This window comes from Capsicum annuum, chromosome 4 (genome assembly GCF_002878395.1).
Source record: "Capsicum annuum cultivar UCD-10X-F1 chromosome 4, UCD10Xv1.1, whole genome shotgun sequence".
NCBI classification, from domain to species: Eukaryota; Viridiplantae; Streptophyta; class Magnoliopsida; order Solanales; family Solanaceae; genus Capsicum; species Capsicum annuum.
Window position 1 is genome coordinate 49,232,597 of NC_061114.1, and position 64,191 is coordinate 49,296,787.

The 64,191-nt window shown below is 34.6% G+C and overlaps 2 protein-coding genes across 2 annotated transcripts; both read right to left on the reverse strand.

The window, feature by feature from the left end:
• Positions 1–13,197: 13,197 nt before the first annotated feature.
• On the reverse strand, positions 13,198–32,155 carry LOC124897941. Its single transcript, XM_047411562.1, has 4 exons — positions 31,867–32,155; positions 21,942–22,153; positions 13,735–16,596; positions 13,198–13,686 (listed from the first exon to the last, which is right to left on the reverse strand). Exons 1-4 carry the CDS (start codon positions 32,153–32,155, stop codon positions 13,198–13,200), a joined length of 3,852 nt encoding a protein of 1,283 aa, XP_047267518.1.
• Positions 32,156–41,547: 9,392 nt separating this feature from the next.
• On the reverse strand, positions 41,548–53,299 carry LOC107843528 (subtilisin-like protease SBT1.7). The gene is made up of 3 exons (XM_016687843.2): positions 52,334–53,299; positions 43,365–43,750; positions 41,548–43,209 (listed from the first exon to the last, which is right to left on the reverse strand). Exons 1-3 carry the CDS (start codon positions 52,870–52,872, stop codon positions 41,849–41,851), a joined length of 2,286 nt encoding a protein of 761 aa, XP_016543329.1. The 5' UTR covers positions 52,873–53,299; the 3' UTR covers positions 41,548–41,848.
• Between the last annotated feature and the right edge of the window lie 10,892 nt (positions 53,300–64,191).

Sequence of the window (64,191 nt, forward strand, 5' to 3'; positions counted from 1 at the left end):
TCGTAAACTCAACTGGTCCAATACCCAAAGCAAGATCTACCTCACCAATTGTGTCTCGTTTTGCACCATCAAAAGCCCGAACACATACATTATTGGACCGAATCCTATCTGGGCTGATTTTTAATTTTTGCAAAGTGGAGAGAGGACAGATATCTACTCCTGAACCTCCATCGATTATTACCCCTTTTATGTAATATCCTTCGTATTTGATAGTCAGATGCAAAGCCTTGTTGTGACCAGAACCTTTTGTGGGTAACTCATCACCAGTGAAAGTGATTCTATTTGCTTCAAATATTCTACGAACCATCCTTTCTATTTGACATACCGTAGTTTCCTTCGGGACGTATGCTTTGTTCAACAACTTAATCAATGCCTGACAATGTTCTTTAGAATGTAGCAGCAGGGATAATAATGAGATTTTAGCTGGGGTTTTCCTCAATTGATCGACAATGGAATAGTCTTGGGTTTTCATTTTCTTCAAAAATTCCCCAGCTTCTTCATTTGTGACAGGTTTCTTCATTGGCCCTTAACTATCTTTAAACTATTTTGGTCTTATTAATTCTTTTGGAATATAGCATCTTCCTGATCGAGTCAAACCCCCTGTTTCGTTTGTTTCTTCCATGACCTCTTTTCCTTTGTACATCACCGTGGTTTTATTGTAGTTCCATGGGATGGTTTTCAAGCTTGTCACTGGGAGCTATGCTGCGTGTTTTATGACAATTGGCTCTATTATTTTTCTCATGTTGTTGCGTTGTTGGTCGAACCATGCGGGGCTACTTGAAACATATAGTTTTGGCCGATCTTGTGCTATTCCCTTTAGCTTTGCAGGAACATACAATACCATCTTTTATGAATCTCGGGGTCTTATAATGAAACTCGCTCCTTTCACGATCAGTGGTTCTTTTTGCATATACTTCAGTGCTTCACCCGGGTTCTCCTTCAAGGTGCCTATTTCCATCATTGCTTGGCTTGTTGGCCTATAGTCTCTATCGTTAAAAATCATCCCCACGACGTGTGTGTTACTGTGATTAGGAAGTGGATTGTCGGTGACATTCGGTGCTTCTTCTTTTTGTATTACGATTGCCTTGCTTTCGATTAACTTTTCAATGACTCTCTTCAGATTCCAACAATTTTTGATACTGTGACCTTGGACGTTTGAATGGTACTCACACCTTACATTAGGATCAAGCCAACTTGCATTCGGATTTACTTTGAAAGGCAAAACAAGTTCAATCTATCCTAATTTGACTAATCTCTGCAACAGGCTCGTATATGATTCTCCAATTGGGGTGAAGTTTTCCCTTAGCCTCTGTTCTCTTGTATAGTCTGCCTGAACATATGGATTACGAGGGGCTTGTAAATTTGGCTACCGCGGATGAAAACCTTGTGGCGTAGGTGCCCGCCCTTGTGGACGCTGAGGAGGTCGGGCATACGCTTGAGCATTAAGAACAGCAGGTTGAGGTGTATAATAATGTTGAGGAGGGCTGGGTTGTCCCTTTTGGACATGAACGTAAGGGGAGTTTCGTCCCCTTTGGGCATTGCCCGATCCTGATGCAATCATGGATCCTTCCTCCTTCTTTTTCCGATTTCCAAAACTACCTGATCCACTCTGAATGGCTTGTGTAGTGGCCCTGAGGGCGGTTTGGCTCATGATTTTTCCTGATTTGATGCCATTCTCCACCATTTCCCTAATTTTTATTGCTTCGGTGAAAGGTTTACCAACCGCGGCTAGTAAATGATGAAAATAATCGAACTCTTGAGTTTAGAGAAAAATGTCAATCAATTCCTGGTCCTTTAGTGGCGGTTTGACTCCAGATGCCTGTTCTCTCCATTTTATGGCAAACTCTCAAAAACTTTCAGATAGTTTTTTCTTCATATTAGCGAGAGAAGTGCGATCAGGGATAATATTGAGATTGTATTGAAATTTTTGTACAAAATCATGAGCCATATCATCCCAAATGTGCCAATGGGAGATGTCTTGATCGATAAACCATTCGGAGGCTATTCCCGTCAGACTTTCTCCGAAATAGGCCATAAGCATCTCCTCTTTTCCTCCTACTCCTCTGAGTTGATTGCAATACCTTTTTAAGTGGACCACTGGGTCACCATGACCACTATATTTGTCGAATTTTGGGGTCTTGAACCCTATTGGCAAATGAACATTAGGGAACATACACAGGTCTTTGAAAGAAATGCTTTTGTGTCCTCCCAATCCTTGTATGTTTCTCATACTCTACTCCAGACTCCTCACTTTTCTAGCTATGTCTTCTTGTTCTTCATTCATAATAGCCTTCTCAATCACGATATGAGACTCAGGCTGATGAGTGGGCTGATATGAATTTACGGGTTTGAATGCCAATTCAGGAGGATAGACTTGATCATGATTTAGCTCGTTGATAGGCTTCTGTATCATTGATGGAGGATTTATATTAGTTGTCACGGTCGGAATAAAAAGCGGGTTGTTCGTGAATGATGGATTTGGAGAACGCATGGTGGATGTGCCAACAGCGCTAGACACATTAGCGTATGGACCAAATCCAAGCGGATAAAGTGGATCGTCGACTTGGGCTTGAGTAGAACTGGGATGATTTGCGTCTGAAAGGCCAGGAATCGAGGAAGCCGGGGCTTGTCCATTCGCCCAGGCCTGATACATTTCCGCAATTTGTTGCTTCAATAACCTATTCTCCTCTAAAGATGCAAACTTTTGTGGAACTAACTGATCTCGACCTTCTTCATTATCAGATTCTGTTCCATCTTTTCGAGCCATCTTCCCTTTTCCTTTATACCTTGTGTTGTATGGGTGAGAGGCCAGCTTAACCACAACCAACCACCTTATTCTCTCTCTCTTATGAAACAGAAACAAATATGTTAGGATTTAGAGTTTTTAAAAATATTGATATATTCATAACTAACTCAAATGTCATGCAACTAAGTAATTTCCTTCCTGAAATGGACTTAGGAAAACCCTCTTGTTTCATCCCGGCTTTGGTGAATTAATTTTTTTCCTCATTATTTAACGCCAACATCTTAAAATTATTACTTGAAACTTGAAAAAATATTTGATCGCACCCGCCGAGGGTTGCCTACGTATCATGTTTTACATGAATCAGATCATCACGTAGTTCATGGATATAGTAAACATATGTATATATTCAGAAATAAAGAGAATAAAAACTTGAAACAAATGCGAAATTTTCCATACATTTCCAACTGTTCTTAAAACAAAGCTTTAATGAAAGGAAACTAAAATTATCTAAAACTAGAATAGACTCGAAATACTGGAGAACTACTAAAAACCTATAAAGAAACTAACTCTAAGAAAACAAGGACTTTAATAATTATCATCAAGATGCCTTCCAAAGATGTCTTGCATCTTAATCCTTCCTCAGACTTGAGTAGATCCTGGATAATGCTTTTGGAAGATGTGGAGCGAGAGCACGTGCCTGACGGCCCAAATTTTCATCACCTTGGTGAAGATACTTAGCATAAACATTAATCAAGGTTTCACTGAGCTGAAGTACTTCTCCTCTGGCCTTGATCATACTCTCATGGCAGTTTTGCACCCAATGCTGCGTAGAGCGGACGGTATGCTTTAGGTCTTCTTCTTGTTCATGAAGGTCATCGATCTGATAGTGAAGCGCCTGTCGTTCGGTCATCCACTGGTTTTTCTCAACTTCAACTTCCTTCTAAAAAGTCATGAAGCGTCTCGTTATTTCTCTTTCCCGTTCCATGGAAGCTTTTAGCTGAGCCTGAAGCTTCGACTGTGTACTTGTCAGCAAGGCCTTCTCTTTCTCAAAATCACTCGATTGCTGCTCTATAGCATCGGTGGTAATATCCAGGTCTTCTTATAGGGCATGTATGGCAACACGGTTCTCTCTCTCAATCTCCTTACGAGCCGACCTAATTCTGGCCTCAAATCTCGCCTCATGGTGAACCAATTCTTCTCTAGCCCTTTCCAAATCATTATTTAAGACGTGCAGAGTAGACTGATAGTTCTCTTCTACCGCTCGTCGAGCCTGCTTAATTCTGACTTCGATCTCCGCTTGTCGATCCACTGGCTCTCTGGCTGACCTTTCTGGCATAGCTTTAGGAGGAGGCTAGTCATGAAACCATGGCAGATACCAATAGTCTACCTCGCCCTTGTTGCGGTCTTCCACCATGTGATCGAAACCTGAAAGTATACATCCTCCCCAAATCTTAAGTATCTCGATCTTTCTTAGAGGGATGTCAGGGAGGAATTCGTACATGAACTCTTTCATATCCTCGACTGGCAGTATATGCTGACGTCGACCGAATTATTGCATGACTCTTAGTGGCACGTAGGGCTAAACACCTCGGAGACCCATTAAGATGATGAAGGGTCGGAAAGTAGACATATATATCACCTCTTTTGAGGGGAACCAATGATAATTCCACACTATCTTGTCCGCCGTCAACCTCTCCAAGTACTCCTTCCAAGCTCCTATTCCTTCGAGAAAGTTTTGATCCTCCATCCTCTTCTCATGGCCCTTGATATAATCATTCCATTCGACTCGAAAATCCACAACAAATGAATGATAACGAACATGCTCGAGCATCCATAACTGCAATAGAATGTTACATCCTTCAAAATAGTCCGCCCCATTTTTGCACATCATCAGGGCCCGATAAATATCTGCCAAAATCATGGGCACGAGGGTGACCTTAGGATTCTTCTCAAAAACGGTAATAAACGCAGCCAGATTGGTGCTGATTTTTCCTCCTCTCTTTGGAAATACCATGATTCCCAAAAAAGTCACTATGAATGCTTCAGAACTGTGCTTTTTCCAGGTTCGGTAGCACCCCCCGTTGTTAAGTTCTGATTTAAACAACTCGAATCCCCTTTCCTGACCATATCTTTCGTACAAAAATTCTAGACGAACCCATCCATTTTCTAGGCAGCCTCCTATGTTCTTCTCTTTTATATGCAATAGTTCGAAAAATCTTTCGAAAGTGACATGCTTCGGTATCATGGGTTTTCCTCGGTGAAGGTTCTTTTCCTTTCCAATAAATGCTCCTATTTCCTCCAGTGTGGGAGTGAGCTCAAAGTCGGAGAATCGGAATACGTTGTTTGAAGGATCCCAAAACTGTACCAAAGATTCTATCACGTATCTTCGTGGTTCAACACTCAACAGACTCCTTAAAAATACCAAGTGTTTATATACTTCTCCCTGTCCATAGTCAGTCATATTGTTATACCATATCCGCAATAGCTTTGGAACTTTATCCAATACCATGAAATGGGGTACTTCATCATCCCTCGGCCTCTTGTCACTCCTTCCGACTGAGTTCATATTGCCCTATAGGATAATGATGGCAAATAAGAATTCTATTTTAAACATCCTAAAGCAAGATAAAAATAATTTTCGAAAGAATTTGACGGAAGGACATGGAATAAGATTTCAAAACGCATGAGAAAATAATAACTGACAAAACAGGAAGTATCCAAGTCTTCTAAAACATGCTAGAGTAGAGACAATAATTTGATGATGTTTGAACCAGACATATCAGAAATAATTAAATTATTAAAACAAAATAGTGGACCAAATTATTTAACAAAATTTTAATTGTGTTTGACAAAAATGGGCTCTATGATATTCCTAAGAAAGATTTTAAAACCAAAGAAAATGGACATAACGAGACCACGACGTTGAAACGACTTAATCTTTACAAAAAAGTTCTATGTAAAATATTATATATTTTCTAAAATAAATCCTTAAAAATTTTTATTTAACCCCTTTTTTTTCAGATCAATTAATTCACTTAAAAGTCGGTCAACATTTGATATGGCATTTCCTATAATGCAACAAGTAGCACATAAAATGTACATGATGATCTCAAAAAGTGACACTTGCCCTAGACGGATCCGAACCCCGTGTCGAGCCCCACTAAGTCAAAAATGCACGTGATACCAATAAAATGCAGTCTATTAGGGATAGCCATGTCTAAGTTCCAGTTATGCTAGGTTCAACCGGGTGGAGTTAGGTATCTAGACTGGCTGTAAAATGAGCAGACAACTCGAGTCGGCAAGAGACGTTTTTACCGGTAGCAGGGTTTTCCGGCCTCACTGTTGGTCCCTTTCCGTCCTAAATCATAGGTGACTATAAAATCCTTCCCAGGAGCGTTGTCGCATCTTTGGTATCTCAAGCTCGGGAGCGTATACCGCATCTCCGAATATACAGTATCTCAAAAGACTCAGATGGGTGCGCGAGAGAAGACAGTTTATATTGCAATTCAAATAATATCAAAGCGATAAACATGTAGGCAAAGAACACATTTAGGCCAACAATATATAATATCAAAATTAAATAAAGCCAATTAAGTCAATATAAAAGCTCGAATTCTGCCTCCCCAGCAGAGTCGCCATCTGTCACACCCCCTGTTTTTCACCGCATCTGACCCCGCTAGGGAGTTGGTTTTAGAAAAAATGAGGTTTTCCCATTAAAGTGACGTTTTAAAAAGGGATTATTTTATTTACAGAGTCGCCACTTGGAATTGAGTTTGGGTGTTCCAAGTCACCTTATTGAATCCCTATTCAAAAGAAAATGACTCTTTATTTTTTATTTTTGGTCTGCGAACTAGAAATCCGGATAAGGAATTCTGTTGACCGAGGGGAAGGTGTTAGGCACCCCTCGAGTCCCGTGGTTCTAGCACGGTCGCTTTTATTGACTTATCCTGACTTAAATTATTTTGACAAATGATGTTGTTAGTAGGCCCTAAAATCGCTCATTTTAATGTACTAAAATTATTTAAAACTCTTGTATTAAATCGGTGAAAAAATAATTTTATAAATATTTATCAAAATGCATTATTGCATCCTTGAATTTTTAAATGTCTCAGAAAGATGCGTACGCCGCATTCTTAATTAAGACGAATATTTTAAACATGCCTAAAATTTGTTTAATGTTAAAAATATTTATTTATTTTTGGTAAACTCGTGATAATTTTATATATGCGAAACGCTATTTATTCTTAACAGTAAGCTAAAGTAATATTTATTTAAAGCGATCGATTAAATTAATTAATTAATTTTATAAATAATTATTAAACTTTATTAATGACAATAAGTATAAATAACGAAATAATAAAATAAATAGAAATAATGATGGAAATACACAAAGCTGTCCCTATTATACTAAATTTAAATTTATTCTCTTTAAATTGATATAAACACAAATCACATATCACAAGACAAATTAAACACAAAAATCTCAGTAAGCTGATTTGAATACGAATTCACGAAGAAAATAAATATCTCGAATTAACGATGAAACTTAAATAAAATACAAATGCGGACACAACTTAATAACAGTTCCTGCCTACAATATTTTTTTTTTAATTCAGTGGGCCCTTAACTATAACATACCAATATTTATTTTCCCCAACTTATTTTTCTATTCTTTTTGTTATCAACATTCTTCTTGATTTATTTTATTAAAATTTAAAATAAGCATCACAACACAGTATACTTCAAACATTCAAGTAACTTAAAACATTCTTACTTATTATTATTTTAACGCCACTATCATAATATTAATCTGTCTGCTTTTCCTATTACCGTATATACTTAAATAATTTATTAGTATTATTGACAAGACTTTTACCGGAAGTCAGTTTTTAAAATCTTTACAAATATAAATTACCCAAAAAAAAAAATTAACAAAGGTTGTTAAAAACTTTTAGGGGTGTTTATACTGAAATTTACCAAAAGAAAAAAAATTTCTTTTTCCTGGTTTTTTCGATTCTGTAAGGGAGAGGGAGAGAGAAAATTTCCTTATATAAGTTATCAGTAATTGAGAGAATTTGTTTTTGCTTTTTCTTTCTATTCTAAATTTTAATTTAACAGAATTAACACAACAAAGTTAACACACAAAATTTTACATGTATATACACATTCAATATATTTAGTATAACATATAGTAACAAAAAATTCACATAATCAAATATAATCATTAACATAAATTTTAATCATTAACATAAATTTGAACACGTTTCGAATTCACTATAAAAATTCATAAAGTTAATAATACAAAGTAGAACAAGAACCTGTTGATAATTTAAAACAGAAGACTCAAATGTCGTTACTGGAAACTCGGACGGAAATTCCAACTTCAACTTTTCTTCTTTTCTCTCTTTTGTATGAGGTTTTTTGGTTTTCACTTTCTGTTGATTTTTCTTTTTCTGTGTCTAATATAGTGTACGTATATATGTATATGGGTATGTATCGTGTGTTTGTGTGAAGGAAATGGGGGAGAGGTTGAGTGGAAGTGGGAATTGTGGGGTGGTTTGGGTAGTTTAGGTCTTTTTTTCTTTTTATTATTATTATTATTAATATTTAAATAAAATAAAAATGATTAAGATCTATTTAAAACTAATAAGTTAATAACTAGTCTTAGAAATATGATTAAAATAATACTACAATCATTAGATTATTTATTAAAAGTTAAAAGAAGAAAACCAATATAATTTAGAAAATTTCCTTTTTCCTAAAATATATAAATAAACAACAAAATAAAAACTTATTTAAAAATGTGACTCTATTTTTGTAGTTTTCAAAATTTTTAAAACAAACTTTGTTAAAGTAAGATAAAATTGAAATATCTAACTTAGACCTAAAAATAAAATACATATATATATTAAACACTAAAAATGACGTAAAACATTAGGTTTTGGTCAAAAATTAAGTGTTTACAATCTCAACTCAACTTAAAAGTCTAATAAAGCGGTTTATTAAAGACTGGCCAACAAATTACCGAATTTTTATATATTATTATTATTATTATTATTATTAATATTAATCAAAGTAAAAATTATGAAAATAAAAAGGTATGAGTTGTGAGTCATAAAGATGACTTTCTCCCTTTCCTTTTTTTTGTAACTCATGATATATAACTGGATGTGATAACTATGATAGAACGTGAAATTTTTCAAACATCTTAATAAATTAATGAAAACAATGAAAAAAGCACTCAAAGTGTTAATGACAAAGAAACAAGATTATCAAATTGTCAATACTTCTAAAATGCATGAAAAATAATGAAATGCACATGAAAAAATAATTTAAAAACTAAGTAAAAGGTGAGGAATTTCTTTTGTGGAATAATCATTGTTTAAATTGAATAGCCTTTACAAACAATGTGGGGGACTACAATGTTTTATTTATTCATTTATCAATTTTTTAAAAATAAATTATATTTTTTTTCATATGATGAAAAAATTTTCATCCTAAGTTATACTTCAAGCCCAGAATATTAGGCCCCCAAAACATTTCATATGAAAAACATATAAAATCAGGCCCAAGACAATACCCGAACCTAAGTTACATTTCATGAATAAAAAGAAACGACATTAACAACAATATTTTTAGTCTTTCAATAGCTTTCCAACTACAATTCTAGTAAAAAAAAAATGACAAAGAAAGTTTTGTATTCATCTGACACTGAATGACTGGATAATTCCCCAGAAGATTCCTTAGATAATTTCAGTTTTATCAATTCACTTAATGGAAGTTGAAGATTCTATTCTTCTGAAGTTTCAACAGCTTCATCATACATTTCATATTTTTTATATATGCTTCCACTCACTCCAATTGTCATTTTCGCACATTCAGGCCAACGAGAGTATATCCCTTATTATTCTTTATCCTTAAAAACAACATAAAAATAATTCCCATATAATGAAAATTCACTAATAATACAAAAGGAACAAAAAAGAGAGAAAGAGAAAGTATAGAACGATCTGCCATGGAGAATGAACAATTAACTCCCAGAAAGAACAACAATGGAAGAAGAAAAGTAAATAAAGAAGGAAAAGTCTTGGGGAGCCATTGGGATTGGACAAGCAACGAAGGAAATAAAAGGAGAACGGAAGAGAGTCGAGTTGACATTGGAGCAATCTTGGATAGAGGTGTGTTTGTATATGTGAGCGAAATTATTAGAAGAAGACTCCGCACCTTCAACTGATTCAAGCAATTCAGTCAGTAGGAAAGTCATATCACTGAACATTGAATTATATACAATCTCGTGACTCACCGGATACAACTTTATTCACTTCATCTAGTCTAGATGCTGGCTAGCGTTCTTTAGTGAATGACCCATTGGATGTTGAAAAAGTATTAACAGATGTAGTATCATGCAGACCGAGTACGTTGGCCGTTACTTTACTCTTATTATGACTGGTGTGGCGTGTGTTGTTTGGTACAAGGTGGACCATAACTCTATACTGGACCCATCTCTTTTTAGCCCCTTAATAGACTACGAGGGTTTTTTCAAGCTCGAGCATCGAGTACCAGGTATTCAGGTTATCAAGTTTCTAGAAAGAGTGAATGGGACACAGTCAGAATCAGTGAATCAAGCTATGAGCAATGAACCTTTGTGTGAATTAGCTATTCCGGCTAGTGGACTTACGTAGGGTTTAGAAAAACTGGGTAGTGATTTGTGTTTCAAAGAGTGGTTTTAAATATTGAAGGGTATTTCGGATAGTGAAAGTTAAGAATTTGTCGGCCATGCGCAATATATTATAAAATTGCCACCAAAAAGGTGAATTTGTGTCAAGTTGTGCCAAATATATTTACCGTAATAAATAACACTCCCTCCGTTTCCGTATAAGTGAATTGTTGGGGTATTTATTGGTGTTTCAAAACAAGTGAATCATTGAATTTTTTCCAAATTTACCCTTATAATTTGACAACTAATTAACTTTTGAAAAGGTATTACAAGGTCAATTTTTTCTTTTTTTGTGTAAAAATAGTTGCGTTAAATTTATATTTTTAATATTTTTTTCTTAATTTGTGTGTCAAAATTTAATAATTCATTTATTATGAAATGGAGGAAGTAGTCCTAAGATTAGATGTGGGACTAGCCCCATCTTTGGTTAAACATTGAACTTTTGAATTAGCTATTCCGAGAAATTGATAAAACAATTGTGGTATTCTCTCCCATATTGAGGGTGAGATAATAATTTTGAGATTACTTGATCACGGGATAAAACAATTTACTGACAAAAATGTTCTTTTTGTGGCTCTTCTCCCAAAGTCATTTAAAACGTCACGGGTTAAAATAAAAACTAAAAGTTTTATCCTAACTTATCTAGTATATGTACCCCAAGCATGTGTTTTATATCATATCATGTATATGTCTCATCTTTTAGTCCAATGAACCAAGCATATCTCCCAATAAAGGCCAATTGTCACGAGCCTATTTTTAGCCGCGTGCGGACAGCTTAACACTCTCAATATCGATGCTAAATTCAGTCCTAAATTAGCTCTAAATCAGTCCCCAAGAACTTTTGAACATTCACACAAACACGTAAGGAAAATAGCAAAGGAAGACACTCGATTTGGGAGGCCCGAAGAGCCAATTTTCTGATATATTTCTTGAGTAAAAACAAGTAGAAGATATCGGCCCAAGAGGGCCTTACAAGATATATATAAAGTCCCTTAATCAAGGGGCACAATAAATGCTAGTCAAAATTTCTACATTTGGCCATGCAATCCATGCACTAGTGAAAGGCCTTTGTCTAGCAACCTATTTTTCTGTGCAGTTTCTGTTCAGCAGCTGGTCAAGGCTTCAAAGTCCCATAAATATTGACCCGAGCTTGTAATTTGACCTCCCAAAGATGCCCCTACGCTGGCCTTGTCAATAGACGTTGTGGAAGCCCCATTGGGCTTCGAAATACACCCGAAATGCTCGGAATCATGCCCAAAACGTGATGAATTTAATGGGTAGTAACGCGGGGCGTCACACTCTCCCCCACCTGATTTGGCGACGACCACGGCGCCACATAACTGCAAATATTTGTGGACTTGCTCCTTGAACTGCCATAAGTCCTCATATTTTTCCCACGATGCCTCCTGGGGCGATTGCCCCTTCCAATGGACTAAGAATTGGGCACTTGAATTGCCCCAACCTTTTCCTCGAACCAATTGATGATCAATTATGTCCTCAATTTGCTTATCCGTGGCAGCAGACGTCATGAAGATTTGGTCCCGACTAGACTTACCCCGCTCCACGTCTTCCTTGTCTTCGAAATACGGTTTTAATTTGCTTGCATGAAAGACGGGATAAATCTTTAAATGCGATGGCATGTCTAACTTAAATGAAATTTTGCCAACCTTGGCAACAATCTCAAATGGACCCTCATACCGTCGAATCAAACCTTGATTGACACTTCTCAGCGACTTGAATTGCCTCAGATTGAGCTTGACCATTACTTTATCTTCAATCCGGTAATGGACTAGACGACGCTTACGATCAGCAAATTTCTTCATCTTACGGGCTGCTTTATCAAGATATGACCTCGCCATATCGACTTGTTCCTCCCAAGCCTTTACTATATGATAAGCACCCGGATTCCTCATTCCGGCGTTAACCGGTAAGGATTGTTGAGTGTTTGGTTGCTGCCCCATTGCAAGTTCGAATGAACAACGACCTGTTGCCTCACTCCGTTGCAAATTATATGAGAATTGGGCCGTGTCGAGCAACCATGACCAGTCCCTTGATTGGCACTAACAAAGTGCCTCAAGTAGCACTCGAGTAACCCATTTACTCGCTCCGTTTGTCCGTCGGTTTGGGGATGGAAGCTGGTTGAAAAGTACAGCTCCGACCCCAACAAACTGAATAGCTCCTTCCAAAATGCTCCAGTGAATCGAGGGTCTCAATCACTAATGATATGCCTAGGCACGCCCCAAAGTTTAACTACATCTTTGAGAAACAATCGGGCTGCCTCCTTGGCTTTGCAATTCGACATGGCAGCTGAGAATGTTGCATATTTGGAGAAGCGATCAATGACAACCATGATTGTTCCGCAACCCTCCGAGTTAGGCAAACATGTGATAAAATCCATGGTAACACTATCCCATGGTTTCTCAGCAGTAGGCAGCGGCTCAATTAATCCACCGGGCACCTTGTGTTCCACCTTGTCTTGTTGGCAAACAAGGCAAGTGCGAACGTATACCTCTAGATCGTCCCTCATGCGAGGCCAGTAATAACCTGCTTCTAACAAAGCCATGGTGCATTTCTGTCCTAGATGACCATCCCACGTCGTGTCATGGCCCTCCTTGATTAACAAGCGCCTAAGATTTTTCCATCTAGGCACATACACTCCCCTTCCGGTGGTGTATAACAGTCCGTCCTCTTCCCAAAACTTTTGGGTCTTGACTTTGTGCGCTAAATCAAGAAGTTATTTGGCAACGGGATCATGTTCCATCCCTTCCTTAATGGTATCTAACACACCACAGCTGGTCGTGCTCAATAGTATCGCCAAAACAGCCGTGTGAGTCAATGCATCGGCAACAACGTTTGCTTTTCCCGGTTTATACTCCAATGAGTAATCAAACTCTGCCAAGAAATCTTGCCATCGAGCCTGCTTTGGCGAGAGTTTCTTTTGTGATTGGAAGTAGCTGGTTGCTACATTATCTGTCTTAACGATGAAATGAGCTCCCAACAAATAATGACGCCATGTCCTTAGGCAATGGACGATGGCCGTCATCTCCCTTTTGTGGACTGTGTAGCGCCGCTCTGCATCATTCAATTTTTTGCTTTCAAACGCTATCGGATGGCCCTCTTGCATTAGGATACCACCAATAGCAAAATCGGATGCATCCGTTTGCACCTCAAACAGTTTCGTGAAATCTGGTAAAGCCAAAATCGGTTCCTTGATAATGGCTGCCTTAAGGTTGTTGAATGCCGCTTGACACAAACTATTCTACTCCCAAACACGATTCTTCTTCAATAAATCCGTGAGAGGAGCAGCAATATCCGAGTATCCAAGAATAAATCTTCGGTAATAATTAGCAAGGCCAAGGAAGGACCTTAATTTGGGCACCTTCGTTGGAACCTCCCAATCCCGGATCGCCTCAACTTTGTCGCTATCCATCTGAATCTGCCCTTGGCTGATCGTATGGCCCAAGAATTGTACCTTTGGCTGTGCAATAGTGCACTTCTCCCTTTTGACGCATAGCTCATTTTCCCGTAGCACATTAAACACTAGTTGAAGGTGTCTAACGTGTTTCTCCATTGAGCTACTATAAACAACAATGTCGTCCAAGTATATAACCAAGAATTGATCCAAGTATGGCTGGAAGATCCTGTTCATTAGTGTGAAAAACGTGACTGGTGCGTTGGTCAGTCCAAAAGGCATGACCATCCACTCATAGGATCCATAACGAGTCACACAAGTCATCTTGGCTTCATCTCCTTCGGCTATACGAACTTGATAATAGCCCTTCCTCAAATCCATCTTCGTGAACACTTTGGCTTGCCCCAGGCGATCAAACAAATCAGCTATCAAAGGAATGAGATATTTGTTTTTCACCGTGACTTTGTTGAGAGCATGGTAATCAATACACAACCGCAACGTCCCTCCCTTCTTCTTTTGAAATAAGACCGGAGCTCTAAAGGGTGCCTTAGATGGTCGGATATGGTCTGATTTCAGCAGCTCCTTGAGTTGTTTTCTAAGTTCCTCAAGCTCTGAAGGCGACATTTGATACGGGGTCATAGCTGGTGGCTTTGCCCCGGGTACCAGCTCGATCTCGTGATCAACTTTACTTCGTGGAGGTAACCGTTTGGGCAGCTCCTCCAGCATTACATCTTTGTTCTCTTCAAGAACACGTTGGACATATGAGGGCACTAATTCAGCTTCTTGGCAGTCAACGATCTCCATCAATGCCGCAAGAAAGGTTGGTTCTCTTTTCTTGAAACCTTTAACAAGCTGCATCGCCGACAAACGTGTGCCACTTTGAGCGACACGAATAAGTGGAACAATACAAGAACCACCCATATCACAAATGGCTAGCTGGTTGAGACGTGGCGAAATAAATGCGTTAATCTCATACCAAAAATCCAGCCCTAATACAATATCAAAGATATCCATCGGAACAACCGAAAAATCCGTTTCTCCCTTCCAACCTCCCAAGGTGAGACTCACCCGAGGAGCGAGGCTATTGACATTGGTAGGGAGACAATTGACGGTCTTTAACATGGAACCACTAGTCACGAATGCAAGGCCAAGTTCTTTAGCCTTTTCCTCCGTAACAAAGTTATGCGTTGCTCCGGTGTCCACCATAATGCAGACTGCTCGGCCATTCACCTCTCCATCAACAAATAATGACTCTCGAGCTCTAACATTGTGCTTCTTTGCAGCCAGAGCAGCAAGAGTCATGTGGTTAAACAAAGCCATGTGGTTGAACAAACCCACGGCATGTCCCTTTCCTTTCTCCGGATTGGCAGCTTGTGCTTCTTGCTCCTCGAAACTCCCGGCTTGTGTACTAGCTTGATCCTTCCGTGTTGCTGCAATCATCGCTCCCATCTTACTCAATGAAGGACAAGACCTCGCAAAGTGAGACGTATCCCCGCAAAGGTAGCAGCCGCTATCGTGGTTAGCTACACCTTTCTTCTTTTCCTCGTAGTTCTTGCGGAATGACGATGGCTGGTTGCGTTCTCCTTTGAACTCATGATTTTTGTTGGGAATAAACTTGTCTTTGCCCTTGTCCCCATGATCTCCTTTGGCAGCAACGGGCTTGTTCCGACTATCCTTCGCCTTGGCATAATCGGCATGAAAATCAATCAAGGATTCCTCCACTTTAATGGCCTCATCCACGGTTTTGACATTACGCCTCCTCAACTCTTGTTTGGCCCAATTTTGGAGGCCATCAAGAAACTCACTGCTGAAACTTGTCACAAGAAGTGAGAGCTTCGTAAACTCCCTCACATAGTTATGAATGGAAGAAGTTTGTTTAAGTTTCCTCAACTTCCGTCGGGCTTCATCTACAACGTTTTGAGGGTAAAATTGCTCCTTCAACTCATCCTTAAACTGATCCCAATCAGCTATGGTACAAAGACCCCTCTCCATGTCCACTTTTTTCCTACACCACCACAACATTGCGACGTCACTAAAGTACATGGTTGTAATCCGGATCCTTGCTGCCCCGTCAACAATCTTGACGTGCTCAAAATACGACTCCAATTGCCATATGAAATTTTCTACGTCTTGAGCGTTCCTCTCACCCTTAAACACGTTGGGTTTAGGAGCCTCAATACAAGCATCATGGTAAGCCACGGAACCATGATTTCCACCAACACGGGCTGCTTCCAGTTGTTGCTTCAAGTCAGCAACTTCTTCCTGCAAAGCAGACTGCCCCAACATCACCTCGGACAGTTTCGACCCAAACTCCTCGTGTAGCGCCGATAATGCTTTCGTAAGATTGAGTTCCAAGCTGGTCATCCCCTCCTTGTGCTCTTCATTTTGCTCGGACAAGTCAGCTTTGACTTCGTCCAGCCCTTCAAGAGCAGCCACCTCAAGGGTACCGACGTTGGACTCAATGGTCTTGAAGCGATGGCCCAAAACTGCTAAACCAGCCTCCGTGCTAACGATTCTCTCATCAAGAGAGCCGGATGCGGAACCTTCACCATTTTCCACGTTTGTAATAGCCTCACTAACTGGAATTTGGGCCTCATCCTTGTTCCTACTCTTGTCACGTTTCTTGGTCTTGGTTTTGCCCAAATTGTCTCCACCGTGAACCTCCTCATCACCGTCGTATGCCATGTTCAAAGTGCAGCTCTGATACCACTTGTCACGGGCCTATTTTTAGCTGTGTGCGGACAGCTTAACACTCTCAATATCGATGCTAAACTCAGTCCTAAACCAGGTCTAAATCAGTCCCCAAGAACCTTTGAACATTCACACAAACACGTAAGGAAAATAGCAAAGGAAGACACTCGATTTGGGAGGCCCGAAGAGGCAATTTTCTGATATATTTCTTGAGTAAAAACAAGTATAAGATATCGGCCCAAGAGGGCCTTACAAGATATATATAAAGTCCCTTAGTCAAGGGGCACAATAAATGCTAGTCAAAATTTCTACATTTGGCCATGCAATCCATGCACTAGTGAAAGGCCTTTGTCTAGCAACCTGTTTTTCTGTGCAGTTTCTGTTCAGCAGCTGGTCAAGGCTCCAAAGTCCCATAAATGTTGACCCGAGCTTGTAATTTGACCTCCCAAAGATGCCCCCACGTTGTCCTTGTCAATAGACGTTGAGGAAGCCCCGTCGGGCTCCGAAATGCACCCGAAATGCTCGGAATCATGCCCAAAACGTGATGAATTTAATGGGTAGTGACGCGGGGCGTCACACAATGCTCCATCCACTAAATAATTTCATCACTACTTAATCCATGTGTTTTTATCTCCGCTTTTTCAGCCAGCTACAACACATAACTATACAAGATCGTGAATGTAAGAAAAGATAGAACTCCTAGGGTGTGTTTGGTATGAAGGAAAATATTTTCCAGTTTTTGTTATGTTTGGTTGGCTTATATATTTTGAAAAATGTTTTTCAAATCTATTTATTTTCCTTAAATCTAAGTAAAATGACTTCCCTTAAAAAAATAAGGAAAACATTTTTCAAAACTCTCTTTCAACCACACTTTAAAGTTGAAATATTATACAATTCTCAAAATCATCTACCCCGCCCTCCATTCCCAATACCCTATCACCCCGACACCACCCCTACCCCACCTCACTCGACCCCTACCCCTACCCCCACCACACTCCATACCCCTACCCCCACCCGCACCCGCAGCCCCACCCCCACCCCAAAAAATTCAGTTGTTTTAAAAAATATTTCAAATTTTTTCTTAATCCATCCCCTATTCCCACCCCACCCCTACCCCTACCAGTCTCCCTCCAAAAATAATATTTATATTTTATTAAAAAATTTAAACTTTTCTCTTACCCCCTCTCCCTTACCAGCCCCCTCTCCCATCCCTTCCCCCTCCCACCCCAACCCAACCTTACAACAAGAACAACAAACCTAATGTATTTTCACAAAGTGGGGTCCACCTTAAAAAAGAAAAATATTTTAAAAATTTTTTTAATTTTTTTCTTCCTTTCACTCTTCTACCTTGACCCCCAGCTCCTACTAATCCCCCCCCCCCCCCTCTCTTCGCTAATTTTTTATTCTTTTTCTTAACAAAAGAAATTCAAAACTTTTTCTTACCCCACCCCTACTACCATTTTGACACCCCCACCCACCCGCCAACCAACCCCTTTCCCAAAAAAGGATTTAATTTTTTAAATCTATTTTTTAAAAAAGGATTCTAAAATATATTTTTACGGTTTAGCTAAACACTAAAATATATTTTTTGGAAAATATTTTTTCATTCACCAATAAAATATTAGAAAATATTTTCTGGAAAATATCTTCCATCCACCAATCAAATATAAGAAAACAAGTAAGAAATCAACTTGTTTTCCAGGAAAACATTTTCTAGGAAAATATTTGCCATGGAAAACATTTTCCTTCATACCAAACACACCCCTAGTTCTTGGAGAATCACTCAACAAATGATGCAAGAGAACTAGGGTGGCAATGGGGCGGTGCGATTCGGGTGTGGTGCGGATTTTTTTAAAACCTATAAATTTAAAAATTACCTCGCACCGCCCCACATCACCTTTAAACTCACATAAACCCACCACACTCATACCCGCATTGCACCATCCCACATTTTTATTTTTTAAAATATTTATAATTTCATTGAAAATCAGAATATTTTCAAATATGCAATTAGGAAGTAGTAACAATCAATCTCTATTATATTAATTTTTAGTAAAAAATTATCAGATAAGTATAAGGTATACAAGTAATGATCGAATATCAGATTTTTATTTATAAGATGAATCAAGAAATTAAAATTAGAGATCAATCAGTTTATCTAATTTTTTAAGCCCTTGCTATAGTAAATTAACTAAGCTATGCATGGCAAAGTGATTTAAGAAGAAAAAAATCATTAAACTTTTGAGTTATAAAATTATATTACCGGTTTCAAAAGAAAAGTTATGAAATTATTTTCGTTTTAAGTATGATAAAATTTTAAGTAAAGGATATATATAATTTTAGGTAGATTCACGAGAATAATACTAAATGTAATTTTTTTATTTAAATCCACATATAGTTGCAACCTGCCCCGCCCCGCATCATTTAAAAAAATTTACTTCAACCCGCCTCGTACCCACATAGTCTAAAATCTGCACTGTCCCGCATTGCTTAAAACCCACATCACCTAATTGCCATCCCTAAAGAGAGGGTATGTCCATCCACTACAACACTAGAACAATAGAGATTTTCAACGGCAATAAATATGCAGTTGGATGATAAAATTTCAAGTTGAAAAAATAAATAAATAATCTTGACAAGAAAAATATTACAACAATCATTTTATTGATTTAAATATGTGAGTGTTACAATCTCTATGTATCCTCCGATTCACCTTTTCAAATATAAATTCAAGTGCTTCGAGCTTGATTTTGAATGTGAACTTGATTTGTGAATTTGATGGATTTGATCTTGACTTGTACTTGAATTCAATGATTTTTAGACTTGTTCTTGAATCTTGTGATCTTGATTTTTAATCTTGATGAACTTGAATGCTTGGTTTGTAGCTTGGAGAGAAATCTGGTGAGTTTGATCTACGAGCTTTCTCTTGTTTGTTGTTGGAATTATTGGTTCCTTTTCTGAATTATAAGACCCCTATTTGTAGTTGTAGGGAAAAAAGAGTCACGGTAAAGATGAATTTCTTTTGACCAATCAGATTTAAGTGACATGACGCATTTTATGAGTTTTTGATTTCACTAGGGCTGCTGCATCATTTTGATATATGGCATGATCTTATTGGCTCCTTCACTTAACTTGGCATGCCACGTCATTTGGCATGTGATGCCAAATTGGGCCTCTAGAATATGATGACATCTTGATCTTATTAAAGTGGGCTTAATCATTTATTGCCCGAATTAATGGATTAGCTCAACAAAAATTAAACTTTAATTAAATTCATATTTATTTGGATTTAAATAATTAATCCAATCATATTAATCCATTACATTTATTTGGACTAATATATTTCAAATTTAATTTGAATAAAATTTATATAACTACAAATACTTCCTGCTTCAAGACTGGTCGAGTGTATACTTTAGAGACTAGGTATAAAGTATGATTTATTTAAACATACTTCCTTTTTGCTTCAAAGATTCATGCATATGAACACCCCTATTTCATTAGTTGAGAAAAATTTAAAGCTAAACCATGCAATTTACATATTGATATTGGCTCTCAAAATACTCTTTTTTTTGGAGTCACAATTTTTTTCATGAATTTCTACACATAAAATTCACTGGTGAGGCATGATATCCAACTCATGAATTATTTAATGATGTCCACTTATACTAGGATATCTTGACTTTGTCCAATTCCCAATATATTTTGAAAAACTCTTTACCGCATTATTTAACCATTTTCAATTATGAATAGAACTCCTCCAATTTGAATTTATATTGGAGATAGAAACTCTTTCAATTTGAATTTATATTGAAGAAGGAAACAGTCACCCCTACAATTCTATAAAAGGATGTAGGTTTCTCACTTTTTCAATATCAATTTTGAGTTTTCCAAGCCATGAATAATGTTGAGATAATTTCTTACCCTTCTACTTTTTTTAATTTGTCACTTTTTTCCAGCCCAGCATGTTGTGGTAGAAAATTCATATCTCATTGTAGAAATATCAAAATCATGAACCATTTGATATTTCAAAAACTAGACTTCGAGATCTATAACACATCTAAAATTCAGATTTATAATCCTTGAATATAATTCTCGATAATTTTTTGAAGTTGGCCCTGAATTTAATCATACTGAAAATTTCAGATCTGTGTGTCCTTGCTAGATCTTTTATATCTTGAAGTAGGAAGGCTGAAATCACAAGATGCTTGATTTTTGTGAAACTAGACACAAAGATCTAAACATATCCAATATTCATAATTTAACACCTTTGAGAACTTTTTAGATGTTATCCCAAAGTCAACATTGGGTTTTGATGCACAAGCAATTTCAAATTTGTGCAGTGACACTAAAAATTTTATATCTCAATATGGGAGTATCAAAATCATGATCTGCTTAATTCTGTAGATACCAGAAACATGCATATATAATATATATATAATATTTGAAATTTGAAACCTCTTCGATTATTCTAGAGAAAATGGTCAAATACCCCCCAACCTTTATCCCAAATCCCAACTACATAACTATACTTTAAAGAGGTCCTATGACCCCCCTGAACTATTTAAAAATGGAATATATACCCCCCAAACGCTGACGTGGAAAGAGTGTGTGTTTTACTTTCTTTAAAGAAAGTGAAAACCGAATTTTTTATTAAAAATTTAATTTTAATATTTCTTTAAATAAATATATATAATTTTAATTATTATTTTTCTTTATTTATTTTCTTTCTCTTCTTCTTCAATTCATTTTCTTTCTTCTTCCTCAATTCTTCTTCAATTCTTCAATTCTTCTTCTTCTTCTTCTTCTTCTTCTTCTTCTTCTTCTTCTTCTTCTTCTTCTTCTTCTTCTTCTTCTTCTTCTTCTTCTTCTTCTTCTTCACAAATAATGACATCAATGACATCCAAGAACTCATCAATGACATTTTTCTTTCTTCCTCTCTTCAATTCTTCTTCTTCACAAACAATGGCACCAAGAACTCATCAATGACATTTCTTTTTTTTCTTCTTCATTTTCTTTCTTCTCTTCAAAAAAACACAAAACACCATGGATGCTCCCCCCCTCTCCCCACACCAAATTCTGAAATTTCATAAAAAATAAATAGCTAATTCCATTTCATTTCAAGAACACACACCCCAAAGGGGTCTATCTTCAATTCCATAAAAATGACAAAATTAACAATTATTTCAATAATTTGTGCAATAGCTAAAATAAAATTTGGTTGTGGTGTTGCATCGATTAGTGGTGGACAGTAGTGGCGCCGCCTTCACCGGAGTTCGTCAGCGGCGGCGCTGCGCTCAAATACAATTTCATGGCAATTGGAGCATCGGTTTGGATGATTTTTGTTGGGGTGTAGTCACGTTGAGGTGGCGCACCTGTTGGGACTGGTCCGCGATGTCAAAAGTCACCGGAGCTTCGGCGATGGCGGCAGGCAGTGGTGGATTCATGATTTGACGGCGGCGACGATGCCAACTTGGTTGATTCAAGTTGAGTTGCTCACATGAATTTTTGAAAATGCGAACATATTCATGAATCAAAATCTGGTCCTTCTCCTCAATTAATCCGGATTCCTGTGCTTCCAAAAATGCTTCCAAAAGGAAAAAAATGGGAAATGGAAAGGGAAATACAAAAAAGAGAATATATATATATATATATATATATATATATATATATATATTAAAGAATAATAATTAATTTTTTATATAAAAAAATAATATTACGTGGAAATTAGGTGGCATTACATGGCAAGTGTGTGTTGCTCACTTTCCATTACGCATCTGGTCGTCAGCGTTTGAGGGGGGGGGTATATATTCCATTTTTAAATAGTTAATGGAATTTGGGGTAAAGGTTGGGGGGAGGGGGGTATTTGATCATTTTCTCATCATTCTATATAAAATTTTTGAAGTTGACCCTAAATTTTGTATGACAGAGGATTTTAGATTTTCGTCGTCTCACAAAATAATTTATATCTTGACGTGGTAATGTTATCATCAAAATGTGTTTTGCTTGCTGGAAATTAGACTTAAGGGCTTCTTATTCTTCACTAAAACATCTTGTCTCAAGCGCATCTAAGTTGGTGATGTATGACTTTCGAGTTTAAAATGTCCTGACAAGAACAAACTCTCTTTTATTTGTGTTTTCTTTGTGTTGTCTTTTTCTTTTTTTTCTTTTTGTAGGTGAATGACAAGTGTTTTCAACATAATTTAAATTCATGGAAAATAAATTTTAACCACAAACAAAAATATGAAGAAACAAGAATTTTTTATTGATAAACGATTGTGGTTACAAATTTGTTCCTCCCTTGATTCTCCTTTCTTGATTTTCTCCATAATTCGAGGACCATTAGTGGCTTATTCTCAAATATAGGAAGACCTCTTTATGAATATCCCATGATTTTGTGGGATATTGGAGATCTCGATCTTTTTACGAATACCCATCAGTTTATGGGATATTCAAGATGCCTCTTTCAGGGAATATGTTACTCTTTAAATAGGCGGGATTTAGGGTAAAGTAGCCTCTCAGAACTTTAACAGAATTTGAATTCTTCTTGAAGAGTCCCACAAATTTTAGGTGTCTACAAATTCCCACTACTTCAAGGCTTGTCGAAGTGTAGATTTGATGACGAGTCTTGAAGTACCAATAGAGCTTCCACCTTTATGCGGCGGCTACAGATTTGTAGATTTGATTTATGAGAGAAGAGATGAAGGGAAGATTTGGTCCCACTTGGCGTGCCAATTTGTTTGCAACATAATTTAAATTTGTGAAAAATAAATTTTAACCACAAACAAAAATATGAAGAAACAAGAATTTTTTATTGATAAACGATTGTGGTTACAAATCTGTTCCTCCCTTGATTCTTCTCTCTTGATTTTCTTCGTAATTCGAGGGCCGTTAGTGGCTTATTCTCGAATATATGATGATCTTTTTATAAATATCTCATGATTTTTTTTGGGATATTGGAGATTCTGATCTTTTTACGAATACCCATCAGCTTATGGGATATTCAAGATGCCTCTTTCAGGGAATATGTTACCCTTTAAATAGGCGGGATTTAGGATAAAGTAACCTCCCAGAACTCTAACAGAATTTAGGTTCTTCTTGAAGAGTCCCACAAATTTTAGGTTTCTACAACAAGCTCTTGCTCAAGATAATGTCTTCTATTCAAAGGCGATAACCTTATGGTGTGAAAAAATAACTACTTGTCCCCTCCCTAAGAAAGGTAATTCTAAGGGTAATCTAATGGTGCATAGGGATGGCTACTTGTTCCCGCCCTAAGAAAGGTAATTCTAAGGGTAATCTTACAGCACACAGGGATGGCTACTCATCCCTGCCTTAAGAAAGGTAATTCTAAGTGTAATCTTATGGCGTACAGGGATGGCTACTCATCTCCTCCCTAAAAAAGGTAATTCTATGGGTAATCTTACGGCGTACGGGGATAACTACTCATTCCATGCCCTAAGAAAGGTAATTCTAAGGGTAATCTTATGGTACACAAGAATGGCAACTCGTTCCCGCCCTAAGAAAGGTAAATTTAAGGGTAATCTTACGACGCACAAGGATGGATAATAGTTCCCGCCCTAAGAAAGGTAAACTCCAAAAACATTGAAGGATTTAAAGACTTCAACTTATAGACACGGAGCATCTGACGACTCCATCTTTTAGAATTTAAAGGTTTCAATATGGCAGATTTGAAAACTTTAACTTGAAGACTTCAACTTATAGACATAGAACATCTGAAGACTTCAACATATAGACACTTGAACTTACAAGCTTTAATATGGTGAATTTAAAAGCTCTATCATGAAGACTTGGTGAATTTAAAGGCTTCAACTTATAGACATAGATCATCTAAAGACTTCAACTATTAAATTTTGAAGGTTTTGATATGGCATATTTGAAGACTTCAACTTGAAAACTTAGTGAATTTGAAGGCTTCAACTTATAGACACAGAGTATCTGAAGACTTCAACTTGCAAACTTCGTGAACTTATAGGCTTCAATATGGTAAACTTAAAAGCTCCTATATGAAGACTTAATGAATTTGAAGACTCCAACTTATTGACATAGAGCATCTGAAGACTTCAACTTGCAAACTTCGTGAACTTTCAGGTTTCAATATTGTGAATTTAAAATCTCTAACATGAAGACTTGGTGAATTTGAAGACACCAACTTATAGACATAGATCATTTCAAGACTTTAGATATCAAACTTTGAAGGCTTAGATATGGCAGATTTGAAGATTCCAACTTGAATATTTAGTGAATTTGAAAACTTCAACTTATATCAAAGAATCTCATATTTCATAGGGGTTTTCCCCCATTGAGCCTCCCATACTTGGTGCAAGTTTGAAGATTGATGAAATAAAAAGTTTCTTGAAGTCTGACGTTTTATGTGAGTGGGAACAAGTATTTTTTTGACACTCATGCAACTGAACTCAGAATAAAATTCTAGGCGCCAACATACCTCAGTGAAGAGGATCACGTCACAATGAATATTTGGGCGACTATTGTTTTTTTAATATTTTTTTGTGTCCTAACTTTTGCCTAGGTCGCGTCTTTTGAGGTTTTCAACCTAGCAGAATTTTTTTGAGCGGTACATAGTTTATACTCTTGTGGACGGGAATGAACATGCAGTTTATACTCGTGTCTGAAGGAGTGTCATCTCCCTTCAAAGATATTACTTTTTCAACTTAGCGTTGATAGGACCAATTTTCATACCATCTGCATTGACAAATTTATAAGCACCACTTGAATATACTTTTTGTACGATATATGAGCCTTCTTATTGCAAGGACTTGATCTTTAACTTGAAAGCACCTCAGGCGGACTCTATTGTTGAAACAACGAGATAGACGGGCTTGATAATATTTAAAATTTTATTGAGCCTCCAACCTTTTCTCATCAAGGGCTTCTAACTCTGCAAGACGTAACTTAGCATTTTCTTCTTCGGTGAGCCTTTCTTGAATAGCCCAGTCAAAGGTATTTGATGATCAAGTGGTAGGACTGCTTCAACTTCAAAATCAAGAATGGGGTTGCTTGCGTTAGTATGTGGTAAGTCATCCTATATGATCATAAATATTCTTCCATTCATTCATGTCAGTCTCATTTAGATTTGGAGATGACTTTTTTCAACAAGTTGCAAAAAAGTCTTATCAAATGCTTCGGCTATACCATTGGCAGCAGCATGGTACATAGAAGATTTACGTTGGTTGAAACCAAAGAGATCGCAAATTTTATTCATCAGTGTTTTATCAAATGGCTTGCCATTATCAGTTATTATGTACTAAGAGATCCCAAAGCCATAGATAATATTCACTCGGATGAAGTTCGTAATATTTTCTTTCTTTACTTCCTTGAGAGCAACAATTTCAACCCATTATAAGAAGTAATTTGTCGCAGCCAAGATGTACAAGTGTCCATCAGAAGATTTTGGCAATGGTCCAACAATATCTAACCCAAGATTTGAATGACTAGGATGCTATAGTTGGGTATAATACTTCAGGAGGTTGATATATAAAATTTGCATGGAATTGGCAAGGTTTGAATCTTCTAGCATATTCCAAACAATATTTCACCATCGTCGGTCAATAATGCCTTATCCTTTTAATGTGAAATGAAGCTTCGGTCTAGACTGATGAGATCTACAAATACTCGAGTGTGCTTCTCGCAAAGCTTGAACTACTTCTTCTTCTCCTAAATATCACAAGAGTACTCATTCAAATGATCTTCTATCTAGCATCTCTTTATAGTAAAGAAAGTAAGGTGCACGACGACGAATGTCAGTCTTTCTCCTGGGATCCTCTGGAATTATCCTATGACATAAGTAGTTAATGATAGGTTGTCGCTAATCTTTCTTTACGGCTTCAAAAATAGTGCGAGGTGCTCAACCTTATTTTCTACATCTTCATCCTCATTCAACAATATTACTACCCATTCTTGGCGGAGAGTAACTCGTGTCTGATTTAAAAGAGTTAGGGTTAAGGCCAAAGCAACTAGGGTATCAGGTTGTTTTTCTTCTTTCAGAAAATGTTAAAGGGTTACTTATCCAAGCCATTCCATCAACTTCTGATCATAATCATGATATGGGCGTAGCTTAGGATTTCTAACTTCATAGCTTTCCAAAAGCTTCTTGATCACCAATTGAGAGTCACCAAAGACTTATAATTATAGTTGCTTCATGTCGACTGTCATCTCAAGTTTGAGTATTAGCGCTTGATAGTTAGCAATATTATTGGAGTAATGGTTTTTCAAGGTAAAAAAGTATGGAATGACCTCTTCTTTTAGAGTGACAAACACTAAGCCAGCATTATCTCCACCTCGATATGCAGCACTGTCAAAGTACATCTTTCAGGGGGTCTAGCTTCAATAACCATTATATAATAATCAGAAAGCTCATCAGTAAATTCCCAATCATCAGGTATCAGATGATATGCCAAAAAGTCTGTTAATGTTTGTTCTTTTACAACTTTTTGAGGAATGTACATGATCTCAAATTATTAAAATTAAAGGTACCACCTTTAAGTCGATCACTAAGGACTGGTTTGACATCACAAACTTGATGGGATTTGCCTAGACACAAGACGAACAACATAAGCTAAAAGTGGTGTTTCATCTTTTGGATTGAGAAGGCTAACGCCAAACATAACTTTTTGATTAGAGAATAATTCAGCTCATTTGGTGTCATCATTTTGCTCAGATAGTAATGCGAGTTTTCTTTACCTTCACTATTTTCTTATGCCAGTAGTGCTCCAACTGACCTTTCTTGTGCCGTGATATAGAGTATTAATGGTTTTCCAGGTATAAGTGTCACAAGAACTGAAGGTTTCATCAATTATGATTTGATACTTTTAAAGTCCTTACTATAAGCTTGGTCTTATTTGAAAGAAGTATCCTACTTCATGAGATGGCTAAATGGTTCACATTTTCCAGCCAGACTTGAGATGAACCTCCTTAAATATGCCATCCTTCCTTAAAGACTTTTTTAAATCGAGGATGTTTCGAGGCTCGGGCATCTTCAAAATTGCATCGACCTTAGCCTGATTAATTTTAATTCCTCAATGTCGTATAATTAAGCCAAGGAAATTTCCAGAAGTAACTCCAAAGGCACATTTTAAGTGGTTCATCCTAAGTTGATATATTTGAAGCAACTCAAATACAATCCTTAGGTATTGCAAGTGGTCGTTCCTTTTTTTTGTCTTCACCACTAAGTCATCCGCATAATACTCAACATTTTCATGGAGTAGGCCATCAAAGATGTCGTGCATATCTCTTTGATAAGTGGCACCAACATTATTAAAATTGAAAGGAATCACCTTATAGCAATAAATACCTTTGTTCATACTAAATGCAGTGAGCTCTTTGTTTTTTAGTGCCATGCAGATTTGGTTATAGCCGAAGGAACCATCCATGAGGGACATCACCTCATAACCAGTAGTAGCATCAATCACCAACCTTGGAATGGGGATTTGAAAATCATTCTTAGGGCAGACATTGTTGTGATTCCTGAAGTTGACACAAACTTGAATTAACCATTCTTCTTCTACACAAAAACAATACTTGAAATCTCTATTGGGTAGTTGACTTCATGAATAAATCCAACTTCTATGAGTTTGTAAACCTTATTTTGAATCAACAATACTAATTCTGGCCTAAACCTCCTTTAGTCTTGATTAATAGGACGAGCACCATTCTTGACCGCCAATTGATGGACTACTATTTTTGGATCTAATCCAGGCATCTCTTTATAACTTCAAGTGAAGACATCCCTATATTATTTGAGTATGTCCATATAAGTATTTTCTTCATTAATTTCTAGAAAATCACTCAGGTAAGTTGGTCTTGGGTCTTCATCGATTCCAAGATTAACTTTTTTCAAGGGATCTATTGTGGTCTTCACTCCTTATTTAAGTTTCGATGGAGCATCCCCAATATCTCCCTTCTCTTGTATATCATTATCATTGATAGATTTGTGGTAACATTAGAAAGTATCTTTTATATCTTCATCAACCTTCATTTGAGATGAGACATCATTCTCTTTTTGGGTTGTAACATGATATAAGGAGCCAATACCTTCTTTATATTCCTCGTATTTCTTGGTATAAACCACAGTATGAGCCTTTGATTTTAGCACCTCCTTGAATGAAACCACAAGTTTCGTCTTTCTCCTCATTCTAGAAGAAATCAAACTTTGGAAAACCTTCTGGATCCTAGGTGAAAAGTGCATTATCATGTTTAGACAACTTTTTTGGCACTTGCTACTTTTCTTTACATTTAGTGGACCCAACCTGTCAAACAAGAAAGTTCTTATAGTTGATTCTCCCAGTCGATCAAAGACAGAAAGCCTTTTATTGGAAGTAGAAGATTAATTTTCCATAGTGATGTAGCTGCTAACTATACTTCTTATGAATATTTGAACTAGACGTGACGGCGTGTAGCCTAGGACTTCATGTGCCTGCCTGGTTGTATTTTTAGATGGAAGTTTACCCAACCTTGATGGCTCATTAGTATTGTATCCAACATTTACAAATAACTTGTAAGCATTTCGATTAAAGACTTCTTTTGTATACTCACAAGGAGTGTCATATCTTGCGGTAGATTTTGAGCCACAAATTCTCCAAGTGGCCTTGAGGATGGGTTTATGGCATCAATTCTCTTTAAAGGTAGAGTTATCCCTCCTCGTACATTATTTTAGGCATTAGATTAGTGATCTTTCTCTTTCTTTACCTTTGGTACATAGCGGAGAACATAGGGTTGCCTTCTTTTTGTAGATGCAATGCTTTCTTTATTCAAAGTGGAGGGAGGCTTCTTAGTGATGACTTTTTTGGTAGCCACCGCGACCTTCTTAGATGTAAGATCATCACACTTAATTTTTGTTATATTATCAATGCTTTTGTCATTCACAACATAATTCTTCAAGTAGAATTTTTCATCGGTAAAGTGTGACTCAGCTTCAATGAATGACTTATCATTAGCAATTATTTTTATTTTGACTCTACTTTTGAGATACTTCAAGCATTGAGAGTATGAGGATTAGATAACTATGTTCTCATGTACCCAAGGCCTACCAATCAATATATATTGTACGAAGTCTTGGCATCGATCACATGCATTAATGCATTTAATCGCAAATCGTCCTATGGCCCTCTGACCCCCTTAGTTGAATCTCTGAATCATTAAACGGCTTTTGGAAAGTTTGTCAGTAGCGACGCTAAGTTCCTTCATTATGAGAATAGGTAGGATGTTAACTCTGGATCTCTCTTCTATCAAGATTCTGTTTATCTTCTTTCCCAGAACATGACCCGCCATGTACAAAGGACGATTGCATAAGGTTTCACCAAGTAGGAGATCATCATTTGTAAATGTGATTCTTGTAACACATATATGTACTTCTTTTCTAAGAAGTTCAGTAGGATTTTCAGAAGATGAAGAAACTTTCATGGGTATGTTTTCAACCTTTGCCCCCTCTTTTCCATTATAAAACAAGATGTCTCAAGGTTGACTTGAGTCATTTTTGCATAGAACCAACTTGTAAGTATTCTTCTAAAGTAACAAGACTTTGTGGTTTTTGGTAGTAAATCTCCATTACCCTCATTTTCCTTGAAAGATCAATGAGCCTCTACTTCCTTGATTGCTTCACCATCCTCTTTCTAGTTGGCTGCTCAGACGACTCCTTTCATAGACTAATTTTCTTGTGTCTGCACCTAGTTGCCAGATTCCAGCCTTCATCATTACCTTCATCAACTGAAGACTTGTCATGTTCTAATGGTTCCTCATTATGCTTTTTTATGCATATTTGGACCAGATTGAGCGAGCAAAAAGTGATAAAAATTTAATGATAATTGACCTTCTCATCATCGAAGAAGATTTTCTTCTCATTTGTGAGTTGCCTAATTTTGTCCTTAAAGACCAAGCATTTATCTAGAGGGTGATCCATAAGCCTATGATACTTGTAATAGTTTGGGCCATTAGTCCTTCCACACTCATCGGGCCACTTTATTTATAGTAAATCAATAAGCTTATGCTTAAGAAGTTCATTGAAAAATTTAACAACATCAGAATCAAGGAAGGAGTACTCATTTTCTTACATCTCCTTCAAAGTTAACTTCTGATTTGGATGCGCTCGAGAAGTGTCTTTACGTTTTGCTTCTTGCTCACCTTTATGGTAAACTTCACGGGAGACACGTCGATATTCATGGATTCTTTGTTGACATTTTTAGGGACAAACTTGCTCCATCTTTTAGGTTCCAGCTTTTTCTTTCCCCTTCGAGAGTCATGGATAGGTGTTACTCCATTTTCAGTAGAATGCATGCTCAACTCCATATTGTGAGCACGTATAGCTAACTTTCAAAGAATTTTGGCTTAGTTCCTTGCAAGATATAGTGAAGATCCTAGTATATTTCTTTGATGCACATCTCCATTGCAGAAGTTTTATGAGCCTATCTTTGCAATTTGGACTGGCATTTCTTCATCGATTGATGAAGTCAATGACTAGCCCATCATTTCTTTGATGTGTATTTGTAATCTCTACCATGCTCACTATATGCCATGTGCTATTAAAGCAATTCAGGAGCTCATACTCTAATTTCTCCCAACTATCGAGGGAGTTAGGCTCAAGGTCCGTGTATTGATCGAAGGCGTTTCCCTTTAGGGAATGGATAAATTGTTTGACAATATTAGTCACCATAGGTTCCACCATTATTACACATCTCAAAAAAGTGCACGAGATATTGATTTAGATTGCATTTGTCCTCAGATTGTTGAAATTTAGAGGGAGGGGGTTGATAGCTGAAGACATTTTAAGGCTATCAATCCTTGCAGTGTAGGGCTTGGCATACGTAAGGGAAGACTTGGTGACAACATCATACTTGTCTTTGAGAGTCCCTTCAATGAACTCCTTCAATTTATAAATAGGGATCATTCCCCAGAAGAAATTTGTACGTCCTTAGCAGGTGGTATTTGTTTTACAGGATGTTCTGTTTCATGAACCTCTGGAGCTTTTTTAGGTTCATGGCTAGATTCTCCGTCTATTAAGCCATCCATCCTATCTACCAACTTATCAATCCGAACATCTTGATTTTTCACATATTTAGTTAGACCCTCAATTGCCTTTGTCAGATTCACAAGTTGTTCCTCCATAGATGAGGCATTAGTTACCATTGATTGGATGATCATTGGAGAAGTTGGAGAGTAACACAGATTATAGCATAAGTTGATCTTTGAAGTGCTCAACTTACGCGGTGTAAGTGGAGATGATGTGTTAGTTTAACGACCATCGTTCTTAAGCACTAGAGTATTTTAAACCAGAGTGCTCAAGTAGAGTAAGAGTTTTCTTAATTGTTTCTACCACATTGCTTTCTTCTTCCGAAGCACTTTCCCGAGACCTCGCTCCTTTTGGGGTTGAAGATTCAAAAATTGGAGTTGGCTCAAATAACACTTGACGTGTTTGTTGTCTTGGCATTCTGGCCTTACTCCTTGTAACAGCTCCAAAGCTTCCAAAATTAACACCAATGATGCTCTCTACTTCAGCAGAGAATTTGGAATTAGCAGCCTTGAAAGCAGTTGATTGAGAGTTGACCTTCTTGAAAGTCATTTCAGTGTTCTTAAACTTAGAAGTTGGAAAAGTTGAGATGATAGGTAGAGATTGTCCCACTGGGCATTCAAGAATTTGTTGGATGATAAAATTTCAAGTAAAATAAATAATCGGGACAAGAAAACTATTGCAACAATCATTTTATTGATTTTAATATGTAAGTGTTACAATCTCTATGAATCCTCTGATTCATCTTTTCAAATATAAATTCAAGGGCTTCGAGCTTGATCTTAATTTGAACTTGATTTGTGAATTTGATGGATTTGATCTTGAGTTCAAGGGCTTTTGGGCTTGTTCTTGAATCCTGTGGTCTTGATCTTGAATCTTGATGAACTTGAATGCTTGACTTGTAGCTTGTAGAGAAATTTGGTGCATTTGATCTACGAGTTCTCTCTTGCTTCTTGTTGGAATTGTTGGTCCTTTTTTTGAATTATGAGATCTCTATTTATAGTTGTAGGAAGGAAAGCGTCGTGGTGAAAGTGGATTTCATTTGACCAATCAGATATAAGTGACATGACGCATTTATGGGCTTTTGATTTCACTAAGCATGCTGCATTATTTTGATACGTGACATGATCCTATTGGCTCCTCTACTTGACTTGGCATGCCACGTCATTTGAGATGTGACAATAAATTGGGCCTCTAGAATATGATGATATCTTGGGCTTATTAAAGTAGGTTAATTATTTGTAGTCCAAATTAATGGATTAACCCAACAAAAATTAGACTTTAATTAAATTCATATTTATTTGAATTTAAATAATTAATCTAACCATATTAATCCATCACATATATTTGGACTAATATATTTCAAATTTAATTTGAATAAAATTTATATGACTACATATGCATCGAAACAAAAAAGTGTTGAACTATTAACAGCAACATTAGTAAATTATTATTAAATTCAATGTTGCTATAGGTTTTAGTGGAATTTATAAAAGTTCTAAAATGTAATTATCACTAATATTATCTTTAGTAAAATAATTTAGCGTAATTAAACCATCACAGTTAAGTAATAACCGCTATATATTTTTTTGGTATAGTGATCTTTGTGAGTGTACTGTCTACAGTTTGAGTTGAATCATAGGAGTGTACTGTAATTCAGCCTTCTTTGTAGGTGTCTTCTTTGAATTATAGTGTACTGTAAAAAAAAAAAAAGAAATAGTGATATAATTCAATTTGTGTGTGCCACAATTATTTTGATGGTTGTATATCGGTGGACTTAAAACTACTATTTGAAAAGAAATTCAATTCTTACAGCTGAGTACATACCAAAATTTGGCAAGGTCATATTAGGAGTCAATATAGTTCTCATGTACACAGGTCACAGCTAGCAGTGAGTTTGAAACTTTCTTTGACCTAAATGTACTATGAAACATTGCCAAGTGCTCGGCAACCTAACAACAAATCACCTATTATTTCAACATATCAATCATTTATGTGATCCTTAGTTATAGATCTGGAACACGAGCTCTATTGAGTAAGAAATTATCTTTTATTAGGGAGCATCTTATCTCTCGGTGTGAAATTCTTTTAGGTAAAATAGGTAGATTCTTGTACTTGGTCTGATTTATAAAGTGGATACTTCTATTTATACATTTATCATCTGAACCCCACAATTCAATAAAACTCAATATTTTAAACCTTTTACCCATCAAAACATAACATTTTAAACCTTTTTTTTTATCCAACTAATATGAGTGTAATACACTCGCCAACACGTGGCATGCCATGTCATTTTTAATGACACATAAGAAATTAAATATTTAAAAAACATAATATGTATATATATATGATATTCAAAAAAAAAAAAAATAAGCTCCCCACCTCTCATTCTTGTCTTCTGCCTTCTTGTTGATATTACATAATAGTACAAAAAATATATAAATATATTGTACAACGATATTCACTTCAAAATGGAATATTCAAGACACAAAACTTTCTCTCTCTATACCCATATTGTTCAAGAAGCTAAAAAGGTGGAAAAGTTGGACACCCAAATTGTTGTTGGAGGTGAAAAATTGGGTACCCAAGTTGTCCAAAAAGTGGATAAGAAAATTGATCAAGAAGCTGAATTGGTGAAAAATATGGACACCCAAATGTATGAAGAAGTTGAAAAAAGTAGAGAAAATGGACCCCCAAATTATCCAAAAAGTGAAAATGGACACCCAAATTGTTCAAAAACTTGAAAAGGTGAAAAATTTGGACACCCAAATGGATGAAGAAGCTGAAATGGTGAAAACCAATGGACACCCAAATAGATGAGAAACTGATGTTGGAAAAATTACTACAATATTGATATGGACATGAAATTAATAATAGTATTAAAATAGTCACAAATACTGTGTCGTGGAAAACCATTGTCTTGAAAATAATTTTGGCTAGACTCCAGTGCAAATCCTTCTAGTCGGTCGCTCCCCAAGGTTCCACAGCTACTTTCAAACACGTGCACTCGTGACTGAAAGTTTGAAGATTGTCTAAATCAATTGCCCAAAATAATTCAAGACCAGAAAAAAAGGAAGACTTTTTTCTTTTCCTTTCTATTTGTTGTATATTTTCTTCTCTTTAGGTGCTTCTTATATAGCATATTGAAAAAGAAAAGATGAATGAACTTTGAGATATTGATGGTGAGCATTAATGACAATAAAGAGCCATTACTATAATGTTATTGAATTTACGTGCTGAGGAGGTATGTTTATTTTCATTGTAACGTAGGAGTGTATGTTCAACTCCTCCTAAACGTACTTTCTTTATTTATTTTTCTTTATTCATTGCATTATACAAATGCTTTAAGGAGCATTAACTCCACAATCCCCCACTAATGCAAAGATAAAAATATGAATAAATTCTGGGCAAAAGGAAGGAACATGTACTTAAGTGTCAATATCTTTAAATTTGAATTGACACATAGTGATATGAGGCAACAACAAATATTCAAAAAGTGAAGTACTCTTGAACTAGATGGACATAAGTTGAGACCCCCAAAACACAAATCATATCCTTGATTTTAAGCAACCTCTGTGATATTACATAGTACTTTTTATGGTCATGCACACAAACCTTGGGTCTCATGAATGCTCTAGAAAGATGACCTATTTCTTTCATAAAAGGCGACGAAACCTTTACACTCATGTAGGTAAACCATCAAGTTTATCTCATAGACTACCTTAAGGCTATGGATCATTAAGAGCAAAAATAAGCTCAACCTTATAATACACTACCTCACATCATAGGGATAAGATATGTAGTGTTTATTGAAGTCCTATATGGCTTCGTTTGACCACAAATGGGTATCCATCATATTACCTCAATCCATGAGCTTTAGCTTCATTCCCCTCGATGATTCAAGGACCATTTTCCTTGTCAAACTCTTGGTCATAGGATCCGTCAAATTTCTTCTGAACCGTACATATTTCAAGAAAATAACATCATGTTTCAACAATTATTTAACTGTACCATGTCTTATGCGAATATGTCTCTTTTTACTAGTTTATACACTATTTTTAGCAATCCCAATTACTGCTTGTTAGTCACAATGTAAAGAGACAGGTGACACTTGTCTTTTCCATAAAGGCAAATCTGCAAAAAGTTTTCTCAGTCATTCAGCTTTTTTCCTACCAACTCGAGAGAAATGAATTCAGATTTCATGATAGAACGTGCTATACAAGTCTGCTTTGAAGTCTTTCATGAAATAGCACATGCATACAAAGTAAACACATAGCCACTGGTGGATCTAACTTCATTAGTGTCAGTCACCCAATTTGCATCACAAAAATATTCTAAAACAACAGAAAATTTATTAAAATACAAACACCAATCTATAGTGCCTCTTAGATACCTTAATAAGCAATGAAGAATATTTCAATGTTCACTACTGGGATTATGAGTATATCTACTCAATCTACTAATAGTATAAGCTACATCAGGTCGAGTATAGTCCATAAGAAACATTACAACCCCAAGTTTTTTAGCATATTTAGTTTGAGAAACACTAGAATCTCTATTTTTTTCAAGTGTTTGCTAGGATCATAAGGAGTTCTCACTGAAACTACATAAAACAATCAAACCTTTTCAACATTTTTTTAATATAATAAGACTGACACAATGAGAAATCATTAATAGTTCTTTTGATTTTAATCCTTAAAATCACATCAATTTCTCCAAGGTCTTTTACTTCAAATTTAGAAAATAAAAATATCGTAGTCTTATTTACAACATTTACACTAGGAACAAAGATTAACATGTCATCCACATATAAACATATAATCACACAATCTGATCCAATCATTTTACAAAAAACACAAGTAGTAGATGAATTAACAACAAAGCTATTATCCATTAATGTGAAATTAAAATTTTCATATCACTGCGTAAGTGTCTGCTTTAGTCCATATAAGGACCTTTTCAATTTACATACTTTATCCTTTTGTCCTAGGAACGCAAAATTCTTAGGTCGAGTCATATAGAAGTATTATTTTACACATCACTTTTTGAAAGCAAATCATGCTCAGAAAATTCTACATCTCTAGATTCACAAATAGAGTAATCATTTAACGACATAAATTAATATGCAACATTATTTTGAGCATGGCCAATAAAGACAGTGTTAAAAGTCTTAGAGCCTACATTTACTCTTCTAAAATTAGGTAGATCAACCTTCGCCAAACACCCCCACACTTTCAGAAATTTCAAGTTAGGGGCAAACCTTTTCTATAACTTATATGAGGTCTTGTCTAACTTTTTATGAGGGACTCTATTAAGAATATATATATGTAGACAAGGCAACTTCTGTTAGGATTTTTGCCCTGATTTTCTTTCCAAAATTAAGTTTTACTTTTTCTTGTAAGGAAAATAAAAATAACCATAAATACTTTTACTTTTCCTAGAAGGAAAATATAATTCTTTTCTATATTTGGCTAATCTCTTTCTTGGAGGAAAGGTTTTGGATATCTATAAATAGAAGACTCCCATTCTCATACCATAACACAATATCATCCACAATGTAGTCTTTTAAGAGTTAAGTTTAGAGAGAGATTTTCTCTCTCATTAGTTTCTATATTTTAAATTTTAGGTTTTTTATATGTAGGCCAATTGGCCAAATCATATAATAATATTATGTTTTTAGTATTTTTTTTATGTGTCTTCTGCATTGTCACCACGATGGTTTGCAACTAATAGCTTCCGCATGACTTCCTCTCGATTTCAAACTCGACAAATGGTATCAGAACCTACGGTTCAAAGGTCTAATGATGTGATGAGACGAGATTAAATAGGTTCAAAGTGGTTTCAAATCAGCCGCAATCAGTTTGACGATAATGACGTTTTTGTTGAACTACATGTGAAGATAATATTTCAGTCATATTTTCAATAACCCTGTTGTTACATATTTAAAAATAAAGCTCAATTTTAACCCTACAAAGGGCTCATATATTTTTAACCCGAAAAGTCTTATATATTTTTAACCCAAAAGCTCAATTTTTAAGCATGCCAAACAGCAGTGATGAAGACTGTATGAAGAACAAAGATTCAAGATGTGAAGAAGACAGATTACGTGAAGAAAATCAAGCCAAAAAGGAGAGATTTGTTAGGGTTTTTTCCCTGATTTTCTTACCAAAATTACGTTTTACTTTTTCTTGTAAGGAAAATAAAAATAAGCATAAATACTTTTACTTTTCCTAAAAGGAAAATATAATTCTTTTTCATATTTGGCTAACCTCTTTCTTGGAGGAAAGGTTTTGGATATCTATAAATAGAAGACTCTCCTTCTCATACCATAACACAGTAGCATCTACAATGTAGTCTTTTATGAGTCAAGTTTAGGGGGAGATTTTCTCTCTCATTAGTTTCTATGTTTTAGATTTTAGATTTTATATGTAGACCAATTGGCCAAATCATATAATAATATTGTGTTTTTAGTATTGTTTTATGTGTCTTCTGCATTGTCACCACGATGGTTTGCAACTAATAGCTTCCGCATGTCGCCCTCTCGATTTTGAACCCAACAACTTTCCCCCACATATAGTCAGGTAGACCCAAGCTTAAAAGCATAGAATTCATAATTCCTTAAGAGTTTTATTCTTTCATTCGGCTACACCATTTTGTTGGGAAGTATAGAGAACATTAAACTCATGGATAATATTATTTTTCTCATAAAAATCCTTTAGAGTTTTAGTGTTATATTCACCTCCCCTATCATATCTAAATCTCTTGATTTTTTCTGTCTAATAGATTTTCTACTTCTGCTTTGAATTCTAAAAACGTATTTTAAGTCTCATCTTTAGACTTAAGGAGGTATACCTTAGTGTGCCTAAAAAATTCATCAATAAAAATAATGTAATACTTCTTTTCACCTTTGCTAATAGTGTTCTTGAAACTTGCCAAGTCTGAATGTACTAGTTCAAGTAATTCAATCTTTCTACTAGTAACATATTTAAAAGGTTTCTTGACATGATTTGCTTCTACACATAGGACATTTAGAAATATTATCAAAATTTACTGCAGAAATTAAATTCATTTTTCTAAGTATTTTAATAGAAGCAATATTAACATGACCTAATCTACCATGTCATAAATTAATAGACTCAACAATATAAGCAGAATTGAAAATACTTGTATTATTGGCAGTCTCTTGAATAATGTTCAATATAAATAAACCCCCACGAAGATATCCCTTCCCAACAAAGTCTTCTCACGAGAAATAATTATTTTATCAGCTTCAAAAATAAGTTTAAAGCCTACTTTGATGAAAAGTGCTCCAGAAACTAAGTTTCTACGGTATAAGGGAACATACATAATATTGTTCAAGGATAATATTTTTCCAGAAGTTAATTTAAGTAAAAAAATTTCTTTACCCAAAAGTCCAGCAGTAGTAGAGTTACCCATGTAGACACACTCGCCATTGGTGGATTCCTCAAAGTCATGAAATAACTCTTTGTTGGCGTAGAAATTCCTTGAAGCCCCTGTGTCCAACACCCACTCAGTCTTTTTAGACATCAGATTCGTCTCGACGACTATTATAGTAATCATTTCATCACCCTCAACAAGATGAACTTGGATATCATTTTGTCCTCCATGTTTTGAGTTTTGCAAACTACCTCAAATTTCTTTCGCATATTTGTAAGTAACAAATAAATCAAATAAAGTATTAGTCACATGACTCAATAAATGCTCTCTAGTATTTATGTTATCCTTTTTAACCTTCTTTTTAGCAAATTCATCAAACATTATAACAGTGTTACAACTAGTAATAATGTTAGAACCATCATTAAACAAAATATAATCAACTTCTAATTGTTCTAAGAAAGTCAGAAGTTTTTGTGGCCAACGTTTAAAATTATTTTCGTCCAATGACTCAAGTTTTGACAAATCAAAGAAAGATTTTTTCAAAGAAATAGTCATTTACTACAATATTGATATGGATGTGAAATTAATAATAGTATTAAAATAGTCACAAATACTGTGTCATGGTTAGCCACTGCCTTAAAGCGATTTCGACTCGACTCCGATGCAAATCCTTCTAGCCGGTCGCTCCCCAAGGTTCCACAGCTACTTCCAAACACGTGCACTCGTGGCTAAAAATTTGGAGGTTGCCTAAACCAATTGCCCAAAATAATTCAAGAACAAGGAAGGAGGAAGATTTTTTTTCCTTTACTTTCTATTTGTTGTATATTTTCTTCTCTTTAGATGTTCCTTATATAGCATATTGAAAAAGATGAACTTTGAGATATTGATGGTGAGTATTAATGATATTAAAGAGTCATTAATATAATGTTATTGAATTTACATTCTGAGGAGGTATGTTTATTTTCATTGTAACATAGGAGTGTATGTTCAACTCCTCCTAAACGTACTTTCTTTCTTTATTTTTATTTATTCATTGCATTATACAAATGCATACAAATGCTTTAAGGAGCATTAACTCCACAACTGAAATGGTGAAAAAATAGACACCCAAATAGAAGAGGAAAGAAATTGAAACCCTACAAGACAAAAATCGAAACTTTAGTACCTGTGGAAGAGGGAAAAGCAGAGTTTATAGAGGTAGATGATAATGAACTTTATGGAGGTTGGTAATGGTAATGGAGGAAAAAGGGATTGGGCTCTGTGTGTGTATGTTTGACAGGGGTGGAGAAGAAGAAGATGTGAATGAGGGTGGAGGTGGGGATGGGGGAAGGGAGAGGGGAATGGCTAGTTGGTGTTGGTGCTGGTTCTTAGTGAGAGTTGGGGATGTGGAGATGGGTGGGGAATCGTGGTAGTGGTGTTGGATGAGTGTGGGGTGGGGGCGGAGGACTGGGGGTAGGGGTAATGAAGAAGAAGATTGGAATTTTTTTAAAAAAAGTTTAATTTACAATTTTTTTAAAAAAAAATTAAGGTAAAATATTTTACTTCACTCGCTGCAAAACGCGTGTAAACAAGGGTTTACACATATGCAACTCATCAATTTAATGCCACATATGCAAACAAGGATTTAAAATATTATGATTTGATGAGTTTAAGGGTTCAGATGACAAAAATGTAAGTAAAAGTGTCACTTTACAAATTAGGACAAGTACAAATGTCTACGAAGCTATTTCGCCATTTTTTTATATGAATTTGAATTTAGTCAACTTCCAATATATATATAAAATGTTGAGTAAAAAAGACAGTTCATTGTATTAAAATTTTTATTATATATAAAATTCATAAAAAAGTCGTATCCTACGCAATCTTAATCTACATGCGGGAGGTTGATGTTCTAAACTGAGTGAGAAATCAAAAGCGAATTGATGGTTATGAAGCACTCAAGTCAAGTGTCAATCCATGTGCTAAAGAAGTATTTGTAATTCAATCAATCTAAAATAGTATCAGCTCTGACAGATAACTATCAATGTACCCCATCACTTTCTATATTTGGTAATGTCTTCTACATTGAGAAAACGTCAAGATTAAAATCAGATGAGCTGATGTAGCTTTAAACAATTCTGTGGATCCAACTCATGTACGCTGAGGAGTAGTTTGATTGATAGGATTAGAAATACTAGTCGCAGGAATCAGGATTACACGTGGAACTATTTTATCTCATATTTAGTTAATATTCAGTTTTTGATGCTAATTTTGATATTAATTTAAACCACAATATTATCCTATCCCACATTAAAGGTCGATAATTTTTTTTGGTAAACTTAAAGGTAGGATAATAATCCTGCGATTACTTAATCACGGGATAAAACACTGCAATGATAATGATGCCCTTTTCCGAGGCTCTTCCCTCAAAGTCTTAAAATATTCGAAGTCAAAATTAGAAATAGATCTTTATCCCTGCTATACATAGACCAAACATGTATTTTGTAATATTCACTAAATGATCTCACCACTATTTAATCCTCATATTATAATCCTCAAATAGGAAGTACTCCCAACATTTTGAGATCTTATTCATTATCTTTAGCAACCAGTTACAACACACAACAATACAAGTTATTGAGCAAGATTGTAAATGCAAGAAAAGAGAGAACTACTTCTTGGACAATCACTATACAATGAGGCAAGAAAAGGCATGTCCATCTTCCTGGAATGATCATACCGTTCATGTCTTACATCAAACATTTGAAGTCCAATTTCCAAGTTTTTGCTTACGACTTTAGCATAAAACTACAATTAACATAACTAAAACAGAAGTTAAATTTGAAACACGAGCTATCGATAACATTTTTATGTCCAACTAATGGCCACTGGACTACTCACTACATGCTTTCCATCTGACCACTCAATTCTACCATTAACATTTTTAGTTGACGGCATTGAAGGAGCAGTGAAAGTCACCGTATATGATTTCTGCTCATTCGTACGAGTGAAAGCCAATGTTTCAGGCTCAACCGTGACTTTCACCAAGTTGCTTGGTGAAATAACATTAACTTTGTATAATCCGGCTGGTCCAACATTAGTAACCGTTCGTATATGTTTAATTGAACTGGAACCACTTCCGCTGTCAGCAATCATTTGTTCTGAAAATACAACAGCAAATGAAGGGTAATTCAAATCAGTGACGCTGAATTTCTTACTTGTGTCGCAACTGAAGGGTCTTCTGGCAATACTATTGATCTGGGTCGATGTGTAGTTCAAGGCACAGAGGAAATTCAGATAATCCTCAGCCTTCAAGTCATAAACAAGTCCGGGGTTTAGTGCTGCAACAGGGTCTACATGTCCTGCACCATGATCAAACGGTGTGGATGGTTTTCCAGTTGCAACATCTTGGAGAGCACCACCGTTCTTGTACACTGTATAAGCCGTGGTCATAAGAGCTGAGCGGATAGCAGCTGGGCTCCAATCAGGGTGTGCTCCTTTAAGCAAAGCAGCCAAACCACTCACGTGGGGACATGACATAGACGTGCCCGAAATAATGTTAAACCCAACACGTCGATTGTCCTCGGCCAACCCTGTTGGACCAACCGCACCTGTCCACCCTGCAATAATGTTAACACCGGGTGCTATGATGTCCGGTTTCAGAATTTCCTGCGTGATTGAATTTGGCCCTCTGGAGCTAAATGCAGCAACCACTGGTGATGGTTTGATACCCACCTTAGTTCCCTCGAAAAGAATCGTGGCTGTCGGATTGGGATCCGAGGTTAAGTACTTCTTGATTGCTTCCCCTGTTGTCTGTCCCACCGTCGTTGCTGGAAGCAAATGGGCATCAGCAACAAGTTCATCTCCATTTGCAGCGGTATTAGCCAAGACCATACCGACTCCACCAGCTGCTTTTACCACAGAGCCTTTTTGGACCCTGGGATTTAATCCACGGTCACATAAAACAATTTTTCCTTTAACTTGCTCAGGAATTAAGGTACCCATCATGCAAAGATTTCCATTTGTCGAATTACTAGCATTACCAGCGTACACAAAGGGAAGCATTTTGCTTAGTGACATAGGCCCTTTATAGAGTGATACACCAGAGAAATTCTTACCATTACCTAGACTTAAATATGCAGGAAAATCACGGTCCAATGTTCCTGCACCTACAGTAGTGATCCATGGTGCTACGTTGGACAAACTGTAAGGACTAGGACCAGAGTTACCTGCAAAGTAACAATAACAATTACGTCTCAGTCCAAAGCAAGTTAGACTCAGCTATATGATTCCTCACTGACAATATCTCTATATGTGAGCTCATCTCACTCCAACATTATTTAAAATAAAAGTAAGCACTATAAATTCTCCATAACATCCTTACCTGCAGAGCAAGATACTAAAATCCCTTTCTCCATAGCAGCAAAGGCACCAATCGCGACACTGTCTCTGTAGTAATCTGAATTGCCGCCACCAAGTGATAAAGAAAGCACATTTACGTTATCATCAATGGCTTTGTCCAAAGCTGCTAATATATCAGAGCTAAAACAACCACCAATCCAGCAAACTTTGTACACAGCAACTCTAGCATGAGTTGCCATTCCACGAGCACTTCCAGAAGCAAACCCAAAGAGACTAGCGCCCTGAACAACTGAACCAGCTGCAGTAGTAGAAGTGTGTGTCCCATGTCCGTCATCATCCCTCGGAGATTTTGATTCTTTGGTTTCATCTATCAGACCCATAGTGGATTCATAACCTTTAGCGAAGTACCTGTTGAGACGTAACAAAATTAACTATTAAAAAGTATGATCTCTTGAATTGTTTGAATTATTAAATGAGGTGATCACACAATTCAATACATTATAAAAGCAAGCAAAAGTTCCTTGATTCAAAGAGAGAGTAGAAGTTCCAAGTTCGAAGAGCAGCCAAGATAAAAATTCTATGGAGGAAACTCAAAAAAAATGTTACCGATGCCACATTTTGGATTTGAACTTAGACCTAAAGTGAATTTTCTTTTTTTTATGACCGCGGTGTTGTTGGGTTCAATAGGATGTGTGAATGGAAAATGGAGGGAATCTTGGAGGGAAAGTAAGCTCACACTTAAAAGGAAAGTGTACTCACCAAAGGAAAGTCTACTTCTCCCACAGTGGTGGGAGAAAGCAACTTCATTATGTTTTTATTAAGAAACACTTCTTCAAGTGGATAGTAAAGCAAGAACCAACAGGTGTCTCGCGCCGTCGTCATCGCTTGGCTTCGGCTTTGGATTTGTCATATGATCGATGAGATTAATTTTTTAGACAAAGTTTATTTGAAACTTGAAAAAACAAGTGAAATTTTTTAATACAGAAATTCAACGAAAAATATTTTCTCCATTAACATGCATGCAGAAACGCACCTCGAAAGGGACACAACCCTTCGAGGAAATGACACATTGTTTCGGAAAAAGGGTGACAGTTCAAACGAAAATGACTGCTCAGAAAAGACACTGTTTCAGAATGGGCAAACATGACTGTTCTGAAGTGATACACCTTTCCATGAACCATTGCTTTCTTTCTGAAGGGGCACTTGATGGCTATAAATACCTGAACTTTTTCCTCAGGTATGTACAAAATTTTCAGTGTTGAAAAACACTTTTCTACTTCTAAAAACTCTTTGTGATCATCAGCCATTGAGTGTGTTCGAAGAATCTGAACGTTTGAGGTACCGCTAAAATTCAAATTGTGAGCCATTTGATCCTGGGAGGAAAAATTCCGCAACCTCGGGTACTTGGGGGGACTTAATTCCTTAAGAACACTCCGTGAAATCGGAGGACTTGGTTCTATTTCTACTTCATCTTATTTCTTTAAATAAACACACTTCTTTGATAGTTCATGTTGAACTTGTTTTGAAGGTGTTAAACTTCAGTGGTGTTCTCGATACTGTCTTGAATAAAAGTTGAAGTGTATTGTGCAAACATACAGATTGTGTACCCAACACAACAATCTTAAGGAATTAAACCGTAATTTGTATTGTTTTGGTTCCTGGAGATTTAAGTTTTATGCTTTCACCTCTGTTTGAACTTAACAAGTGATTTGAAGAAATAAAAACTTCATCACAAGTTAAAGGTTATTCGGTTAACGATTAGAAGACATAAAAACTTCATCGTTAAACTAGAAATAAGTACTTTTTAAAGTTGCTACAAACTTGTAATTAGTATTTTGATATACTAAAGTTGACTGTCTTGACATGAAAAATGACTACTGATGGTTACGTAACTGATGGTGTAACAAGTGTAGCAGCAACGGATGTTGCTACAACCAGTTGCAAAACTGCGCCACCCGCTATGGCACCAGCAGAAAAACCCAAAAATTTTTCTGAAATAGATTTTAAACGGTGACAACAGAAGATGATCTTCTATCTGAAAACCTTGTGTCTTCAAAGATTTACATCTGAAGATGCTCCAGAATTGCCTGAAGAAACTTCGGACAAGGAGCAGTTCGTTGTAATAGAGGCATGGAAACATTCTGATTTCCTATGTAGGAATTATATCCTAAGTGGCCTCCAAGACGATTTATACAACGTCTACAGCGGAATGAAGACATCAAAAGAGTTGTGGAATGTGCTGGAACGAAAGTATATGACTGAGGATGTTGGAACTAAGAAGTTCTATGTTGCAAGGTTCCTTGAATACAAAATGATTGACAGTAAGATTGTCGTATCTCAAGTACAGGAATTGGAAGTTATCATCCACAATCTCCTTCGGTATGAATATAATGAATACCTTATTTGAACATGTTAAATATGTTGTCAATGTTCACGTGAACTTTATTGTAGGTTTGGTTATGAACGAGGCCTTTCAAGTTGCTGCAATAATAGAGAAGTTGCCACGTTTGTGGAAGGACTTCAAAAATTACTTGAGATATAAAAGGAAGGAGATGACAGTCGAAGACCTCATTATGAGATTGCACATTGAGGAAGACAACAAAGCCGCAGAGAGGAGGTTGAAAGGAGATCCTGCAATAAGTGGAGCTAACATTGCAAAAGGCGATCCCATCTGCGGAAGAAAACTAGACAACAAAGCAATCAACCTAAGAAGAAATTCAAGGGGAAATGCTTTAATTATGACAAGATTGGTCACAAGTCAACAGATTGTTGTGCCCCAAAGAAAGGCAAAAAGAAGGATCAAGCGAATATGGCCGAATCCAAGAATGAAATGGACGATCTATGTGTCATGCTTTCTGAAATTTGGTGGGAAATCCTAGAGAATAGTAGATGGATTCCGGTGTCACCCGTCATGTTTGTGCCAATAAAGAGTTGTTTGCTGCATTTGCTCCGGCTCAAGGCGAAGAGAAGATATATATGGCAAACTCCGCAACTGCAAAAGTTGAAGGGATGGGAAAAATATGCTTGAAAATGACGTCAGGCAAAGTTTTGACTCTCAATGTCGTCCTTTATGTACCGGAGTTGAGAAAGAACTTAATTTCCATATCAGTTATTGATAAAAATGGATTCAAATATGTATTTGTTTCAGGCAAGATTGTACTTAGTAAAGGGGAAGCGTACGTAGGAAAAGGCTACCTCACTGAGGGCCTATTTAAGATGAATGTAATGACAGTTGAAATCAATAAAAGTTCTGTTTCTTCTTACTTGCTTGAGTCTAATGAATTGTGGCATGAACAATTAGGGCATGTCAATCACAAAATTTTGACTGATTAACTTAGAAGTTTTGCCAAACTTTAAGTGCAATAAATCAAAATGTCAAACGTGTGTGGAATGAAAGTATGCTAAGCATTCGTATAAGTCCGTTGAAAGGAATTCCAATCCCTTAGACTTAATCCACACTAATATTTGTGATATAAAGTCAACACCGTCTCGTGGTTGGAAAAAGTTTTATAACTTTTATTGACGATTGCACCAAGTACTGTTATGTCTATTTGCTAAATAGTAAGGATGAAGCAATAGATGCGTTTAGGCAATATAAAATAGAAGTTGAAAATCAGTGAGAGAAAAAGATCAAAACGATAAGAATTGATATGAGCGGAGAATATGAATCTCCCTTTGCTGAAATTTGTGTAGAAAATGAAATTATCCATCAAACTACGGTCCCATATTCACCTCAATCTAATGGAATTACGGAAAGAAAAAATTGAACCTTAAAAAAAATGATAAATGTCTTATAAGTTTCGATTTACCACAAAACTTATGGGGAAGCTATCTTTACAACTAATTGAATACTCAATAGAGTACCCCACAGTAAGAAACTATCAATTCCATATGAAAAGAAAGAAAACTCCACTTGAAATATTTCAAAGTGTAGGGGTGTCTAGCGAAAGTCCAAGTTCCTATACCTAAAAGAGTGAAGATAGGATCTAAGACAATGGACTAAGTGTTCATAGGATATGCTGAAAGTAGTAAAGCATATCGTTTTTTTTTGGTTCATAAATTCGGACATCCAGATATCAATGAAAATACGGTAATTGAATCAGATAATGATGAGTTCTTTGAACACATTTACCCGTATAAAACTAGACATGAACAGTCTAATGGAAGGTCTAAACGACTTCGAGATGAACCAATCGAGGATGTACATAATTATGAGCATCCAAGATGTAGTACACATCAAAAAACGTCAACTTCGTTTGGATCGAATTTTGTAACATTTCTCTTAGAAAATGAGCCTCAAACATTTAAAAAAGCAATGTCGTCTTCAGACTCATCCTTTGGGAAAGAGGCAGTCAATAGTGAGATTGAATCAATCTTAAACAACCATACTTGGGAGTTGGTTGATCTTCCTCCGGTAAATAAACCTCTAGGTTCTAAATGGATCTTCAGAAGAAAAATGAAAGCGGATGGTACTATTGACAAATATAAGGCAAGACTTGTAGTAAAAGACTTCAAACAGAAGGAAGGGCTTGATTACTTTGATACATATTCGCCTGTAACAAGGATAACGTCAATACGGATGTTAATTTTCTTGGCGGCGGTATATGGCCTTGCAATCCATCAAATGAATGTGAAAACACCGTTCCTAAATAGAGAATTGTAGGAAGAAATTTACATAGAACAACCCAAGGGTTTTGTGGTTTCTGGTAAAGAAAAAAAGGTGCACAAACTTGTTAAGTCTCTCTATGGACTAAAACAAGCATTTAAACAGTGGCATGCAAAGTTTGACCGAACCATATTGGCAAACGGGTTTAAGATAAACAAATGTGATAAATGTGTTTATATTAAAAACACTCCTTACAAGATCATTGTTTGTTTGTATGTGTATGATATGTTGATCATTAGTAGACACATTTCTTACATAAATGCTACGAAACGAATGCTTGAGAGCAAGTTTGATATGAAGGACCTTGGAGTTGCGAATGTGATCTTAGGAGTAACAATCCCATAAAACTCCACAAGAGTTGGCATTGTCACAGTCTCATTATATTAAAAAGGTACTTGATAAATTCAAGTATTTGGAATTCAGTATTCCAAGACTCCATTGGACGTGAGCTTCGCACTTCAAAAGAATGAAGGTGAAAGTGACTCACAGTTGGACTATGCAAGAGTATTGGGATGTTTAATGTATATCATGAATTGTACACGACCAGACATAGCATGTGTTATTAGTAAGTTGAGTCGGTACATAAGTAATCCCAATAAAACTCATTGGATGGCAATGAAAAGAGTTTTGAGGTATCTTAAATACACTCAAGACTATGCTTTGCATTATAATAAATATCCAGCGGTAATTGAAGGATATAGTGATGCAAATTGAATCACCGGATCGAATAAAGTAAAATCCACGAGTGGATATATATTAGGTGGAGGAGCAGTCTATTGGAAATCGTCCAAACAGACATGTATTGCTCGCTCTACAAGGGAATCTGAATTTATCACATTAGATAAGGCCGGTGAAGAAGCTGAATGGTTCCGAAATTTCTTGGAAGATATACTTGGCACCAGTATGTAAACACTGCGATAGACAAGCAGCGATAGGTAGCGTAGGGAGCATGATGTATAACGGTAAATCTCCTCATATAAGATGGAGATATAATACCGTTAGAGAACTACTCTCTAGTAGAATTATCACTGTTGACTATGTGAAGTCAAAGGATAATGTGTCGGATCCGCTTACAAAAGGTCTATCTAGAGAGGGAGTTAAAAGAACATCGAAGGGAATAGGTTTACGACCTAGGACAGACAGCATGGCGGTAACTCTACCTAGCAGACTGGAGATCCCAAGAGCTATGTTCAAGGAGATCAAAAAAATTATAATTGACGGTTCAACATTGTCAATATACTCAATCCATTCTCATGATGTAGACAATGTTTAGTAAACAAGGATAAGGCTAATGGTGTGAAGCTTTTTAATGATTATCTAAATTTGGCAGATTTGACCAAATAGTTTAATTTACAGGATTGAACGTTTAGAAATCACCTATGTGAGGGTGAAGCGGCTTGAACCATAAACGGTAAAAGCCTGGTTGTGTGACATGTGTTGTCTAGGTATACACTAAAGTACGACAGTTCAAAGATATCAATTCTACTGATTGACCGAGTACATCTGATACATGTTCACTACGAAAAGTTCAAAGAAAAATCCACTTATCCAGATGAAATCAGTCTTTGCTTGTTGATCACATGTTTGTCCGTAAAGTTTTATAACGAATTGTCATTCCCCATTCACGTGGGGGATTGTTGGGTTCAATAGGATGTGTGAATGAAAAATGGAGGGATTTCTTGGAGGGAAAGTGAGCTCACACTTAAAAGGGAAGTGTTCTCACTAAGGAAATTCTATTTCTCTCACATTGGTGGGAGAAAGCAACTTCATTGTGTTTTTATTAAGAAACACTCCTTCAAGTGGATAGTGAGGCAAGAACCAAGAAGTGCCTCGCACCGCCGCCGTTGTCGTTGTCGCTCGCTTGGCTCGGCTTTGGCTTCGAATTCGGATTCGGCAAATGATCGATGAGATTAATTTTTTAGATAAAGTTTATGTGAAACTTGGAAAAACAAGTGAAATTTTTTAATCTAGAAATCCAACAAAAATATTTTCTCCATTAACATGCATGCAGAAACGCACCTCAAAAAGGACGCAACCCTTCGAGGAAATGACACACTGTTTCGAAAAAGGGGTGACTGTTCAATCAAACATGACTATTCAGAAAAGACAAACTATTTCGGAACGGACAGACATGATTGTTCTGAAGTGATACACCTTTCTATAAACCATTGCTTCCTTTCCGAAGAGGCACTTGATGGCTATAAATACCTGAACTTTTTCCTCAGGTATGTACGAAATTTTCATATTGCCGAGTTAGCAATCCTAGGACTGTGTCCATAGGTAGGAGCCCCTGGTCATGAGGATTTGGGGGGGGGGGAGGTGCCTTTGGTCTGTGAGTGTATGTTACTACTAGGTGGTTGTCCTATTCCAGATTCCTTTTCTTATCTCTTATTTCATATTGCGCTTATTTATCTTATTTCGTATTGCTCTGATTTCTATCTTATTATGTGTTATTCCTTATTTATGTTATGTTATACATCCTGCTTCATGTTTTATTACGCTCTTGTTTACTATCCTTTATCTTGAGTCGAGGGTCTATCGGAAATAGTCCCTCTACTTTTTCGGAGGTAGCGGTATGGACTGCGTATATTTTACCCTCCCCAAACTCCCCTTTGTGGGAATACACTGGGTTTGTTGTTGTTTTTGTTGATGTACGAAATTTTTAGTATTGAAAAACACTTTCTACTTCTAAAAACTCTTTGTGATCATCAGCCATTGAGTGTGTTCGAAGAATTTGAACGTTTGAGGTACCGCTATATTCAGATTGTGAGCCATTTTATCATGGAATGAAAAATTCCGCAACCTCGGGTACGTGAGGGAATTATTCCTTAAGAACACTTCGTGAAATCGGGGGACTTTGTTCTATTTCTACTTCACCTTCTTTCTTTAAATAAACATACTTCTTTGATAGTTCATATTGAACTTGTATTCAGGGACGGATCTATTAAGGCCGTTGAGGGTGACACGCCACCCGCAAACTTCGACAAAAACTCTATATATATAGCTATATATATATATAGACTGATATATAAAAATATTAAATCTGTCACCCACAATACCAACACACTATTTAGTGCAAGTGGCAAAGTGCCACTTTTGTGTGTAATAGGTCGTGGGTTCAAACTCAAGCAGTAGCATATTATTTTTTAGGTTTTTTTTCTGTTAAGCAATGTTCTAGACTGATATAGTAAATATTAAATTTGCTGCCATTCACAATATTAAAGTGCTAACTAGTCCAAGTGGCAAAGTGCCACTTTCGTGGGTAATAGGTCATGGGTTTGATCTTGGTCGGCAGCATATCATTTTTTAATTTTTTTTTTTGTGATATACTAAAATATTAAATCTGTCACTCACAATATCAAAGCACTATCTAGTGCAAGTGGTAAAGTGCCACTTTTGTGGGTCAAAGGACGTGGGTTCTATCTTGATCAGCAACACATCATTTTTTAATTTTTTTTTTGTTAAGCATTGTTGATTAAAACAGGGCAACAAGCGTCGTAAATGTACCGGTTGACAATTTTACTTGGCACTCGGAGAGTCCGGATCCTAGATCCGCATCTGCTTGTATTGAAGGTGTTAAAACTTTAGTGGTGTTCTTGATACGGTCTTTGAACAAAAGTTGAAGTGTATTTTGCAAACGTACAGATTGTGTACCCGAAACAACAGGTGTTCCAAGATACCACCACTTGCCACCGACAGCTACAAATATCCATAATTATGGGTGGAAATTGCCTAGTAGTTTTTGTCTTAGTTGGAATTTAAACCATAGACCTCATGATTCTCAAGTTCTCAACCCACTACGTTAGTTCACACTGTATTAGAAGTTTCTCCAATGCTAATTGGATTGAACAACTTATATGTATACAAAAGGGATACATTCACTCTATTTCGCAATACAATTTTTCCATGAAAGGGCTGCAATTAAACAGCTTTGCGCCAAATTCAAATCTAGAGTGTTACCTAGAAAAAGGGCAGCAAATATTTGTATGTGTTTAGCTCATGAAAAAGAACATCAACAATCGAGAATGCTCATTTGAGACATACTAATATAATTAAGCACGCCCTCATATCAATTTGTTCATTTGATTTTGACTTAGCCACGGGGTTTATACAGAAAATTTAAATCTTACGATTTTAAGATAAAAGATAAATAAATGTATTAAAATGACCTTTAATTTTATGTTTTTAAGCATTAAGCATGTCAGTTGGAAAGTAGAATCAAAAAAAAATTCCAAAGAAAAACATTCTGTTAAACAGAATAAAAAAGAAAAGTAAGATAAACTAATTAAAATCAAGGAAGTAATTAAAATTTGTCAAATTCATACCTTGCACCAATCAACTTCCTATTACAATTCTTGGAACTGAAATTAGTCCCAGATTCACACTCCCCTTTCCACGAAGCCGGAATAGGTCCAAACCCACTATCATCAAAACTCTTACTTTCAGGCCAAACTCCAGTATCAAGCACACCAACAATCACATCACCCATCGCATTCGACTCCGGAAAGAAATCAGCACTTCTATCTAAACCTAAAAACAACGGCGTCCTTGTCGTATGTAATTCATATTTCATCTCCGGCATAACCGACAGAATTCCACGTTGTTTCTGTATTGATTCAGCTTCTTTCTTTGTAAGCCTCGCGGCATAACCATGAACAGCATTGTTGTAAACATACAGCATTTCGGCTGATTCAGATACCGATTTCAACGACGAAGAATACCAATGTGTATGGTCGTCAAAACTGTCCGGCATTTGAGATTTTGCCATGTGGATAATAAAAGTACTTTCCTCACTAGTACTTTGTAAAGTTACATGGCATAGAGCCAGAAGAGCAATGACTTGAAACACTATAGAACTTGACATATTTCCTGTCTTTTGCACTGCTCAATTTTCTTCTTCTTGTGGATTATATAAGGATCATGAAGGTGGAGAAAAGGAGAGTAAATGCGAAGTGTGGGAAAAGAAGAAAAAGTAGGAGTGAAATAGTGACGGTGGGTTTTTGTTTGATTATGTGAATGATTGGCTTTTCAAACAAAAAAGTTATCTAAGTTCCAGCCTCGCATAAAAGAAAGAAACAAAGAAAGATTTCACATACAAAGAGACAGTTCTTTTTTCTTATTTTTTTTTTTAATTAAAACAAAACTGGATTCAGAGTACAACGTCAAAATAGGGTCCCATAGTGTGACTCGCGTACACTTTATCTACTACAGTTGTCACTCGGTGCTAAATGCTCTTTATTTTCTTTGCGATGAATAGGGGCGTTCAAACAGTTTTTTTTTTTTTTTTTTTTTTTTAAATATAGGCTACTGCACCAAAGTTTTTCTGTTATCTGGTACCAGCGGTGTTTAAAGAGAAATCGAATCATACAGATCTAATTTATATAATATATTTTTATGATTTAAATTCATAATTTCATAATCACATGAATGTAATTTTATTTGTTATTTTCAGGCTTTCATTCTAAACAATATCAAAATGAATAATTCACATAAAAAATATATTATTGACATATTGATATTAAATTATTGAATTAACGATGTGAAAGTAATTTAAAATTTTATAAATTATGAGCAATTGATTGCAAAATAAATTATCTAAATTTTATATGGAATAACGTAATAAAAAAATTGTTAATTCACCATAAACTAAATATTATTTCATTCTAAATTCCTTTGCCGCAAATTATTTGTCTTCACTTGCCGCTCTCTTTAACTATCATCGCTATCGCCTACTAGTCATATTCTCTGTCAGCATTCAGCAATGGTGATGACCTTATAATAAGTTCAGGCCGTTGGACGAGAAGTCACTAGTGCAATATATAAAAAAAGATATAAAGAAATACGTAATAAATAATTTGTAAAAGAAAAACTGTTAGTTTTAAGAATAAAAGTGAAAAAAAATACGTAAAAAGGTATTTTTCATAAAGTAGATAGGTAAAGGATCTTTTTTTTTTACTTTTCCTTAAAACTGCGCATTCTTTGATTCCTTTTAGTTACAAATATGAGTAATACTAATATTTAATAAAGTTACTTTATCATTTATCCAACTAATTAATCAAAACATATTAGAACTAAGCTATTTAAATGATATTTACTCATAAATTTTAGATGTTATCCACATAGTGCCAAAAAGAAACAGAAAAGAAGGATTTCACATTCACACAGATATATTTTTCTACACAAATTTACTTTACCACTTAAATTTAATTTGTAGTTATTTATTTTTTTAATAATTTTTAAGTAAATTTTATATCCCTAATAAACTAACGTGGCAAAAATTATAAAATATACATCTTACGACAAAGAAAAAGCAGAAAAAAAAAATGGGAACCACTTTCTATGTCCGGTCACCACCTTCATTTTCTCCATACCCATCACCCTCTCTCTTCTTACTCTCTTCTCATCATTTCCAATCAAATATATACTAAAATATTTTTAATTCCCAATCAAATACATATCAAAATATTTTTTTCAAGTAATTGGGTAAATACACACTACTCTCTAAATATCTTTAAATTTCACAAACGAAATTTGATGAATACACATATCAGAATATTTTTTCAAGCAATTTGGTAAATACATATCAAATTTGACATTATTTGAATCACCAAATTACTTGTAAAAATCATCCACAAAAATTAAATCCAATAAAAAAAAATTCAAAAATGACAATCATTTCAAATTTGACAAAAAAAAAATTCACGTTTTCTCTATCTCTTATTTTTTTTACCTCAAATTGAAACTTAAAATTTTTCGCATTACTATTGTAGCTTTTAAAGAATTAAATTCAAATGATTTGAGTGTAAAACTAAATTATGAAGTTCAACAATGGTGATTGCGAATTTCGGGGGTAGGGTACAAAGGAAATGAAAAATTTCAAATGAATAAAAAAGAAGGGATGGGGTGGAGTTGAAGAAGAAGATTTGGGGTTTTGGAATATATATATATATATGAGTTTTATTTTTTAAAAGAAAAAATTACATGATGTTGCCGTGGCACAAATATAGTACGTGTGTACTACACTCTCCATAGTGAGAATGATATATATTTTTTGGGTGGTATAAAATTGTGATGTCCCGGAAAAATTTTCCGTTAAGATCTCGAACGAAAATGTGTTGAATTCTGTTCTTTATCGTGATTAATAATTTTTCTGTGTGGAATTTCTGGATATGCGATCCTTCATCGCGTAGAGCATCGAATAAACTTTCCAACAATATGTGGATCATCCAAAACGGACACTCGAACGATGAGTTATGATCATTCCGATCTAACCGTGAATAGTAGTGAACAGTAAATGTGCAGGAAAAAAATACTGCGGCCAGGCGAATTTTAGAGTCCATTTCAAACGATCATAACTCCTTGTACATAATGATCTGGGTGAGATACTATATATCAATAGAAAGCTCTGAAAGTCCTCTTTCCAATGAAATTGGTTTCATCCAATTTGGCCATCGAAGCAAAAAGTTATGGTCGATCTACTTCAGCCTATCAAAACAGTTCACCAAAGGACAGATTTGACATTATTTGATTTTTAAGGGTATTTTGGTCGTTTCCACTCCAATCCATCCGGGTAAACCATGGATTTAAGTCCATTAAGAGCATTCAATAGCTCATTTTTCTCCAAAATTTCCTAAGGCTCAAACCCCAATCCTACTACTCCAAATTTCATCCTTCTATATCTCTTGATTGAACTATAGAAATTTCAAATTGATTTGGGATTCGAGTTGATCATGTTAAGGGCTTCGAGAAGCATCCTTTATTTTTGTGAATAAAGTTCCGGTGTCGGAAGTTCATATTCATTTTCCATTTTTAGGTATGTGGGGCTTTGAACAAGATTATCCTTTCGATCTTGTGCCCGGTATTTTTATTGAATTACATTGACATGAGATTTTACATGTTTTACCATGAATTGGAAATATGATTTTATATCTTATATTATTGTCCATGAGCTATGGGATTATGTCATCCGATGTGTGTATGATGTTGAGATGGAATTATGTCCAAAAAGTATTTGATTATGAGAGTATGATGATTTAATTTGTTAAGCCTTGATTTATACTGTCATTCCACTATTTCCTTATTATGAATTTATAATTGATATTGGAAATTCTATATCCCTACTAGGGGTTGATGTCTCAAGTACTTTTAAATGAGAGTTAGATGGCAAATTGAGAAATTGAAGTTCCAATGAGTTTTGGTATTTTCCGGATGGTTTTGATGAGTTAAATTGTTGAAAATATTATGTATTGAGTCTTCATATCCTTGTCCAAATATCGAGGCGGTTATGGTTCAACGCATTGATACCTTGTTGATGTTGAGGAAGATTAAAATGTTTTGAGCTAAAATGTGTTGAGTTAGGAATCCACATATTGATATGATTTGATAAATGAAAAAGAGATTTAATTTGGTCTTTATGATAGACCCTTGTGATGTTGTGGTGGATTTTCTAACGCGTTCTGAGCTTGTTGGGGGAGTAGTACTTAGCACCGAGAGGGAAATTTGGTATTTTTCCAAACCTATGTGCCACAGTAGGGTTGTTTGATGATGATATTATTGGCTAGAGAGCCCGATTGTGATTATTGCAGTTTTAAGGTCGTACTCCCTGGCAAAGAGTATGATGCTCCCGCCAACGGGGGTTTCAAACGTTGGTATTCCACGTAGCTCACGTGGGGTTATCGATTATAGGAAACTCCCCTGTCCATAAGAGTCATGTTTATTGAAGTACCGAGTCACTCTGAGTTTTGATGTGGTAAGTCAAGTTGCCTATGATGATCTATAATGATTTATGATGTTTTTCTCCTACATTTCCTATCTAAGATGTTATGAGTTACATGATTCAATGTCACTCAAGCCAGGTGTGTCATTATGGTCCGTATGTACGTTTTTATGAAATTTATGATATTATTTATATTTTGCATGTGCTCCCACATACTCAGTACGTATCTTGTGCTGACCCACATATTTCTCTATGGGCTACATTCTTACCATGATGTAGGCTCAGGTACTCAGCCGCAGCCGCGACAGTGATATCCGAGTGGCGCATCTACGTTCCTTCAGTGGTGATTCCTCATGGTTCGAGGACCAAGTTGCTAGGTTTGGTGCTGTTGTTTTGTGACCTCTTTGGTCTATTGAGTCAGTTGGGGCTTTGTCCCAATGGCTCGTTGATTTTGCTGTATAGAGGCTGTGTCAGACTAGTGTATTGTTGGGTTGGTTTGTGTATAGACATTCCATATATGTACAGTCTAACGACATTCCGTGCCATGTGCGATGTGATATGATATGTACTTATATATATATATCCTTAACATAGTGTGTATGTTGTTGTGTTGGAACCCAAGGGTAGTGTTTTGGCTTAAAGGGTTAGCTTGAGGCTACGTGTAGCCTTGGGCACCGTGTGGCATCTCGGAATGATATTTCGGGGCGTTACAAAAGTTCACATGAAAGTTATTAAGAAGGGTAAATAATTATAAGTTAAGTTTAAATGCTAAAGTAAATTTTGATATAAATTTAGAGGATAATTATGCCCTTTTCATTTTCTTAATACAATCGATTAAGAGGGTGTTTGGAAGAGATTATAAGTTGGTCAAATGGGCTTAAAAGTCATTTTGACCTTTTATGAGTGTTTGACAATTTTAAAAATTGCTTTAAAAAAGTCAATTTTGGCTTAAAAAAGGCTAAAAATAAGAAGTTGGTATTTGCTACTTGTTTTTTTCTAACTTATAATCTATTCACAATTGACCAAGTAAATGACTTTTTTGCCCTTATAATTTTCACTTATTCCATGGCAAAGTAAAATAAAATACTTTTAAATGCTTATTTACATAACTCTCTCTTAGGTCAACATTTGGTTCTTTTATTTTATTTTCTTATATTTCGATTCAATTTTTGATTTTGAAAAAGTGTATACCAAATATTGAATCGACTTAATTTGGTTCAATATTTTTAAAATAATTTTTTCGGTGCAAATGGAAAATGTATTAAGCTATTTGTCACTCATCTGACTTTTCTTTTATCTCTTATTACAATTTTTGAACATTTCTTTCTGAGATTCTTACGTCTCAGAAACTCGGATATTACCCTATTCTTCATCTCCAAGAAACAATTATTACACAAACATCTGAGTATTTTTTTTGTGTGTGATGGATAGTTCGAAGAACGTTTCTTCACCAACAAGTTCGAGTTCTGGAGTAGAATTCACAACACTGCAGTTACAATTTTGGAATAAGTATACAACTAGAAAGGCAAAATTACAAAATTATTATACAACTAAAAAGGCAAAAATAGCTTATATTTCAAAATTGCACACTTTTATTTCTCTAAAAAATAACCAGTCGCTGCCTCTCAATCTTCACATTTCTCTTGCCCATCTTTACTAATTTCAAACTCCAATTTACGCAAATACTTATAACGTTTAGATAGATGTGTCATTTTCTACTACTATTATATATTGTCAAATATATAACATTTCACCATTATATCACGATAAATTCAACAACGGAATGTAAGAAAATTAAAATAATATTGGAAATAAATATTATTAACATAACCATGAAGAAACAAATAAACTTTTAATTGCACATTAATGATACGAAATCTTAACATAACTATGAAGAAACAAATAATCTTTTAATATATAACTATCTTTTTCAAACACAAACGTTCAACACTTAAACTCTTTAAAAAAATAATTTTTTCGCGCACAAATTAATAGTCATTCATGAAAATATTTTTAATATATATATATATATATATATATTAATTTTAATTTGAATCATTTTAGCAATAAAAATTAATAATAAATCAACTCTATATATTATTAACAGCTATAAGAGTATTTCAAACATTTTGACCAAAAAAAAAGTGTTTAAAAACATTATTACCAAACACATCAATAACTTTTTTTCAGTTTCAACACTTTTATCCAAACACTTAACTATTTATTTTTAAAATAAGTTCAGCACTTTCAAAAACACTTTTAAAGAACGTTTTTTCAATCACTTTTTTTCAACTTATCCAAACAAGCTTTAAGACGATACAATGGACATCCTCAAAAGAGGAAAAATTTTACAATGGGAGAGACACAACCAACAAAAGTTGTGTGACCCTCCATTAATATTTTGACACATAAGTTGTGGGCCCTTATCTTTTTAATTTTATAATAAAAGCAATGAATAAGAGAGAGAAAATATATTTATATAATTCATATGGGTCTTAATTAGTAAAATAAATTTTGTTAAGTAAATATAAAAAATAAACAGGAATTGAATTATATGACTCTTGTATGAAAAACATGAACGGTAAAAACATAATTTTTTTCTTTATGATTTCATAAAAATTCACGTAAACTTTTGATCATTAGTTGAGATAAAATTACACCAAATTTATGTATAGATCCTTTTTTTATTAATAGATATTTCATTCGTTTAAATTTATGATTTATTTTTTTAATTTTTTAAAAAGACATATTTTTGTATTTAGTACAATAATATTTCTCATGAAATATCACAAATGAGATTTGAGAAAGGTAGAGTGTATCCAGACTTCATCAAAGGGAGTGCTTCATTTTTTTTATTTTATTAATAATTTAATTATAAAATAATATATAATTTTTACTCCCAATTAATAATTTATAACAACATAAATTTTCGGGTTATAAAATACTATATTTTATCTCAATTCAAAATTATTTATTTTTTAAATATATACCGAGTCAAAAGTTCACATAAATTAAAATATATAAAATATGTGTAAAATTGGCACATAGACAATATGTCTTGTTTATATTTTATATTTAAAATGCAATGAAACTCAATCTATCAATATTTATAAGGATCTTCTTGGTTATAAAATATTAAAATGTGAGTATTTTTTTTTTCAGAATAATTTTTTTATTTATGTTTAAAATTCAAGATGAAGCACCCCCTCTGAAAAAGTTTGCATATACTCTATCTTTCTCAAATCTCATTTGTAATATTTTATGGAAAATGTTATTGTTCTAAATACAAAAATATATCTTTTTTTTATTTTAAATAAAAACCATAAATTTAAACGAATGAAATTAATAAAATAGGATCAATATATAAAATTTGATATAATTTTTATCTTAAATAATTATCAAAGTTTACCTGAACTTTTATGAAATCATAAAGAAAAAAATTATATTTTTATCATATACATTTTGCATACAAGAGTCATATAATTCTCCTTTTTCTAATTTTTTATATTTATTTAACACAATTTATCCTCCCAATTAAGACCCATATAAATCATATAAATATATTTTCTCTCTCTTATTCATTGTTTACATTATAAAATTAAAAAGATAGAGATCCATAACTTATGTGTCAAAAAATTAATAAAGGATCACACAATTTTTGTTGATTGTGACTTTCCCATTATAAAATTTTCCCCCAAAAGAGTGCTAAAATAAATTTTGATATAAATTTATAGGGTAATTATGCCCTTTTCCTTTCCTTAACACAATCGATTAAGACGGTACAATGGACATCCTCAAAAGACATGCACACTTTATGAACTGCACTCCCTGTAAAGGGGTTTGGATCAATTCCCTTTAATAAAAAATTATTTTATTATTATATAGTTAAAATAATTTAAATTTTTTATGTATATAATATAAATATTAAACTCTCTTCAATAATTTCTTTTTCAGATTTTATACTCTTAAACATAAATCGTGCCTCTACCTCTGCTCACTCAATCACTGTGCAAATTGTTCTTTACTTTCTTTATCTTTTCACTTTACCTCTCTGTGTAAGAAACCAAAAAAGGAAAAAGAAAAAAGCTCCACACTACCATCGAACCATTGCCATTTCTTTATAATAACTCTTTTAGGGTTTATTTGATAGAGTCTATTAGAAAATATAATATATGCATTAATTAATGTGTATTATTAGTATCTTTTTTGATACGTCTTTTTGCCTATATATATAACTAATGTAAGCTTTAGTTATACACTCTATTATGTATTGAAATATGTATTAATAATACACTTCATTTTCTATGTATTAGTAATACAAAGTCTTTAAACACATGCATTAACTTATTAAATAACCTTAACACCCCTCAATTTTCCTCTCAAAATATTTCATCATTTCTTTTCCCGCCATTTTAATCTGCAATAGTGAATCTTTTCAAAATAGTTCACAATTTTTTTTCCATCATTTTAATTTACAATAGTAAATAGTTGATTTAAATAACTATAACATATTTTGCTTTGCTTTGAGGGTTTTTAAAAAGATTTTAAAAAAAATTGAGACTATTTCTTAATTTTACGTCTTATATTTTATTTTTGTTTCGACTATATTAATCTATTGGTGTAACATTTCATGCACAAATATGAAAGCCTTGCAATTAATCCTTAACCTCTATATATTAGTTAACAATACTAATTATGTTTGAGATGACAAAAGAATTTTATTGCAAAAAAGTATACAAAATCAAAGAATGGGATTTTGTAAACAAATATTTCTTTTATAGAAATTATGTAAGATGTATTAAATATTTCTTATATATCAAACTAAACAATGTATAAGAAATAATATACGCATAACTAATACAAATATAATTAATACAAATATTACTAATATAAATATTATTAATACATTATATTCTGTATTATTCTTATACACCCTACCAAACTACCTTTTAACAGACTTTGGTACCAGAAAGATTGGTTTTATTCAATGGTCAAGTGGCGGTCCAATTAGTATAAGTTGTGTATAGTACTTGTGTGGTGGAGTACCAATACGCATATAAATTTGGAATATGGTGGTTCACGGGTTCATATAGATACATCTATACTAGATATCGATGGCAAAATGTTTATTTTAATATTTTTATTAAATATTATTAATTTTTTAACGTATAAATAACTTATAATAATTAATTAGAATTAATATAGTAAAACTACAGTTGAAGCAGGTATGTTGATCTCGTACCTGCTTTGCTGATACAGTAAAATTACGGTAGAAGCAGCTGAAATAGTCATAAATTTCTATTTTACGTTTTTCTAATTAAATATTATTAATTTTATAATACGTAAATGACTTATACTATTTAATTAGGAGTACAATAACTAATCAGGAGTGATATAGTAAAATTACGGTTGAAACAACTGAAATAGACATGTCATAGATGTCTATTTTATTTTTATTAAATATTAATAATTTTTTAATATATAAATAATTTATAATAATTAATTAGGGGTGACATAATAATATAACAATTAAAGCAGCTGAAGCAGGCATGTCGACCGCTTGCCTATATATATATATATATTTACCAATAAAAAAGAAGTCTGTACAAAGCACGGATCCAATATTTATTCTAAATTAATATTATAATAATAATAATAATAATATTAATATGATATTTATTGAATTTTAAAATTTAAATAAATTTATTTTTAAAGTAATTTTTACATATATTCTTAAAATATTTTAAATTATCATTTATTATGATTTATTATGCAGATACATAATTTTATTTCAAAAATTTAATTCATGATCAAAATTAAACTCTACAAATATATAAATTAATAAAAAGTGAAAAACAAAATTTGATGGACCTATATTATTGTTTTTCAGATATCACGAACTCAGTATATGTTATTTTTTTTGTCTCAATTTATGCGATACAAATAGAATTTATATAATCAATCATACTTTTTATATGTTTTTAGATATTTTAAACTTTTAACTATTGTAATTTATAATTTTTTTTTGTTCTCAAATAATATATGTTACCCTTCTTGTCCAAATTTTTGTGGTGTTGATAGTCAATTATATTTTTAAAATAATTTAAATTTTTAATTATTGTTATTTATAATACTTTTCTTCTATGCCAATTTAAGTGGCATTGATATAATTTTCACAATCAATCAAATATTTTATATGTTTTTAATTTTTTAAATTGTTAATTATTGTAATTTATAATATTTTTACATATTTTTTTTGAAATATATAACAGATTAACTTTTTTTTTGATATGTTGATTTGTTAACTATTATAATTTATAATATTTTTAAAGTAATTTTCAAATAATATATTTTATTTTCTTTGTCCAAAATTTTATGTCATTGATAGTCAATTATATTTTTAAATAATCTAAGTTTTTAATTATTATGATTTATAAAACTTTTCCTTATATTCCAATTTAAATGGCAAGACCATAATAATTAATTAGAGGTGATATAGTAAAATCATGATTGAAGCAGCGAAACAAACATGTCTTAAATGACTCACAACAACTAATTAAAAGTAATATAATAAAATTACTATGAAAAATACTTGTAAAAAAAATTAAGTGAGTCTCATATAAGACATGAAGTTAATTTAAAATATCAAGAATTAACTTATTATTTTATACTTATTTTATATTTTTTTTATTAAATATCTTTTTAATATTTAGTTGACTTATAATAATTAATTAGGGTGGTACTTAGTAAAATAACGACTGAATCAGTTGAAATAGACATATCATAAATATCTATTTTATTTTTTATTAAATATTATTAATTTTTTAATATGTAAATAACTTATAATAGTTAATTAAGGGTGATATAGTAAAATCATGTAGCAAACAGCTGAAACAGACCTGTCGACGGAGAGCAGCCTGCTTCAGCCGTCCAACTCACTCTTATTATATAAGAGAATATATATCTGGGATTATTTGGTTAGGGACAAGATATAATAATAACAACAACAACAACAAACAGTGTATTCCCACAAAGTGAGGTAGGGACAAGATAAATAAAAATATTTTATAATGAAATATTTTATTGACACAATGCATAAATATATCATTTTACTTGGATTGTAACTAATATTTATGTCTTTTAACTTAAAATATGATAAGTAAATATTTAAATTTATTTAATATTAAATAAATAAAGAGATATGTGCTATGTGTCATAACACACATATAATATCACGTAGGACATAAATTATCATGTAAAATAGGTCAAACTCATCGATAGCCCCTCAAGCTTGTCCCTAAAATTCACTTAGGCCCCTAAACTAAGGCTTGTACCTATTAAACCCCTAAACCCCCCAATTTGGTTCCAATTGAGCATTTTTTGCCCACATGGCACTGCGCATGCAGTGCACTTCAGGAAGCGCGTGACGTGCTTTTTTTTAATTAAATTACGAATAAAAATGTGCCA

What these genes read in the sequence shown, in the direction of transcription:
- LOC124897941 (XM_047411562.1), bottom strand. Translation starts at nt 32,155, where the DNA reads ATGACTTTCAAGAAGGTCAACTCTCAATCAACTGCTTTCAAGGCTGCT. An exon ending in TACTCTACTTGAGCACTCTG is followed by an intron (nt 22,154 to 31,866) that starts GTTTAAAATACT and finishes TCCTTTTGGAAG; the next exon opens with CATTTTTGGAAGCACAGGAA. An exon ending in ATTTATTGAAGAAGAATCGT is followed by an intron (nt 13,687 to 13,734) that starts GTTTGGGAGTAG and finishes AACAACCTTAAG; the next exon opens with GCAGCCATTATCAAGGAACC.
- LOC107843528 (XM_016687843.2), bottom strand. Translation starts at nt 52,872, where the DNA reads ATGTCAAGTTCTATAGTGTTTCAAGTCATTGCTCTTCTGGCTCTATGC. An exon ending in AGGAAGTTGATTGGTGCAAG is followed by an intron (nt 43,751 to 52,333) that starts GTATGAATTTGA and finishes ACGTCTCAACAG; the next exon opens with GTACTTCGCTAAAGGTTATG. An exon ending in TTTAGTATCTTGCTCTGCAG is followed by an intron (nt 43,210 to 43,364) that starts GTAAGGATGTTA and finishes GTTACTTTGCAG; the next exon opens with GTAACTCTGGTCCTAGTCCT.